General features: G+C 56.2%; 4 protein-coding genes across 5 annotated transcripts in view; 1 reads left to right on the top strand and 3 right to left on the bottom strand.

Annotated features, from left to right (window-relative positions):
- Positions 1–5,636, top strand: part of UCKL1 (uridine-cytidine kinase 1 like 1) — a 12,902-nt gene extending 7,266 nt beyond the window's left edge. The window contains exons 4-15 of the mRNA XM_082857657.1: positions 261–431; positions 561–632; positions 1,363–1,552; positions 1,634–1,695; positions 2,319–2,335; positions 4,134–4,232; positions 4,313–4,406; positions 4,494–4,556; positions 4,639–4,761; positions 5,092–5,199; positions 5,268–5,424; positions 5,509–5,636. Coding sequence (XP_082713783.1) covers positions 261–431; positions 561–632; positions 1,363–1,552; positions 1,634–1,695; positions 2,319–2,335; positions 4,134–4,232; positions 4,313–4,406; positions 4,494–4,556; positions 4,639–4,761; positions 5,092–5,199; positions 5,268–5,424; positions 5,509–5,588 — 1,236 coding nt within the window. The 3' untranslated portion in view covers positions 5,589–5,636. The remainder of the gene's footprint in view (positions 1–260; positions 432–560; positions 633–1,362; positions 1,553–1,633; positions 1,696–2,318; positions 2,336–4,133; positions 4,233–4,312; positions 4,407–4,493; positions 4,557–4,638; positions 4,762–5,091; positions 5,200–5,267; positions 5,425–5,508) is intronic.
- A 6,317-nt stretch (positions 5,637–11,953) lies between these two features.
- On the bottom strand, positions 11,954–42,023 carry DNAJC5 (DnaJ heat shock protein family (Hsp40) member C5). 2 transcript variants are annotated; one of them, XR_014326805.1, is made up of 6 exons: positions 41,856–42,023; positions 17,137–17,254; positions 16,157–16,370; positions 15,325–15,496; positions 15,169–15,241; positions 14,822–14,907 (listed from the first exon to the last, which is right to left on the bottom strand). XR_014326805.1 is itself a non-coding variant. In XM_082856377.1 (5 exons), the coding sequence occupies exons 2-5, from the start codon at positions 17,241–17,243 to the stop codon at positions 14,804–14,806; spliced, it is 597 nt and encodes a 198-aa protein (XP_082712503.1). In that variant the 5' UTR covers positions 17,244–17,254; positions 41,856–42,023; the 3' UTR covers positions 11,954–14,803. The 2 variants fall into 2 exon arrangements, 1 of the variants encoding a protein (XP_082712503.1); XM_082856377.1 differs by lacking the exon at positions 15,169–15,241 and having other exon boundaries at positions 11,954–14,907.
- A 3,402-nt stretch (positions 42,024–45,425) lies between these two features.
- Positions 45,426–62,402, bottom strand: TPD52L2 (TPD52 like 2). The gene is made up of 7 exons (XM_082858113.1): positions 62,251–62,402; positions 59,698–59,843; positions 57,727–57,875; positions 56,800–56,859; positions 52,407–52,508; positions 47,504–47,552; positions 45,426–46,976 (listed from the first exon to the last, which is right to left on the bottom strand). Exons 1-7 carry the CDS (start codon positions 62,267–62,269, stop codon positions 46,881–46,883), a joined length of 621 nt encoding a protein of 206 aa, XP_082714239.1. The 5' UTR covers positions 62,270–62,402; the 3' UTR covers positions 45,426–46,880.
- Positions 62,403–64,290: 1,888 nt separating this feature from the next.
- Positions 64,291–65,808, bottom strand: ABHD16B (abhydrolase domain containing 16B; the record flags this gene model as incomplete). The annotated part of the gene is given in 6 exon segments (XM_082857864.1): positions 64,291–64,428; positions 64,432–64,769; positions 64,772–64,885; positions 64,888–65,575; positions 65,577–65,657; positions 65,659–65,808. Coding segments are annotated over 6 exon segments (1,509 nt in total).
- Positions 65,809–68,882: the final 3,074 nt, after the last annotated feature.

Here is a 68,882-nt window from a genome sequence, read left to right as displayed (position 1 = left end):
CCCGTAGGTGCTCCTCCCCCCGCAGATGCTCCTCCCCTTGCAGGTGCTCCTCCCCCCGCAGATGCTCCTCCCCCCGCAGGTGCTCCTCCCCCCGCAGATGCTCCTCCCCCTGCAGGTGCTCCTCCCCCCGCAGATGCTCCTCCCCCCGCAGATGCACCTCCCCCTGCAGGTGCTCCTCCCCCCGCAGATGCTCCTCCCCCCGCAGATGCTCCTCCCCCCGCAGATGCTCCTCCCCCCCGCAGATGCTCCTCCCCTTGCAGGTGCTCACCAGGCAGCAGCAGGAGCAGGCCGCCCACAACAACTTCAACTTCGACCACCCTGATGCCTTTGATTTCGACCTCATCATCTCCACCCTCAAGAAACTGAAGCAAGGCAAGAGCGTCAAGGTGCCCATCTACGACTTCACCACCCACAGCCGGAAGAAGGACTGGGTAAGGCCCTTGGGCTCAGCCCCCACCCACAGCCAGAAGGAGGACTGGGTATATATGCCCTTGGGCCCAGCTGCACGGGGCTGGCGCAGGGGCCTCGGGGCCGCCTCAACACACACGGTTCCTTTGCAGAAGACGCTCTACGGTGCAAACGTCATCATTTTCGAGGGCATCATGGCCTTTGCTGACAAGACACTGCTGGAGGTGAGGACGGGATCCAGGACAGATGGCCTGGCTCCCTGCTCCTCCCGTGGGACTCCCCTTACACTGGCCTGCATCCCTGTCCCGTGCCGTAGCCCCAGGGTTGGGTGAGGAGCGGCCTTGGCTCCTGAATCTCACCCCCCGAGTCAGGGCTTCAGCTGCTGTTCTCTGGGGTCCACGTGGCTGCTGAGGTCAGAGCGATGTTGGTGGGTGTGGGTTCACCTGTGGGTGTGCATGTGTGTATTCCTGCCTGGGAGGGAGCCAGCCTCCTGCATCTGCGCTGCTCGTGAGGACGTCCTCTCCCCCGGGAGGCTCTGGGCAGCTGCCCCAGGTGTGACCCACTCCGGGCCAGGCCTTGGGAGCCACCTTCCCCGCCCTGCTGGGGCCCGGGGGGCACAGCCGGCTACGCCCTTGGCCTTGCTCCTTCGCTGGTCCCGAGTGTGAGTGTGCTCAGGGCCCAGGAACCCCACTGCTCGCCACGCACGCCCACGCTCAACACTCCATGTGCAATGCACACCCGCCCCCCCACGCAGCCACACCACACGCTCCCCCCGCCCCCGCCCCATCCAGACCTGAGCGGTGCCGCGCAGGCCTGCTCTGCTCCTGGGCCCACACGCAGACCAGACGTCCCTGCCAGAGCCCGTCCCCTGGTGCTCACTCTGGTCCTGCTGGTGACAGGGCCTTGGAGCCTCTTGTGTCAGGCCCTCTTCAGCAACTCACTCTCCCCGTCCAGCTCCTGGACATGAAAATCTTCGTGGACACGGACTCTGACATCCGCCTTGTGCGGCGGCTGCGCCGTGACATTAGCGAGCGGGGCCGCGACATCGAGGGTGTCATCAAGCAGTACAACAAGTTTGTGAAGCCCGCCTTCGATCAGTACATCCAGCCCACCATGCGCGTGGCGGACATTGTGGTGCCCCGGGGTGAGCCTGCGGCCCACCTGGTGGGGGGAGAGTGGGGGGCGGGCAAGGCCGGACCTCACCCTCCCTCCTGTCCCGACCCAGGGAGTGGGAACACAGTGGCCATCGATCTGATCGTGCAGCACGTGCACAGCCAGCTAGAAGAGGTGAGCCGGTGCCCAGGCTCCCGCGGCCCCGCCAGCCCTGCTCCCCACTGCCACCGCCCACGGCCACCTGCCTGGGCGGCCCCCACGTTTACTGCCCCATCGTGTGCCGGCCAGAGGCAGCTGGGCTCCCTGAGGGACCTTGGGGCACGGAGTATCTCCAACGCCCCCAGCCTGAGCTGGGCCTCGCACGGAAGGGTGCGCTCCTGTCCCTCCAAACCCTTTTGGGCCACCGTTGGGTTTTGGTGCTGAGTCCCACGTCCTGAGCGTCCTAGGAGGTCACACACCCCGGGCCGGCCCAGGGCGCCGCCCACGCCTCGGTCGGGCTTCACAATGGGGTGCTCGGGGCCTGCGGAACAGAGCCCCAAGGGTCCTGGCTCTGACAGCCCAGCCCAGAGGTGCCCACGCCAGAGGCCACAGGGAGCGGGCCCCCTCCCATGGCAGGCAGCCCCCCGGGACTCTCCCGCTACGGGGCTGCGGTGTGTCCGTTCCTGGGTGGGGGTGGCCTGGCTGGCCGAGGCACACGGTGGCGACAGGCGTGCCGTCCGGTGACTTTGAGGTGAGCAGTGCTGCTATCACTGATGCCCCACCCCATTCCCTTGTGTCTCCCTGTGTCGCTGCGGCAGCGTGAGCTCAGTGTCAGGTAAGTCTTCCCACACCTGTCTGCACAGACGGAGGCATTTCCAACATCCACAGGGAGCTCGGAGTCTGGGTTGTCACCCAGGCAGGCAGCGAGGTCCCCTCCCACCATGCCCACCCCTGTGGTGGACCCACCCCCGGCACAGAAGGAGTGGTGTGATGGCCGCCACACCGCTTCTACCTGCCCTTGCCAGTAGTCAAGGGAATTAAGGCCCAGAGAGGTTAAGGTGTTTGCCCAAGTTCACATAGCACCCTGACTCGAGGCTGGCCAGACCTCTCTGGAGGCTCTTGCCCGACTTGGGGCTGGTTGTGTGGGGTTGGACCCGAGGGCACAGCTGTCCTGAGCCAGCGCCGCTGTGCCCCAGGGCAGTGGCCACAGGCCTGTCCTCCAGCAGCCAGAGGGCCTGGGTCTGCAGCTTCTCTGCTTGAGCTGAGGGGCGGGTCTTTACTCCCCCAAGCGGTGCTGAGGCACCCCACCCCCCGCATCCCGGCACCCCGGCCCACCCTGGCCCTGGAGCCGAGGCACAGAGAGCCAGGAGGAGCCCCCAGGAGTCCTGGGCTGCGCGTCCTTCCTGCCCACGAGAGGGATGGGGCGCCTGTCCCCACGCAGTGGTCGGCGGAGCTGGGAAGCACCAGACCGAGCCTCCAGCTCGAGCTGCATTGGAAATGCCTCCAGGCCCGGGCGCCAGCCTCCAGCTTCCTGCCCACGCATGAGTCTCCGCTTGCCTCTCGCCCGGCCCGGGGCACCTGTGGGTCTGCCCACGTCATGTCCTCTGGAAGCCTTGTTTCAGAGAAATAAAAGTTTCCAGGAAGCGTGGCTGTGGTGGGTGGGAGGGAGGGACCCGCAGGGCCGAATGCAGTGGACTCTCGGGTGCTCGCGGGCCCGGGGTCGCGGGCTGCAGGGTCTCCCTGCCGCCAACCCCGCCTCCTGCTCTTCCCTTCCCCAGGCCAGCCGGTGGCCACGGAGACCACCGTGCTCCCCGCTAAGTGGTCTTTTCTCTCTCTTCTTTTCCTCTTCTTTGTAAACCCTGGGGTCTCCTGCCCTGTTCCCTCCCTGACCTACTCTTCGCCTCTTCACGTGGTGGGCAGAGGAAGCTGCGCTGGGATCTGTGAGGACAGAGTGCTCTGGCCGTGGTGCTGCCTGCGCGCGGTGTGCCCGGCGCTCTGCAGGCTCCGCCCCTCCCCTCCCGCCCCGCCCTCCCCTCCCTCCTCTCCCTCCCCTCCCCTCCCCTCCCGCCCCTCCCCTCCCCTCCCGCTCCTCCTCTCCCCTCCCTCTCCTCCCCACCCCACCCCGCTCCAGGCTGGGGCAGCAGGGGCTGTGCGAAGCCAGCTCTGCCCGCCTCTCCTGAGGGGGTCGCACATCACCTGGGGGGAAGCCTTAGGCGGGGCTTGGCCCCAAAGTTCAGCTGTTTACCCAGGGAGAGGTGTCCTGAGGTTGGGGTCCAGATGCCCAGCTTGGGGGCTAAGATTCATCTGCACGTGTGAGGTCTCGCCCTCCCACTGCCAGGTCCTGAACGGGGAGGGGACCTGGAGCGGGAAGGGAGGCCCGCACCGCAGCCCCTGCTTCCTGCCTAACGGTCAGCTGCTCTGCCTTCCACCGTGTCTCTTAACCACTGCCTGGCTGTTACGGCGGAGGGCATCTCGGGATGGGGCCCTCCCTCCAAATCAACCACTGGGAGGGTGGCCTCCACCCTGCACACCCACCGTGCCCACCACGACTGCCCCCTATCGTCTGCGGCGGGAGGATGGGGCTCTGCGGGAAGATGCCCCTTCTTGAGTCCCCAGTCGCTTTGTGTCCCCAGGGCCGCGCTGGCCTCAGCGCACCAGTGCCACCCCCTGCCCCGGACGCTGAGCGTCCTCAAGAGCACGCCGCAGGTGCGGGGCATGCACACCATCATCAGGTGAGGCCCGTCCCACTCCCCCGGCCTGGCGGGCGGGCGGGGCCGACCTTCGCTAACCCAGCCGGGCCCGCCGTTGGCAGGGACCGGGAGACCAGCCGCGACGAGTTCATCTTCTACTCTAAGAGGCTGATGCGGCTGCTCATCGAGCACGCGCTCTCCTTCCTGCCCTTCCAGGTGCGGGACGGGGGGGAGGGAGCGGGCCGGGGGAGTAGGGGGGAGGGGAGGCTCCTCGCGCTCACGCCCCGCCCCCGCCCCGCGCAGGACTGCGTCGTGCAGACCCCGCAGGGCCAGGACTACTCGGGCAAGTGCTACGCGGGGAAGCAGGTACCAGGGGCCCGACCTGGGCGACAAGGGACTGGGGTGGCCGGAAGGCGGGGGTCTGGCTAGCTCAGCCTCGTCCCCCCAGATCACAGGCGTGTCCATCCTGCGGGCCGGCGAGACCATGGAGCCTGCGCTGCGGGCCGTGTGCAAGGACGTGCGCATCGGCACCATCCTCATCCAGACCAACCAGCTCACCGGGGAGCCCGAGGTGGGGGCCTGGGGGAGGGGGGTCCAGTGGGGAGGGCGGGGCACGGGGAGCCCGAGGTGGGGGGCCTGGGGGAGGGGGGTCCGTGGGGGAGGGCGGGGCACGGGGAGCCCGAGGGGGGGGGCCTGGGGGAGGGGGGTCCGGTGGGGGGGCGGGGCACGGGGAGCCCGAGGTGGGGGGCCTGGGGGAGGGGGGTCCGTGGGGGAGGGCGGGGCACGGGGAGCCTGAGGGGGGGGGCCTGGGGGAGGGGGGGGTCCGGTGGGGGGGGCGGGGCACGGGGAGCCCAGGTGGAGCCTTCGGCTTGGGCCGCCCTGACCCTGTGGCTGCCTGCAGCTCCATTACCTGCGGCTCCCTAAGGACATCAGTGACGACCACGTGATCCTGATGGACTGCACAGTGTCCACTGGCGCGGCGGCCATGATGGCGGTGCGGGTGCTGCTGGTGAGTGGTTGGGAGGGGGCGGCGGGCGGGGGCGGGCGCTGGGCCCAGCTCACGCCCTCGCCGCGCAGGACCACGACGTGCCCGAGGACAAGATCTTCCTGCTGTCGCTGCTCATGGCGGAGATGGGCGTCCACTCGGTGGCCTATGCTTTCCCGCGCGTGAGGATCATCACCACGGCGGTGGACAAGCGCGTCAACGACCTCTTCCGCATCATCCCCGGCATAGGTGAGGCTGCCCGGCCCTGTCAGTGACAGCTGGGGGGTCAGGTGGGCCTGAGCCCCCACCACAAGGACCTGCTTCTTCCCCCAGGGAACTTCGGCGACCGCTACTTCGGGACTGACGCCGTCCCCGATGGCAGCGATGAGGAGGAAGGGGGCTCCGTGGGGTAGCCGCCCTCCCCGCCCCCAACCCCTCCTGCTTCCCCGGGGCTTACAGGGTAAAGATGTTAACTTATTTTAATTAAAAAACGTGTTGCCGGTGTACCTTGTCTAAACATTTTGTAAAATAAAACCTGAAAATTAAGCCGTGACTGGTTAGCTGGGGTGCGGGAGTGGTGTCCTGCCTGGGCCCTGGGCTTGGGGAGTGGCCCCCAGGGCTGCCCCAGTCCCCAAGCGGCGAGGCCACCGTGGAGAGACAGGGACTGAGGAGCCTGGCCTCCGCTGGGTCCTGGTTGGGCCCCCACCTTCCCCGCAGGACAGGGGCTTCTGGTCTTGTACTTGGCTTTTCTCACCGTCCAGGGTCAGTGCAGATTTAGGAGAGGACAGAGCTGGGCCTGCAGCTCCTGGCCCTGCTATACTGGCCCCTTGGTGGCCACCTGGCCTGGGCCTCTGGGTCTTACAAGATGTCGACAGCCTCCACAGCCACTTCCCTCCCGCAGCACGTGTTTGTCCGCGGCGGGGGCGGGGCGGAAATGGGTGTGGGCGGGGCTGGAGGAGGGAGTGAGGAACCGGCCCTGGCCTCGCAGGAACCCCGCTTGCAGGGGATGTGGCCGGTGCCTCACTGAGCCGGCCACACCGCTCAGGGTCAGAAACCACATCCCGCCCTGCCTTCGCCGCTCCCGGGCAAGGGCACCGGCGAGGGTGCTGCCTGCCTGGCCCCACAGCCTGATGCCGGTTGATTCGCAGCTGCTGCGGGTGAGCTGCCAGAAGCATCCCCCGCCGTCCCCCACCTCCTGGCCTGGCTCTTGCCCTTTCCTGCCCTCCTGGTCTCCTCGGTTTCCACTCACCTCACAAAGGCCATGTCATGGGAAAGCTCGTCATGGGGCGGGGACAGGAAGTTCCTGGGTGGGGACCAGGCCAAGGGCAGCAGATAAAGGCGGGAGCTTGTCCACAGGTGGCCAGGCGCCAGGGTAGAGGAGCGACACAGCCCCAAGGTCAGCAGGAGGGGCCTCTCCTCCCCAACCTGGTGAGTGGACCCTCCCCCATATCTCCAGGGCCCCATTCATTGGTTGGTTGGTTGGTTGGTTCATTCATTCATCCTGCGCTCTGTGCCGGGAGCCTGGAGGCTGCAGCAGGCCTGGCCCTGCTCAGGTGCTGTGATGCAGCTAACACCCTTCTGTCTGGCCAGCTCTTCCCAGATGAGCAATGGGGCAAACCGTTGTTGATGAGCTGGGCAAGAGCTAGGTCGTCCTGGGAGGGGCCCCGAGTCCAGCTAGAGGACGAGCAGCTCCCACAGAAGAAATCAGACCCACATGTGCTCATGCATGTGCAGATGGCCACATGGCCCCAGACACACACACGTGCGTGATGCAGCTCAGGGCCCCCACCTCACTCAGCCGCCAGCCTCGGGGGGTGGGACGGCTTCCTTCCGCTTCTCGAGGGTCGGTGGTGGCCTAGGGCCGAGCCCTGCCTGCTCAGGCTGCGGTTCCTCATCAGAGACAGACGAGGTAGGGGAGTTCTTGGGCCACTTCCTGCCAGGACCCCAAGGGGTGGTAGAGGTGGGCCACCTTCCAAACAGCCCTGACAGGGGGTCTTCGGGGTGCCAACGGGAGGAAGGGGCAATCCCTCCAGCCCCTCCTGGTCCCAGAAACAGGACCAGGATCCAAGGTCCAAGGCTGTCCTGGGGACAGGGCTCAGCACAGCCGCTGAAAACGTCGGGGGCTTCGCGTTTGGGAAGAAACCTTGGGTGGTGCCCTTCAGGGCCGGAGGAGCCCACCCCCAGGGAAAACCTCTCAGGCTGTGTGGCAGCTGGGACCGATTAGCAGCCCCTGGTGTTGCCTTCCGGGCACCTGGGCTCCTGTGGGCCCAACAGAGGCCGAGGGGTCGGCGGGTAGCAGGAAGAAGCTGAGGGTGGAGCTGCAGCCTGCAGCCTCAGAGCCCTGGGCCAGGACGGGGCGGGAGGCAGACCCAGAGCCCCTCCCTCACTTGTCCAGAAGTTCCTGGGACACAGGGTGAGGAGCCACGTGCCTGCTGAGGACCCATCAGCCGCCTGGGCAGTGCCTCCAGGACTGTCCAACCTGAGAATGGTGAGCATCCAGGGGCAATCTCAGGTTCGTCAGCCCGCGAGGTGCCGCCCCCTCCCCAGCAGCTGCTGCCACGGGGCGAGGGGCATGTGCACTTGGGCCAGTCGGCAGAAGGATCTGGTGGGTCGGTACCACCTGGGCAAGGACACCGCCCGTCACGGTGTCACCGATGGGCCACCTGGCATCAGAACGCACCCACAAGACGCCTGTATCCTGGGCCCCGCCTGACGCAGCCCTAAGTGCTCCAGGGTGAGTCCGAGGAAGGGGCACCGGTGTACAGGTTCCCGCGGGCAGCTGGGAGACTTCCAGGCTCTCTGAGGTCAAGCTGAGGGCTTGTGGGTAGCAGGAAGGGAGGGGGCCGTGGATTCAGATGTGAAGGAACAGGGCAGGGGCAGCAGGTGGGTTTTAGCTGTGCTTGGGTTAGAAGGGTAAGAAAAGGGCAGCTAGCACGGGGTTCATGGGGACCCAGGTCTGTGACCCCGGGATGGGAGCTATGGCGATATCAGCAGCGACACATCCGCTGGGGTGGCCGCACTGCCGGGTGGGCGGGCTGGCCTAACTCCCCGCGCAGGGCCCTCGGCGCCCCTGGTCACCGATCGGCTGCCCACTGGGGGGCCCCGAGAACCGCCCCGGCGTCACGTGTCTGGGGATGAGACTGGCGCGGCGCTGGCTTGGACCCTCCCCAACCGCCACCACGCCCCCCCCCCCCCCAGTCCCAGCGCGAGCGGAGTGTCCCGGCCCAGGGCTGCTGGGGGTCACGCGCCCGGACGGAAAGGGCCAGGGCCGAGTGGACAGGGCTGGAGACAGCCGCGGTCTCGGGCGCCGCGGGTGCTGCCTCGGGGCCCCCCGGAGTTCTGGGGAGTCCGAGCAGGGGGGTCTCCCTGAGGCCAGAGGGAGACGAGTCCCCGGGACTTGGAGCGGGTGGGCAGCCCGGCGCGCCAGGGGCAGGGGCCGCCCCACAGCGATAGGTTCCTCCCACCGGGACGGGCCACACGGCGTCCTCGGGGCCCGGAGCCCGACCTGGGAGACGCTTCTCCCCTCGGGCGGGTGACGCCAGGCGCGCCCGGACCCCCGCCCCTCCTCGTGGCCACGCCCCGCGCGCCCACGGGCGGGGCTGCCTTGTGGTGCTGCGAGTGGGGCGGGGAAGGGGGGCGGGAGGTCCGCCTAGGACCCTGCCCGCACGCTGCGACCCCGACGACCCCAACTTCAGCCAGGAGCTTCAGCCAGGGTCCTGGAACTGGGCACGGGAGGGCAAGGGGCCTCGGGGGGACTTCGGAGTCTTTCCGAGGTGCCATTCAGCCACGCCCGCGGCCCTCGGTCCCCCTAAACCAGGGCCAGTAGGGGCTGAGGTCCCGCTGCCCACCACCCTGAATGCGCATCATTAAGGGGTGGTGTCACGTTATCACGTCCTATTTCTAAGTATCCCAGATAGAAAATACTGAAAATGAGGAAAAACGTGTGAGGACGACAAGGCTGGCAGGGAGATGGGAAGGGGGCCTTCCTCTCTGTGGATGTGCAGGGCATTTGGGGCCACCAGTCAAGGGCGGGCTTCCAGACGCCTGCCCAGCGATGGTCCCCGGTGAGGGCAGTGCAGCTCTGCTTCACCAGCCAGGAACTAAAACCCACCTGTATCCTCAGTGAACAAGACCACCAACCACTTGTGTTTAATTCATATGATATGTGCTGTACAGAAATTAACTAGACCTAGATGTAGCCACCTGAATTGAGAAAAAAAAACCCTGCGCTAAACGGACACTCACAGTGATTTAGTGCTGTACAACTTATGAAATCTTAGAAATCAGTGGTACGTGTTATTTATGGACGCTGAGACTGGTAGGCAGGGTTTAAAACCACAAACAGAAGTGAGCTGGAGTGCCTAGTGGGCCACCTCTGGGCCTGGGAGAGACGTACAAGTGGGTCTTCACTGTCATGTTTTCTTTTGTGGGAAATCTGAACTACTCCATATTTGTTATGTACGAATAGAGTTTCAAGGTGTTTGTTACACAATTCTTAGTATTTTTAGGCTGTTTAGATTTTTTCAAATCATTTCCACCAGGCCCTTCGCTAAGGGCAAGGACACAGAAGGAAAACCCAGCACCCCACCTGAGGGGGGCACAAGCGCAAGGGACCAGCGCCCCCGGGGCGTGGGAGGCGGCGCCGGCAGCCAGGCCTGGTGTTTCTGGAGGTACCTGCTCGCTACAGCCCTGCAGTGCCAGGTAGCCAGACCCCTGGGCCTCCTGGGTTAGGGTGGCCTCTCCCACCGAACGCCAGGGTCCGCAGGGCCTGAGCACCCCGATGTGTACAGAAGGGCACACATGGTGGACGTACACGCCCTGAGGCAGAGATGCCGCCTCCTGCAAGAGCCCAGGAGTGGATGCTTGTCTCGGGTGGGAGACAGGCACAAAGGCACCACGTCAGGGGGCCGTGGTGGTGCTCAGGCTGTCCCCTGCTCCCCTCTCCCTGCCGTCCAGGTGATGGGGGGGAGGGAAATCTCAGAACTCCCTGGGGGCCAGGTAGGACGACGGACCCTGCCTGGGAGATGCCAGAGGGCAGGGCCGGGTCACCAGCAGCTTGAAGACAACCCAGGAAGACGGGGCAGCGGTGTCCAGGCGTGAGGACCCGAGCATACTGCACGCTGATGCCCTGGGTGGAGCAGGCAGAGGGACAGGAGCTGGACGTGGGCGGGCTGCCCAAGGGGCAGAGGAGCTGGCCAGGTGCCCTCTGCGGTAGCCCCTTCCTGACTTTGTGCTGCCAGCTGAGGACAGGCCCAGGACTGGCCTGCTCTCCTGGAGAGCTGCAGCCCCGCTCACCCGGCCAGACAGCTGCTCCTGAGCAGCAGGATGGAGGGGCCGCTGTCTGAGGGCGGTAGGGATGGTTCCCAGAGGCTGAGGTGGTAGGACGGTCAGCTGGGTGGATAGGAGGGGACAGCGGGACCAGTGGTTGTTGGCCACTGGCTTGCTGGCCGTGTCCCAGGAGGGCTCCAGGACCCACAGTCCAAGCTGCCCTTGGCGTGTGGCTCTCCCAGCTCAAACATTCCTTCCTTCACCCCAGTCGTGGTAGTTAGAAAATGGAGGGGAGTCTGTGCACACTCAGACCAGGCAGGTGGTAGTGAGGTCCCAGCCCCCAGGACTCAGGAGGGCCGCCGAGGTCAGCTGCCCCCAGAGTGCAAGACTCCCCTAAAGCAGGATCATGCAGGAATCGTTAAATAAAACACACACCCAGCCTGCAGTGAAAACATTTATTTTTTACAAGTTATCTTTATTATAGGTCAACATTCAGACATAAGAGACCATCACCATGGGAAACCACCGTGACCCTCCAGCCCAGCCCCAGGGGTGTGCGTGGGCTCAGGGCGGAGGTCGGTCCCAGCAGCAGGACACAGCAGCACACGGACGATCGCGGTCCACGCGCCTGCATTTAGCTTCTAACCATGACGCATACATGTTCCAGTGCAAACTGCTCCCCTCGCCCACCCTGAAACACCCTTATTTCCAGGGGGACAAAATCACCAAAAGCTGCTGCCCACAGGACCCCAGGCCCAGCCGCTTCCTCCCCGGGGACCCTCCAGGGTGGATCTGGGGTCAGAACAGAGACCCCTTTGAACGTGGCTTTGTCACTGATTGTATCTGATGCTTAGAAAATTGGTTTTAATGTTTCAGGGGAGGGAGGGGTTTCCAGCCGCTCACCTGTGGGTCAAGTGAGCCCCCAGGTATGGGCGTGACCTTGGCAGCCCTGCACCCTACCCTGGAGGAGCCGACACTGGCAGCGCTCGGGCACCCGGCCTGCCGTCCACACTGATTCCAGGGACACAACAGGGCCGCTGTTCCCTTCTGTGCACATGGCAGAGGAGCTCGCCCAGACCCCCTGCTCCTGCCCCGACTCGTCAAGAAACCAGAGGCTGTTTGGGAGCCACTTTTATTGTACTGTCGCTTTGCCCCGGACGGCGGCACTCACGCCGCTGGGTGATATATACATATACACATATGTACACACACTGCCCACACCTACAGCAGAGACGACGCCAACCGTGCTGAAAGGACAGTAAAAATGTAGCTTTTGCCAATTCCACAGGAGAAGGGGTCACAACCAAAATAACAAAACAGGCGAGTCCCGTGTCACAGGGGCTCACAGCTCAGAACGCTGGGAAAGGAGTGACATCAGTCACTGTTTCACGCCCCTCACCACCACCGCCGCCCCCCGCGCTGTCCCCCTGGCGGGATGTGCTGAGAGCCAGGGAAGAACGGACCGGGCCCCTCCAGGGAGAGCCCACGAGCCGGTGCCCGCCCCCCTCACAGGTGGTCTCACACCAGGTGCCACGGAGGCTGCCCGTCTCCCCAGCGGGCACGGCACAAGCTCCCCTGGAACAGACCGCCCGCGGTTAGAATACGCCAGATGGTCCCGGCAGGGCCCCTCCCCAAGCAGGAGCCCTGTGGACACAGCACGCCCAAGCGGCCCCAGTGGACACAGCACGCCCAAGGGGCCCCAGCGGAGCTGGCTGCTCGACTCGTCGGAGAAGTAGGAAAGCTCACGCACGAGCGGTAACGTCTACAGCAGGTTGAAAACAGAAAAACGCCCAGAAGGGACAAGAGACCACGTCACCAAGCGAAAACAGAAATGTACGCGCGGCAGCTCCCGTCTGCACCCTGCAGCCTCTCCCACACTCCCGGCAGGCCACAGGCGGGCAGTGCTGTCAGAGCCTCAGGGCACCCAGCACTGGCCTCGGTGGCCCTGGAGCGAGGGCCGAGGCGCTCCTGTTCCCATCACAGCAGGAGAGGGTTGTCCCCTCCGTGCACGTGAACAGAGGGCCCTCCAGACACAACACCCCGCTCACCAGGGAAGCAGATGGGCCACACAAGGAAAAGGGAAATGCAACCAGGGACCTAGGTCTTCAGTCAGCGGGAGGGCCTGAAAGCACAGACAGGGAAGTCTTTGAAAGGGTTTCTGCCTCCAAGTCAACAAAGTGGACGTGCGTCGGGGTCAGGGTCGGGGTCAGGTGCGGGGGCATGGTCCAGGCCCTGCGCCTGGCCCCGGGGTGCCCAGCCCTCGCGGAGTCATCAGCTTCGCCTTGAGGATTGTTCTCATCACCGTCACGATTTGTTTAGTTTTTACAAATTCTACAGGAGACTGGGTTCAACAAACCTCCGGACCTGCCCCTCTGGCCTCCAGGGGAGCATCACGTTTCTAGTGGACGATCAGAAAGATTCGGGAACCAAAAGACCCGGCAGAGATCCGCCCTGACCTGCGTGACGCGCCTCGGAGTTTTCTGCCCACGAAGCACTGACACGGTCACTGTGGAAGGCGGCTGCCTACCTGAAGCCCAACCTCTGAACTTCGTGCTTGGCCGCTCTAGGGAAAAACAACTCATTTCCTAAAGTTATTTCCAGAAACGTCAGGAAGGCCGACTAGAGCCTGCTCTCAGGCTGAATTCTTGCTGGCCTGGAATTGGCACCTAAGACTGTCCTAGTGTCTGGCCTCCTCCCTGCTCCAGGGCAGGTCAAACAACGGATTTCTTGTCCTTCTGAGAAGCCGGATCTCAGCAGATTATTCCTCATTTAACATCAGCGCAGACCTCCCCTCTTGCTGACCGTCTTCGTGATTGTTTTCAAGGGCAAAACCCCAAACAAAACGGAACCCACAAGTGCCCACGGACCTGGTGCCTGCAGAGCCGGACGCTCACCCCCCACAGCACCGTGAGGGCAGCGGGCAAGCCGGGGCCTGGGCGGGGCTGGGGTGGGGTGGTGGTAGTCAGTGGCTCGGGAAGGTGTCCTGGTGCGTCTGACCTCCTTGCGTGCTGCCCCTGCCCCACGGCCTTCCCTACGGGACATTCCGGAGGAGCCCAGCAGTCGTGAGGTGCATGATGGGAAACCAGACCCACTTGGGCCACGCAGGTCCCGGGGCAGGTGCTGGTCTGCACGGGCCCAGCACAGCCACGTCTCCAAGTCCTCAGAGCAGGGGCCACCCACAGGTCTGGACGCGGACAAGACAGACTGGCTTCCAACAGCCCACAGACGGTGCACGGACAGAGGTGAGCGGGGCTTCTGTGGTCTGGCTGCGGGCTAACGAGCCCAAGGGCACCAGGGCCACTTGGGGACCCAACCCTCTGCCCTGAGTGTGCCTTTGGTCCAGCTGGTCCTTTCTCCGTGAGCCCAACGTCTCTAGCTCTGCCCAAACCAGCAACGACAGCCAAAGGGAGCAGTCGGAGGAAAGCGGGGGGGTGAGAGCTCTGGGAAGCACAGAGGGGAGGGCTGTGCAGCCCACTCACCACGGGCAGCCTGGACTCCCAGCCCCTCTGACCACCACTAATTGGGCCGCTGCTGCCATCTGTGGTTCTTAGAGGTTCAAAGAGCATTACCAAGAGGCCAGGTGGGCCTGAAGGAATGTGGAGGACGATGCAGGGAAGGGGAGAGTGGAGGCTGCGGAAGGGGCCCCATCCATCCAGCTCATGGCCTGGGGACGTGTGGGAACGTCCCCACCCCGGGAGGGAGCACACTCGAAGCACGGGGGCCTCAGGTCAGACATGAGAAACAACTGCTACAGGCTAAGCAGACGAGGTGAACGGGTCCCGCACAGACTGTCCTTGGTACGAATGCCACAGAAACGCCCCGGCGCTGGGAGAGTGGGCCCAGCTCCTTCCTGGCAGGTGAGTCCAGAGGCCCTGCCTGTGGCCACATGGTTGGCAGGCACGGGGCAGGGAGCAGACCCCACGGCTCCAGCCAGGCAGCACCTGCCTCAGGCCCCCATGGGCACGGGGAACGGAGCCCGAGCCCGCCTGACCGCGAGGGACCACACGGGCCGTCCAACCGCTGCGTCGACCTGCCCGAGAGCCCTGAGGCGGCCCCACGTCCGGGGAATGCGGCCTGGCCGCAACACGCTCACAATACAGACAGACATGGAACGTAACCCTGCACATGCTATTAAAAAAGGGAACAACAGAAGAAGAAGACCGTAGCTAAACTGCTTTAAACACTGCATGCTACGCACTTCGTGTGTCAGGGATCGGCGGGTGAGCGGGCACAGAGGCGGGCTGGCGCTGCCCTCCCGGGGCCAGGGCGGCTCCCGCCCCACCTCTGGGACTACAGTCCATGATTCTAAGGTCGAGTGGCTGGGTGCTGACTGACCCTCGAATCACAGCTTCTCCTGAATTTAGTTGAACCCATCAGTGTGATAGCTGGGGTGGGAGTCGGCTGTGAGCTGGGTGGTCTCCGTGGCGGACGCCGGCTGGACGACGATCGGCGTGTCTGCGGCCTCTGAAAGCAAGCGACGCGTGGCCTCAGGTCGGGCCAGTGGGCCTCTCGGCCCCTGACACCGTCTCTGGGCGACACGCTCGGCCACCTGGTGGCTCGACCGGGGTCGGAGGTCGTAAGACAAGCGCCCAGGGCGGGGCGAGGCTGCCAGGACCTCTGCCCCACACGACCTTCGTCAGCGGCCTCGGCCCTCGGCCCTCGGCCCTCCCCGCCTACTCAGCTACCAGAGTCCGCGGCGGGGACAGCCCTCCGCGCCTGCTTTACCTCCGGCGTCCACGTTCACACCTCAACCGTCCCGCCGCCACCACAAACACTCCCGCACAGTGTCAGTGCCCTCCTGTTTGACGAGACAGGGCGACACGTTCAGGGCCCGCTCCGGCCCCGCCCCTCACGCGCGCCCCGGGCGGCGGGCACACTCACCCCTCTCGTCGGACTGCAGCTGCGCTTCCAGGTCCTCGGGGGACACGTAGAACTCGGTCTCCTCGCCCTCAGGCGCCTTGGGCTTGCACTTCCCGCAGCAGCAGTTGAAGCAGCAGCAGAGGCAGCAGCAGCAGTAGCAGCAGGTGAGGAGCCCGCAGAACACAAACAGGGCCTGTGGGCAAGGGGACGTGGTTGTGCGGCGAGGCCGGGATGCAGCTCTCAACCTGCGCCCACCCCCGACCCCCGCCAGGGTCACAGAGGGGTCCTCACACCAGCAGTGGACTCTTTTCCAGATCAAGGAGAATAAAGAAAGCACTGAACACGGGGACAGAAGGGCAGGAAGGAGGAGACCAGCTGCGTAAAGAAGGGTAACTCCTGAGAGGGGAGGAGGGCTGACTGGCCGCTGCCAGACAGGCTTCCAACAGCTCAGCGCCCTGCAGTGAGCCACACCCTCGGGCCTCACACGACAGATGCTTTGGATAGAATCAGGAAACCAGGTAATGTTACAATATAAAACAATAATATTTTTTTCAGAAGTTTCTCAAGCTAGATATTTCTAACAAGTTTTCCCTAATCACAAAAATAAATCTATCCACAAAGTGATGAAAAAGTTCATTTCCTATTTCTACCACAGTGACTCACGAAAGAAAATGCTGTGGACGTCACCACTCGGCACAGACCTTGCTCTGTGCGCGCGGGCTGGACGCAGGCAGGCCACAGGCCAGCTACAATCTGCTGGGACCGGGCCTTTGCCCGTATCTATGGGGACGAGGAGCCCGCCACGTGCCCAGATCTACCTGGCGGGATGCGAGAGTGGGAGCTGCGCCCTCACCTTGGCCCACCAGCTGGAGAGCACGAAGTAGGTGTTCACGTTCTCCTCCCCGAACTGCTCGGCCACGTAGAGCCCCAGCGAGCCGTACTTGTCGTAGATGTTTCTTTTCGTGGAGTCCGTCAGGATGGCGTGGGCGTTGTTGATCTCCTTAAACTTGTCTGCGGCCTCTGGGTTGTCTGGGTTCTTGTCAGGGTGATATTTCAAGGCCAGCTTCCTGCAAACCAAAGCCATCTGTTGGTCTCACGTCTCACGCTCATCCACCGGGATGGAGGGCCAGCAGAGGAACGTTTACCCGTCACCACCTCCCTTTCCAGCCGGCCACAGAACTAGAGAACACCAGGCTCAACAGCAATCTCTGCAACTGTCTAAGGGCAAACCTCCCGTGCTGAGCCATCCACAGAGCAGCAAGTACCCGGGTGAGAGCTGACCTGCGGGCGCTCCCAAGAACTTCCAACCCCGCTGCTGCCCTCTAGCGTCCTGACTGTACATTTGCCAAATGGAGGGACAGGCAAGGAGCGTGCAGCACAGGCATTTTATTGTACTGATAAGGAGATAAGCTGAGAACACAGAGGACTGTGTCAACTGTCTGCACCAACGACAGTGTCGGTCTCTGGCAGCTGCTCAGGGACACCGCAGGGGAAGGGCAAGCTCAGCCATGCGGGAAGGCTCCCCCGGGAGGTGAGACCCTGCCACCACAGCTCAGCACATCCAGGCCTGCCCCCCCCACCCCCCCCCACCCCCGAGCCGTCTGCTCCAGGGTAGGGAGTGTGCATGACCCCACACACTGCTATTGTTTTGTTTTTGTTGCCAAGAAAACATTAAGGTAATAATCATAAGCTATACGGGGACACACTACACACACAAAGATGCAGTGGAAGGGCTACCAGTGAAACAGCGAGTAGGCGAGTAGGCCGGGGAAACACGCGCAGATAAAAGACAGGAGGGGCGGGAGCCGCCCGCCCCGGGCCCAGGCCTCTTACCGGTAGGACTTCTTAATGTCATCCGAGGTTGCATTCTTGTCCAGCCCCAGAACGTGGTACAGGGATTCCCCAGAGGTAGAGAGGGAGCGCTGTCTCTGGTCTGCCATGGCAGGCTAGTCTACAAGGAGAACGCAGAGGAGACGTCAAAAACTACAGATAAAATTTAAGTGTGTGTTTTGTAGTCCCTTGGGCAACCTCTAAATAAAGACGTAAGGAGGCAAAGCTACAAAGCTGAAGGGAAAATGAAAATGAATCTCTATAGACTAAAAACTCCATTAAGAGGAAGAGATTGTCAAAATGGATAAAAAAATGCAAGACCCAACTAGACACTGTCTGCGAGAGACACTTTAAAAACAGAGCCTCAAAATACATGAAGCCAAGTGCTGACTGAAATAAGGGGAGAAGCAGACAACTTCACAGTCACAAAAATCTTAACAGCCCTCTCTCAGAAACTGACAGGACACACACACAAAATCAGGAAAAATACCGACGGTCTAAAGAACACTATCAACCACCATGACCCGATTACCTCTATGACACCCGCATCCACAGAACTTACACTTTTTAAAAATCACCAAGACATACCACACGATGGGCCATAAAACAAGTTTTAACAAACTTAAGTGGACTGAAATCATACACGGTGTGTCCCCAACCCTAACAGATTAGAGACCCAAAAGGAAAATACCTATGAAAACCTCAGGTGTTTAAATATTAAACGATACACTTCTAAATAACATGCAGTTCAAAGAAAAGAGGACAGACATAATTTCTAAACTCATTACTGATCTAATAAACTGTATGTAATTACAGACTACTACTTAAAAATAAGTTGATATATTCATAGTGGCCAAAACTCAGAAGCAACCAGGATGTCCTTCAGCAGGTGACGGATAAACTGTGGTGCACCCGGACAGTGGAATATTATTCAGCAAACTTGTGTTTTCCATGAAAAGACATGGAAGAACCTTAAATGCATTTAAGTGAAAGAAGCCAATCTGAAAAAGATACAGACTATGATTCCAACTCTGACATTCTGGAAAAGACAAAACTATGGAGACAGTAAAAAGATCAGTGTTTGCCAGGGGTTGGGAGAGGGAGGGATGAACAGGCAGAGCACAGAGGATTTTTAGGGCAGTGAAATTATTCTGATACTACAACTGCAGATACATGTCATTATATGTTTGAAAAACCCCACAGAATGTGCAACACCAAGAGTGAGCCGTGATGTAAACTACAGGCTTGAGTTACTCTGTATCAATGCTGGAGCATCACTCAAAACAGTGCGCCACACCAATGCTAACAGACTGTGAGACTGGGGCGGGCAGGGAGTACAAGGGAACCCTCTGTACATTCTCCTCAATTTCTGCGTAAACCTAAAACTGCCTTAAACAATAGTTCTGCTGTCCTCAGAGACTGAGATTACACTAAGCTGTGAAGAAAAAGGGGCACAGAAGGATAAGACAGTCTCTGGAAATCACTATCTGAGCAGTGAAGTTGTCAACGAAGCAGACGGGTACAACGGTATGCCTGAAACGGCTGAAGGCCAGAGCACAGAGAAGGCACAGTTTAGGAAGCGTCTGAACAGAACCAGCACAGAGAAAACAGAAAATGAGAGAATCTGCCAGGCAGGAATTTGAAAGGCAAAGAATACAGGCAACTGAGAAAAAACAGTCAACTGAAAACAAAACTAGAGCTGAAAGAAAACACAAGTGTGCAAACTGAGGCCCCTCCAGGTAGAGCACCAAGGCCATACTTCTACATCCTGGGCGCTAAGAACTTCCCCAAACAAAACACGTTTCGAATTCTAAGAAGAAAGGAGCTTCACCTTAGGATTCCACTATCAACAAAGTGTAAAGTCAGAAGAACGTATAAACGCAAGAGTCTGGGAAAAGTACTGCTCGCGCATCTTCAATGAAACAATGATCTGAGGAGTATTTCAACAAAATGTGGAAAGAAATCAAGAAACAGGAAAAGATGTGACAAGAGGAGTGGTGGTGTCCCGGCCTGCGGGGGAGTGGCCCAGGCGTGCCCCCTCCTGCAGGTGGCATGGTCACTTCTGATCACCACACAGGACACACACATGAACTCCCTCCAGACTGGGTTCCGCAGAGGCTGGGCTCCCCTGGCCCCCTGTAGCCTCACGACACAGGCACTCCAACAGTTATGTCACAGACAGAGAGACACATACACAGAGAGGTGAAGTCAGGACCTGAACCCAAACCGAAGGGTGCGGCCTCCTGGCTGAGGGACACCAGGTCAGCCACCTTGGCACGAAGCATGAGACGGTGGTGTAGAGCTGAGGGCAGGAAATGAAACACGCCTCCCTTCAATCCCAGAGATGGTGGGCTTTGCAATCAGGGTGTGAGGACTCTCAAGCCCAGTTCCGACAGCTTCCAGCTGCTTGGCGTGGCCAAGTCGCTGCCGTGCTTGGAGCCTCCCTCCTCACCTGGATGGACACAAGGACCCCCTCTGCCCCCGCCCCATGGCAGGGCTGCACAGAGCCCAGGGACCCTCAGTGATGTTGATGATGGAACATATTCTCGTCAAGTCTCCATTACTAGGAATTTCGTCCATTTACTCCACAACGGAAGTACCATGACTTCGTCAAGTTTAATTACTACTTGGCTAAGTAATTTTTTTGGTCCTTAGGTACTGTTATGGAAAATACAACTCTGACAAATCATTTTGTATTCTCAGTTACTCAGTGCCTACTAAATAGCGCTTTAGAGCCCATCCACAGGAAAATATCAATAAATACTTTTGTATCTGCTTATAGAACTATATGATTACCTGAGACGTCTAGAGGCAGTCAGCTACTTAATTTGACTAAAAAGAATTCCCTGTGGAACTTTAGCATTTAAGTCATGATTCTCCAGCACCGCTTACACCAGAGATCGCAGACGTTCTTGCAACAAGGGGCAACATTTCCTAGTCTAGGACAGAACCACCCTAAGAAAAATCAGCACACACCTGGCTTAGTTACTAGGTAAGCTAGTCACTGTGGTTCATCACCTGCTTGTTCACAGGTACAGACAGATCACTGACTTTCAAAACCTTAGAATTAATTTTCTTTTCTGTTTTTTGTTGTTGTTTTCTACTGCTGAGTTTTAAGAATGCTTTGTATATTTTGTTATATTTTAAAATATTTATTTATTTTTGGCTGCGTTGGGTCTTCGTTGCTAGGCGGGCTTTCGCTAGTTGTGACGAGCGGGGGCTGCTCTTTGTTGCAGTGCGCGGGCTTCTCGTTGAGGTGGCTTCTCTTGTCGCAGAGCACAGGCTCTAGAGCACGGGCTCAGTAGTTGTGCTGCACGGGCTTAGTTGCTCCGCGGCATGTGGGATCTTCCCGGACCGGGGCTCGAACCCGTGTCCCCTGCATTGGCAGGCGGATTCTCAACCACTGCGCCACCAGGGAAGCCCCAGAATGAATTTTCTTAGTTTCAGTGAACTGCCAGCAACTATGACCAAACTTGAAAGGCTGACACCTGTTCAATGATACACGCATCTCCCAATCCCGGGGATTAAAAAGCAGGTTCTGCATACCCAGTCCTTAGTGCCCGGCAGCTTTCCCTCCCCCACCAGGTGTGGCGCGACCCTGTGACACTTGGTGCCAGAATGTGGTGGAGCAATGCGGGACATTCTGCCTGGACACTGACACCATCAGGCAAGTTCTCCCCACACAGAGGAACAGGTTAATGCTCATGTGGATTCAAGAACGTATGGAACCAAGAGCTTCCAGAAAAAACAACTTGGTGATAAAATCCAGCCAGTGAAGATGTGAACCAGAGGAAAGTCATCAACAATGGAAGCCGGGGCAACAGGTCTGCAGGCAGGCGACAAACCCACAGAAATGCAAGATCCCGACTGAGGGGCAGCAGGAGCTCCAGCAACAAACCCACCGCAAACCTCCTGGCCCCCACGGCGGGTCAGCACACAGGTGGGCCAAGTGTGTGCAGCCCCTCGGCCCCAGCGGCCCCTGGCACACGGGCGCCCCTGGTTAAGGGGGCGGGTCTGCCGTGGTGAGAGAGCAGCAGTTTTATTAGTATCACCGTGATCTTCTGTTTGCCAAATTCGAGGGAAACTGGAACACTTCTATTTAAAAGACGATGTGGGGACTTCCCTGGTGGCGCAGTGGTTAAGAATCTGCCTGCCAATGCAGGGGACACGGGTTCGAGCCCTGGTCTGGGAAGATCCCACGTGCCGCGGAGCAACTAAGCCTGTGCGCCACAACGACTGAGTCTGCATGCCACAACTACTGAAGCCCGCATGCCTAGAGCCCGTGCTCCACAAGAGAAGCCCTGCTTGCCACAACTAGAGAAAGCCTGCACGCAGAAACAAAGACCCAATGCAGCCAAAAATAAAATATAAATAAATAAATTTTAAAAAGTAATAAAAATAAATTTTAAAAAGTAATAAAAATAAAATAAAAGACGATGTGAGTATCTTCGGAAGGTAAGTTAACTTTGAGGACCAAAAAAGAGTCACAGTAACTAAGCCGACACTTGCCCACAGCACACAAATGTAAGTGCCTGTTCACAACACCCAGCTTCCCTAAAATAATTCACAAGAGAGCCATTACTTGACCCCTGGGGCCAAGTAACCCAGGAGCACCTTCATCCCTCACCCTTGAAGAAGCATCCTTTAAAAACAAAGCGACAGGGCTTCCCTGGTGGCGCAGTGGTTGGGAGTCCGCCTGCCGATGCAGGGGACGCGGGTTCGTGCCCCGGTCCGGGAAGATCCCACGTGCCGCGGAGCGGCTGGGCCCGTGAGCCATGGCCGCTGAGCCTGCGCATCCGGAGCCTGTGCTCCGCAATGGGAGAGGCCACAACAGTGAGAGGCCCACACACCGCCAAAAAAAAAGACTTATTCTTTGTTGTCTACCATTTCTTTACCTATTCCCATACTATTGCTTGATTTTTAAAATCATTATTTTCTGTAGCCTTTTCTGCATTGCATGAACTTTTTATAAATCTATGTATGTATCTTTTTTATAAAAACTACAAAGTTGTCGTTCTTGTGCTTCCAGACGCATGTCTGCCCTCCTAGAGGCTCTGTCACAAGTCACTTCCAGGACACACGACTTTAGCATGTCGGACTGTCGCGGGTACTGAGAACCCAGCCTTCCTGGCCGACAAGGTCCTTTAGCCCCAGGAGTCTGGCCCACAATCCCGTGCACTAACTTCCCTCTCACAGCCGGCAAGTCTCCAACAGTCCCCACAGAATCCCTTCTCATCAGAGTTCAAGAGCAAGCTGTCCATTTGGGGATCTGTTTTGGCTACTAGCCAATCAAAGGGACCTTAACGGAGGATCCAGCCAACCAGGGTCTAGTCAACTCCAAATTCTCCTAAGAACCAGCAAACATCCTCACGTGGACTCCCTCCAACCCAATTTTCAATCATTAGAGTTTTCTGACATCACAAACAGTAAGAGCGAGAGACTAAATAAACTTCGTTATATTTTAATGAAATCACTGACAGCACAGCGATGGGTCTGGACAACTCAAGCCTAAGTTAATTATGTCTAAGCCAAGAAGTCAAACACCAGAAAAGAGCAAGCTGGGGGCAGTAGAAGTCAGCACAGGCTTTAACACCAAGGCTTACTTTGGTGCTATTCGTCAAAGTATTATTACTCTAGAAGCTGGTGTGCAAGCTTTTTGGTAAAGGGCAAGACAGTAATATTTCAGTCTTGTGGGCCATACAGACAGTCTCCACGTCCCAAGTTCTCAGCTCTGCCTTTGAAGCATGGAAGCACACAATGTCTAAAAGAATGGGCACAACTGTGCACCCATAAACCTGACTTAATTACGGAAGCAGGCACAACCCTTGCCCCAGGGGTCAAGTAATGGCTCTCTTGTGAATTATTTTAGGGAAGCTGGGTGTTGTGAACAGGCACTTACATTTGTGTGCTGTGGGCAAGTGTCGGTTAGTTACTGTGACTCTTTTTCAGTCCTCAAAGTTAACTTTGCACAAATACAAAACGAAGACGTGGGCAAGAAATGTTGTGAATATGCATTTCCAATCAAGACGGCAAAATCCAAAGAAATTTGTTGCAATGTGAAGCAATTAGGCCAGACAGCAGCAACAGCGCCCACCCCGAAAAGCTGCTGGAAAAGCTGTGAACGAGGTGATAGCATTTTTGACATAAACCATCCAAGTGTACTCACTGTCGTCCCCCCGTCAGTCACTCTTCTTACTTTAGATCATGGTTTAAGCACCACTAGCTCTGGCTTCCGAGGGTTTTTCCAACTGGAATCTTAGGTTCCCATGTAATACGGAACAATGACCCTGATAATATCTTCATACCAAAGAACAGAGAAACGAGATCCCTTACTTTGTGAGTTTCTCCACTGAGATGAGGAGAGCCCGCTGACTGCATCAGATACAAACTTTCCCCGAGGAAGACACCTCCCTCCTGTCACCGCTGGCGGGTACGGGATTCCGGCACAGCGACAGTGCAACCCTACACCCAAGCAATAAAGACGACTTTCAATGTGCTTTGCTGGGGCTCCAACGACGATGACTCTGTTCACAGGACACACGTCTGTCTCGAAGGGCGTTTACCCTTCCCCAGGATCACAGGTTCAAAAGCATTTACACACACGCCGGGTGCTGGGCAGGAGACACCACCCCTGATGCCGGGGAGTGTTGGGGCGGGAAGACACCCTAAATCAGGGTGAGCATAGCTCCCCTAGAACACCGTGATGGGAGCAGCAGAGGCCCACTGCAGGATCACCTGGCTGCAGAAGACAGAATGAATATGGACAGAATCACGCCCAGGCCCAGCAGTCACACTGCTGAAAACCAGAGATCAAGAGAAAATGGACACGTTGCGGAGGAGCGAGCGTGTGAGCCATACCCTCCTCGTTAGAAATCACAGCACCCAGTGGGTAGTGGTGCCCAACTTGAAAGCGCTCAGATAAAATACCTGTCAAACCAGAATTCTATTTCCAGAAAGAACACCCCTCAGAAACAAAGGCTGAAATGAAGACATTTTCCGACAGAGACTAAGAGAACCCATCACAAAAACCTAAAATTCAAGAAACACCAATGAGAGTTACCTGGACCGAGGGGAAATGACACCAGATAGAAACCAGCGTCTTTAGAAGGAATGAAGGCCACTGGAAGTGGTGAGCACGGAGGTAACAGATGATCTTTTCCTCTTTCTTTTTAAAGAATACACAAGACTCCTGGAAGCAGGAACTGATCAACCTGGGCTTGTGCGGTTTGTGCTGCAAGTAAGACAAACAGGACAGCTTCGCACAGAGAAGCAGGGGTGGGGGAGAAATGGACACCTTATGTGAAGTAGGCAGCACAGAGCTCTAAGAAAAGCAAACACCACACAGGGTCATCAACAGAAGGACCGACAATTTCTGTCTATTCTATACAGAACACTACTTACCAATAAAAGAAGGATAACATACTGACACAGCAATGAAATCAATAAATCTCAAACACAATGTGTTACGCAAACAAGCTAAGAGACACAAAATGACTCCATTTATACAAATATTAGGAACAGGAAAAACAAGGTCGTGATATAAACCAGAAAAGCGACTGTTTCAGGGAGGTAAGGGGACCTCCTAGGAGACAGGAATATTCTTAATTTAAATGCAAGAGTGGTCTCACAAGTGTACACACCAAAGCTCACTGAAATCCAGTTAAGATCTGTGCCTTTCACTGTATGTCAAGTTTACCTGCAGGAAACAGAGCAGCCGTTGTAATTAACGTGATCTGTTCTCAACATGAATTAGATACTACGAGAGAACCAAATGAAACATAAAATTCTCTACTCTGTGATGGCAGGCTGCCTGTTTTTACAACTTTCATGGAGACACAGAAAGACATCCGTTTGTCTGTCATTCTGTGGCTGCCCTCAGCAGAGACTGTGTCACCAGGTAGCCGAAAATACTTACATCTGGCCCTTTAAGAATAAAACAGCTGCTATGAACATGATTCAAACTGGTATTTTATAATTTTGAGTCAGAAAATGAAATAAATGCTGTCCAAGCATAAAAATTATTACATGTAAATTTCTACATCATTTTCACACACGTTTCAAAAGTTAACATTCTAGTTAGAAACTAGCCACTGCCAGGAAATACGCACTTTTAAGTTTCATGCTCAGTTGGGACACGGTCTTGTAACTAAGAGAGTGACCTGAACTGCAAACGGACAGATCTGACTTCATTCTTAGCACGTGTGATATTGGGAAATGCATCTAGGAGGCTCCTGTCAAGCAAAAAGGTTGTGGAAGACAGTGAAGGGGAGAGAGAAAGAATCGGGTTTTGTGGGGTTTTTAAATCATTAAAATCAACTTTTTTCAAAAGTCTTAATATTTTATTTTCTTAATTTTCTTTTTTTGAGGTTTATTCTAATTTTATTTTTTAAAATTTATTTCATTGAAGTATAGTTGATTTACAATGTGCTAATTTCTGCTGTACAGCAATGTGATTCAGTTATACATATATATACATTCTTTTTCATATTCTGTTCCATTATGGTTTATCACAGGATATCAAATATAGTTCCCTGTGCTATACAGTAGGACCTTGTTGTTTATCCTTCTTAATTTTCTATAGTGATCGGGTATACTTTAATGATTTAAAAGAAATAAACATTTTTGCAAAGCAGGAAAAAAGATCATCCTAAAAATAATGTCCCACAAGTGACAAACTGAAGACCATCCCCTTTGCACCTGGTCAGCGCTCTCCCCTCCCCAGAGTTGGTTTCTCCCATTGTCTTGTGACCTGTCTTCTGCTTCCCTCGATTTCCCCCATCTCCCCAATACCTGGCACCACAGGCACACAGCTCCAAGCTCAACGCCGTGAGAAGGCTCCACTAGAGTGTCACGGGGGAAACCAGGTGTCCTCTGCCGCCAGCCTCAAGGTCCAGGAACAGGCCAGCTGTGCTGAGGTGGTGACTTGTCTTTGCCTGAGGAGTCCAGGAGTCCAGCACCTGTTATTTGTTTTGTTTTCTATTTTTTTGGCTGTGCTGTGTGGCTTGCAGGATCTAAGTTCCACGATCAGGGATTGAACCCGGGCCACAGCAGTGAGTGCGCCAAGTCCTAACCACTGGACCACCAGGAAATGTCACGTCTGCTATTTGAGGTAGCACCTCAGCATTTTGGTTTTTCCTAAACCCGTTTCGATTAAATTTCAAAGGCATCCCCGAGGCCCATGTCAGCACCTGGGGAGCAGCCACATCTACCTGAGCTACACCTGCTATTAACTCAGGAACTGCCATCCCAGCTATTCTCCCAGCCTTGGCCCCAGGAGGGTTAGGTCCTGACCTTTAGGCTGCGTCATTTTCAGTAACACATACCTTTAAAAACAAACAATGGGCACATTCTGCAAATCTGTAGTGCGCCCTGGTGCTGCTAGGAAGAGTACTGGGGCTCCTCCACATTGCGGGGCAGCCAAGCCACACACGAGCAGGGAAAAATGGGCTTCAAAACAGTCAAAGCTCGCCAACCCCAAGAGGCAGGGGTCCGGTAAAGGGGGAGGCTTTTCTGGAGCATACGCAGTCTGTCCTCCCTCACTGCCGCCAGGACAAGTCTGTAAAGCACGGCTCTACTCCTGTCACCACCCCACTCAGGTCCTTCCCCAACAGCCCGCTGGCTGCAGCATCAAATCCCAGCTCCCGGTCCTGCCCTACAAGGTCCTATTGGACACAGACCCTGTCTGACACCAGCCTCTTCCTGCCACTGCGCCCACTGGGCCTCACGGCCTGACAGCTCGCTCTTAGGCAGAGGCAGTGCTGCCAACCCTGAGCACCTGGGGTCTCCTCAACGTCCTGCCCACTCCTACGTGGAAACCCTACTGAGACCTCCGACCGTGAAGCGAGATCCCTGGTGCCAGAAGGCCAGTCCTGGCGCCTGCTCCACGGATGTACAGCAGAACCCATCACATTCTATGGAGCCATCCTGAGCCTTGAGCATATGTCTGTGTGTTGTTTATTTGTTCAACAAATGTTTAGGAAGCACCTGCCATGTGCCACACTCCGCTCTCAAAGCTGGGGATTTAGCAGTGAACAAAATAAACGAAATGGACAAAAATCCCTGTGCTTGCAGGGCACGTCTATGCTCCTTAGAAGACTTAAACATCTGCAGGGGAAAGAGATGTGTATTCTGACTCTTGTATCTCCGTGTGTAAAATCAGCACGCACTGAATGTTTATGAAGAGTTGCTGTTGAATTCAACCTACTATTGCAGGAAAAAATCATATGCCAACTTTGGAAAAATCATATGCCAACTTTGGAAGAACAGATTTGAAGACGTCTTGAAAGGAAGGCTATTTGGTTCTGTTTTTGTTTTTGTTTTAATCCCCCTCCCTCCCTCCCTTCCTTTCTTGGTTGCGCCGGGTCTTAGTTGCAGCAGGCGGGCTCCTTAGTTGCAGCACGTGAGCTCCTCAGTTGTGGCATGCAAACTCTTAGTTGCAGCATGCACGTGGGGTCTAGTTCCCTGACCAGGGAGCGAACCTGGGCCCCCTGCACTGGGAGTGCAGAGTCTTATCCACTGAGCCACCAGCGAAGTCCCTTGGTTCTGTTTTAAATATTTTATATAATATTTGATACACAGAAAGGAAGATATGGTACATATAAGTCATGATGCATCATGATAAAATAAACACCATGATCCCATCCTTCAATTTAAAAACTAGAAAATTACCAATAATTTTGAAACTTCCTGCATTCTCCCCATACACATTACCCTGAAGCAATGTTTATTACAATCCCTTGCTTAAAGAAATTTACCTCATATGTTTCTCCCTAAACACTATTTAGTTTTAATTTTTTCAGCTTAAAAAAATGGTCTTGGGCTTCCCTGGCGGCACAGTGGTTAAGAATCCACCTGTTGGGCTTCCCTGGTGGCACAGTGGTTGAGAGTCTGCCTGCCGATTCAGGGGACATGGGTTCGTGCCCTGGTCCGAGAAGATCCCACATGCCGCGGAGCGGCTGGGCCCGTGAGCCGTGGCCGCTGAGCCTGCACATCCCAAGCCTGTGCTCCGCGACGGGAGGGGCCACAGCAGTGAGAGGCCCGCGTACGGGGGGGGGGAGACTCCGCCTGCCAATGCACGGGTTTGAGCCCTAGTCCGGGAAGATCCCACATGCCACGGAGCAACTAAGCCCGTGTGCCATAACTACTGAGCCTGCGCTCTAGAGCCTGCGAGCCACAACTACTGAAGCCCGTGTGCCTAGAGCCTGTGCTCTGCAACAAGAGAAGCCACAGCAATGAGAAGCCCGCGCACCGCAACGAAGAGTAGCCCCCCTCGCCACGATTAGAGAAAGCCCGCGCGCAGCAACGAAGACCCAACGCAGCCACAAGTAAATAAATAAATAAGACCTTGTTTAAAAAACAAGTGGTCTTAACACTGTGCATGCAGCCTTCTGGGACTTGTTTTCTTTGGCCCGTGACTTGTTTTTGAAACCCAATATATTTCTGAGATTCTCCCAAATTGCTGGATATATCTATAATTCACTCATTCCTAGTACTGGACAAATTCCATTTGGGAACAGGCCACAACTTGTCAATCCATTCTTCTACTGGAAGATGCCTGGTCATTCCCAGGTTTTGCTATTACTGGGGTCCTCTGAACCTTCTGAGCAATTCCCACCTACAGTTTCTCTAGGGCAGTGCCGGGCACGGGGTGATGCCCTGCCAGCTCAGGTTAGTGCTAAGGGCAGAAGTTGACAGCAAAACTTACCCAACTGTCAAAGCAATAGCAAATAAGCACAGGAGAAGATACTCAACATCTCTACCCATTTGGGAAATGCAACTTCAAACTACAATGAGATACCACTACATATGTATCAGAATGGCTTAAAAAATAACCAGACAACACCCAGTGCTCGTGAGGGTGAACAGTGGCTAGACCCGTACACTGCTGGTGGCACACCAAACGGGGCAGCCACTCTGGAAGAGAGCTGGAAGTTTCCTATAAAGTTAAAGACAGGCTTTCACGTGACCCAGCCATCCCGCTCCTGAGCATTTATTCAAGAGGAACGGGAATTAATGTTCACATGGAAAACCTGTACATGAATATTTATAATCGCTAAACCCAGAAACAACACATATGTCCCTGTGAAAGGATAACAAATTGGAAGGTGAACACAATGGAGCACCACTCGGCAGCAGAAAGGAACGAAGTGTCCATCACACGACGTGGAGGATTCTCAGTAACACTGGGCTGAGTGAGAGAGGCTGGCCGCAGAGGCTAGAAGCTCTATGATTCCATGTACGTGACATTCTTGAAAAGACAGCTATACCTACAGAGAGCAGAACAGTGGATGCTGTGGGCGTGGGGGGTGGGTACGGATGAGCATGTTCCACAGCCTGAGCAGGGTGATGGTTACACAAATCTCTATGTATTAAAACTCAAGAGAACCGCACATCAAAAAAAAAGGTCAATTTTACTGTATGTTTATTTTAAAAACGTAAAAAGAAAAAAATCTGGGCTTGCATTTTTTTGTTTTGTTTGCAACTTATTCTTCTAGCTAGTCATTTTCATTGTAGTTTACAAAAGTATCAGCCTGTGACACAATGGAAATTAAAACAAATAAAATCTGGTCCTTCACCACAAACAGATTAGGAAGAACTGTTGTAGGGTGTGTACCTACAAGTGGAACTTTAGGGTCCCAGAGAAGGGGCAGGCCAACCGCTTCCCAGATGACCACACCCCACAATGATGGGCGCCCCCAGCCTTCCCGATTTCCCACCCATCTCTTTTTACTTATCACGAACACAAGTTCATACATTTTTCTATTGTGGTAAAAACTATTAGGACTGGCCACCTTAACCACTCCTACGTGTACACTTGGGTAGTGTTGCCTATTTGCACATTATCATGCAACAGATCTCTCACTTTTTCTTTTTTTTTGGCCACACTGCACGGCATGCGGGATCTTAGTTCCCTGACCAGGGATTGAACCCGTGCCCCCTGCAGTGGAAGCGCGGAGTCCTCACCACTGGACTGCCAGGGAAGTCCCTCTCACAATTTAATGTAACTGAATATATCAAATCCGTGTGAACGTATTTTTTCTCTTTTTTGTTCAATAAATCCTTCTCCATCCCAAAATCCAAAGCGAATTCTCCTACACTTTATTCTGAAGTTTTGTCACCCACAGGTCCTCCGCTCCATCTGGGGGTTAGCCCGGGCCCGGCATGAGGCGCAGACCAGCATCACCCGTCTGAGCAATGGCAGCCCCGAAGCCCCAGGCGCCCCCACAGCATGTCCAGTCTTCCCCTGGGGCCTGCGGGTGCACTCTAACCTCCGCAGGGGAGGGTTATGGGTGGTGGTGAGGACTCTCTACCTGGTTCCATTCTCAGAGTACTTTATTCAGAAACCTCCAAAATTACCTGAGGCAGTCTCAAAAATTTTTACAAAAGCTACAAATTCTGTTACTTCTACACACATCATTAAATAATACTTAAAACAATCATATTTTAATACAAGCATCCATTACAAAGACAAGGTGGTTTAAAAGCAATGAACAGAGACTCCCCTGGCGGTCCAGTGGTTAAGACTTCGCCTTCCAATGCAGAGGGTGTGGGTTCGATCCCTAGTCGGGGAGCTAAGATCCCACACGCCTCGGGGCCATAAAACTAAACATAAAAAAATAAGTAAAATAAAAGTGATGAGCAGGTAATCCCATGAGCCACACCTCCTGGTGTGCAGACAGGTTTGCCCCCTGTGTCCCCTGGGGACAAGCCGTGGTGGGAAGGCCACACCAGGGCCTCGCACTGTCTCTGGGGATGCCCCTCCGAGATGCAGAGGTTTCCAGGGCTGCCATGGAGGTGCTCCAGCCTCCCCGCCCGCTGCTGGTCATTGCAGGAACGTGGCTGGACAGGCAGCCTTGAAAGCCGCTGTGTTGCCAGGGGTAGGAGGACAGAGTGCCCGGAGTAAAGAAAGTTCCAGGCCACAACGATAATACATCGTATCATGGGTAGTCTGAAAATACAGAAGCTAAGAAAAAGGCTAATAATGTAAGAAAAAGGCTGTTAGGAACCTGGGGAGAGAGAGGCACTACTCTAGGAAGAAAACGTCATCAGAGCAGGGTCCAGGCTCTGTAAGGAACGTGGTTTCCACAAGTGGGAATAACGTAAACAATTTATGGATTTTCAGCAATAAACTTACAGACAAGCACCTTTATGTTTACAAAACACAATGTAAATTTCTCTTGACAGTGTAAAAGTAAAAGGACAAATGAAAGTCAGAGGAGGAGAAGGGAAGAAAGGAAGAAAGGCTGACCCCCTCCAGTTAGCGAGAGGACAACGCATGCTGCTGATGGCGCAGGACCAAGTCCTGTCACACAGGGGACAAGGGGTAAGCGCAGCTACGCTGGGACAGGAGGACGGAGACGCTGCTACGTCGGGTCAGGACAGAAGGAACAGGGGATCCGCCAGGTGATGGGTCGGGACACAGCCATGAGGTGCGATTCAGTGACCGTGAGCCAGCACCTCGGGGAGGGGATGGGGTGCAGCCCGGTGCAGGCACGGCTGCATAGCCTCCCACACTTGGGGCCTGGCCCCACAGAAGAAAAACTTCACTGAAAATAAAGATACTAAAGACAAAGTACAACTGGTGTTCCAAAGACAGCTGACCTCTCTCCTTTGAAGGAAGCGTCATTTAAAATCCATGATGAACCTTGGAAAAAAGACATTCAAGAAACAGCTGGGGGCGTGGGGGCTTCCCTGGTGGTCCAGTGGCTAAGACTCCGCGCTCCCAATGCAGGGGACCCAGGTTCAACCCCTGGTCAGGGAACTAGATCCTGCATGCATGCTGCAACTAAGACCCAGAGCAGCCAAATAAATAAATAAATAAATAAATATTAGGGGAAAAAAAAAGAACCAGCTGGGTCTGGAGCACTTCACCTCCTCAGGGGGGCCAACTCCTACCGGTGCTGGGGACACACTCAGAACACGGTGGAAATCCAGTGGTTTGAATGCATGACTCCGAACTCATTATCTGTTCCAGAAGGAAAAGATTAATACACTGCAGAGTAGAAGGAAACGGCCATCAATGACCTCCACAGACATATCTGAAGAATTATAAGCAAGAGTCAACAAACATGGAAGGGGTAAAAGGGACGATGCTGAGTCTCACAGTCGTCCGTTCCCTTTACTCCTGACTTAAAATGAATTCCAAACGTAAAGAATTCCTAAATTCTTCAGGAAAATAGAGGAACCCCTAAAGATGCCATCTTTCTTCCTTAATTCTAAGAAAAATAAAAAGCAACAGTGATGCCAAGCCTTAAGACAAAGAGGGAGAATTAGAGTCAAACGGATCCGTGTTTAAGAAGGGCTCCCCGCCAATCATCAAAGCACCAGAGAGAATGGGTCTAAAGCCCAGGCAGACGGGCCAGCCTACCAAAGAACAGTAACTAAGTAGCACTTTCACCTAACAATAAGCACAATGCTTGGTCACAAAAAGAGCATGTATTCCAGTACTAAAGACACAGAACCCTCGGCCCTCACAGAGGGAGCACGAGGCTGACCAGCAAGGGCTCAGCAGACACCCCCGGGGCAGCTGAAAAGCCCCAGCATGGCCGCACCCTAAGCCCTTCTGAGGTATAAACTGAGCAACTGCCCCAGTGCCGGCCGAGCATTCAGTACAGTCTATGGAGTTAATTTTATCAGTAGTGACTTATGTCCAGAAACCAAATAAGGATTTTCTTTCATAAACTAACGCTTACATACAGTCAGTCAAAAGGAAAAGGTCAGAAGTTGAGCAAAACAACTCTAACTATGTGTCTGAATACAAGGAGAGTCAAAAAAAACACTGAACATTCTCAAAAGCCTGTGACTCAGAGCGGAGGCTGCCTATGGCCCAATGTGGACGGGAGAGCCCCACTTCCGAGCCGGCCCTCCTGGTCCTGCCTGCCCAGCATCCCTGAGGTGCAAACAACAGGGCGACACTGCCTCTGTGTAAAGCGCGCCTAAAACAAGCTGGAACCCTGACACCAGAACATGACCGACAGACACAGGTGACATTTCCATCATCACAGCACTGGGGCCAACAGGTACTCACCTATGCACAAGGCTGCAGAAAGAGATTCTAGGAAGACCAGTGCTATGGCCAAACATTTCCAGAAAACCTTACCATCTTCTCAAAGCTAAATATGAAACTAGACAGTGGAAGGCAAAAGTATTTCTTATAAAAGTAATGAGCACGGGAGCTTTCTGGGTGTTGGTGTTCTAACCTCACAACCCCTACAACCTCAGGTACTGAAGTCACAGGTACCCTTCAACCCAGGCAGCCACCTGCCGCCCCCGGCCCTCCGCGGACCAGGCCTGCGGATCAGCAGATAGACCGGAGAACCGGAGGTATCTGTATTGTGACAGAAAGGGCGTAACGCTGACTGGCAACCAGGTGCAAGTCCACTCTCGCGAATGTTTACCAGGAAGGATTTCTTACTATCTAGAGACCATCACGACATTCAAATCCTCAACTTTGAATATCACATGAAAATACTTGTGAACAAAGTCACGGTCACACAGAAGCACGTAGGCTAAGAGACCTACTTAACGCTCCCGGGAGAGCCCACAGGCTCAGAGCAGTGCAGTGTGTGACACTGACAACCCAACGACCCACCGGCTTGGGGGCAGCTCCACCCCCAGGGAGGGGACTGGACACTCCAACTCCAGAATGAGCAGAAGCCTAAGATACACATAGCGGGTCGAAGTTCATCAAACGCAGCAGATGCAGCCACGACGTCTTCTGTGTCTCCAGCAGGAATGTGTCCCGAAACGCATCCACTGGAAACCGCGCTGCACTGGGACGCCCCAGGCAGGGCTGCCCCATGTGAAAGCCCCTGGGGAGGGGGCCGCCAGGGTTCCCACTGCTGGACTGACTGCCTCTGATGAAGCAATGGACCCTGCAACGATGACCAAAACCAACCATTCTAGTACGAAATCAAGTATGAGCTGCACGAATTACCCCAGGACGAGCCAAGTGTAGAGAGACGCCTGATGTCAGAAGCGTGTCAAGACACACGCACTGCACATGCTATCACAGTTGTACTGGTGACAGAACTTATGATTACTGCTGTAATTTTACCAACATGGTACCTACAACCTAGGGAGTGCTTACCATGTGCAGGCATTTAGGGGCACACATGCTCCGGACCAAGAAGCCTGTGGGGCAGGTGCCCAGTCTAGTGGGTGATGAGAGTGCAGCTCTTGGGCTACCTGGCTGGGCTGGAGCCTGGCTCTGCGACACATGGGCTCAGTGACCTGGGCAGTTACTCAACAGCTTCATCTCCTCTTTGTCCAGTGGGGCTGCAGACAGCCTGGCACAGTGTGATCGAGCCGTGTGAAATGTGGAGAACAGTGCCGGGTACAAGATTTACACGAGCCGTTACTGTTACTGCCTCCAACTTACAGATGAGAAGACTAAGGCCCAGAAACGGGGTCATCTGGAGGCCTCTGTGCCAGGGATCAGCAGGACTGGGATTCAGGTTCACACCTGACTCCAAGTGCTGTACAATTCGACGGATTCTCGGTAACCATGTCACAAAGCGGAGTAATTTTTCCCTGCCCTGAGCACAAATAACTTATTTTCTTGTACTAACCTACAAGCCTTATCTAAATAAGGTACTGTATTAACCCTTTACTGTGTTTTTAAACTAAAATATATACACATACAAAGTTTATAATGGTGAATAAAAGTTATGTAGGTTATACTTTATTTGACTCTCAGCTTGAACACTAATATTAATTATTGTTGCATACATTTTAGATGTAAAATCCGTACTTCACTGATTTGCCTTATTGTCGTTTGCCTTTTAAAAATATAGGAAAAGACCTGTCTTCAAGGCTTTACGGGGCAGGCATCTAATCAGGTAAGGCTGTACCGAGCTGCTACTCACTGAAACACGCTCTGCCCCTGTGACCAAAGAGGCGAGCTGTTCGTAAGCTGGATGGTCATTCTGGGGTGAGGAAAGGACAAAGACCCCTGCCCACTCCAGGGAGCAGCAGGGGGGTCTGATGAAGTGACAGGTCTGCCTCACGACACTGCGACTCTGCGAGCAGTTTAAGGAATGCCACAAGTAAAAGGTAAATCACAGACACTTATGAAGGTTTGCACAGCTCCCCCAGAGGAGAGCAGGTCCAAGAGTGCCCCTAACGCCTACGTGCACTGCAGTCCACCAGCCTGAGTGAGGATGAGATGGTGTTAGGAGCTGGCTGGACAGGCTGGCCTACTCGGCCACCAGGACAGCCCCCTCAGATAATGGGTTACAGTTACCCTTGTCATGAATCAATTTTTATAAAAGAAAGGACAGGGGCAGGTGAAACAAGTGTGGGAGTCACGTGGATACTACACACCAGGGAGAAGGATGCTGTTGGTAACAGTCAGTTAGGGTCACCCAATCAGGCAGGATGATGCAAGAGAAAACGTCACCAACAGAAACAGCATTTTAAGAGGTAAATTCCGTGTTGTCATTTTAAGGTGTGTGACAGCATTACTTGTGCTTATTCTTCAATACCACACTTTCATACCAGAGAAAATATGTGAATCGCACTTTCCTCATCCACACAATTGGATAACAGCTACCTTGCACGGCTGTCCTGGGGATTACGGCGGATGCGTATTTAGTAACCCTGGCCTGCTCACAAGCAGATTGCTTCAGAGGGTTTGCCGTAGGGGGAGGGGAGGCATCCTCTAAGTGAATTTTAGAAGAAAACAAACTGTTTCCAACAGACAACTATGCTTTGACAAGTTAAGAAATACTTCATAGACAATCCTTAAATTGTAGACGTTCTAGTTTCATCTCAAAATGAAACTGGGCCATTAAATTGCGTTAAAATATTTCAGCTTTACTTGTGATGAGCCTCATGATTCAAAGTATCAGGTAAATACAGTCCAGTAAAAATTGTTACCCAGAATACAACTTCTTTTTCAATTAAAAAAAAAAAAAAACCAGATGTGGCCTGGTTTCACGCATCTTAAAAAGCCTATTTATCACTAAATTATCACTCTTTATTTCTTAACTTACTTAAAATTCTTATTTTAAAGGACACAGCAAAATTTATTGCAACTGGCTGAAAAAAATCTCACATTTTATTATCAAACCCTACAGCAGTAGCTAAATTAGCAGCAAAATATAAAGTGTTAAAATCCTGTGTAGGTGAAGAAGAAAAGACACACACTGCCGGAGGAAATATAAATTTAGCAATATATGGCAAAAATAATAAAGTCTGTATTCTCTGACCTAGAATTTTTCATTATTTATTTTAGAGAAACCCTCTCACAATTAAAGACACTCCTTTTCAGTCAAGGAAGATTCACTGAGACCACCTAACTACAAACCAAACATCTGCTGTGCTGCTAATCCCTTCCAATAACAGAAGGAAAAAACTAAAAGCCAGGCAGTGGCACATGCTCCCTCTGCAGAGCCCGGTCCAGCTCAGTCGGGGCTGTGACGCGGAGCCTATGGTCTTGGACCCCCAGCGCCCGAATTCATTACCTCTGAAGCACCACAGGGCCAGACAGTACACGATAACTCAGTTCTGATGGCTTCACTATAACACATTTCACTCCACCCAGTGAAAAGAACAGAGATGAAGGGCAGAGAGAGCTCTCTAAGAAAGGGGCTGGCCATCCCAGAGATAGCCAGGGCGGGGCTCAGCCGGCAGGGTAGCAAGTCAGCATTCCAATCCTCTGACTTCCAGGCTTGCAACTTTATAACCAACTGGCACAGAATTCCTCAGAACACAGCAATGGAGACGCCAAATGACTGCACATTTCACCGCATACACCGCCATGTTTTCTGGTGTTACATGTTCAGTGTAGAGAAATTAAAAGCACAATAAAATTATCAGTAATTCGGAGCTTCCCTGGTGGTGCAGTGGTTAAGAATCCGCCTGCCAATGCAGGGGACACAGGCTCGATCCCTGGCCCGGGAAGATCCCACATGCCGTGGAGCAACTAAGCCTGTGCGCCACAACTACTGAGCCTGCGCTCACAACTACTGAAGCCCATGCGCCTAGAGCCCGTGCTCTGCAACGAGAGAAGCCATGACAATGAGAAGCCCACGCACTGCAAAGAAGAGTAGCCTCAGCTCACTGCAACCAGAGAAAGCCTGCGCACAGCAATGAAGACCCAATACAGCCAAAAATAAAAAAATATATATTAAATTATAAGTAACTCATGATGATGAACGAGGTTCATTTACACTCATACATTCTAGAAATATTCACTGATCACTCACAATGTATCACAAAATTTGAAAATAGTAGTCGGGTTTAATGTCAGGAAAAAAAGACTACGGTTTCTGCCACAGAACTAAGTTCTAAAAACCAGTGATGTAGATACACCTACAATGGAGTATGATTTTGGAGGGAAGTGGACCTTCGATGTATACGGACAACCCTTGAAAAGCAAACCACTTACGAAGGCATTTTCAGTGACACCCACTGAATGTATGGTCTCACTACACACTCTCTCTTTGGAGAATGAGATTCTGTACTTCTTTTCTGCAATTTCAATGTGAGCTACCAATATGTTTGCAAAACTCTTAGAATTTAAAACAACTCTTACCTGCTAAAGACCAAAACCTATTAAATGTCTGCAAGTACTAATAACCAAGAGAACATACCATTTCACCCATACAACGGCCTCTAACAAAATTAATGCAAAGACAACGAAAGACAAACTCAAAAGTAAGAATTGTTTGGTGATCTAATCCTTAAATCCTCTGGGTTGGATTTCGAGTGACCAATAACAGGCTGCTGTTAATCCTCCTCAGGGGATGTCACTACCTGAGCACTGGCCTTGCTGTCAGCACAGTAAAAGCATTAACAGTTCTCTCATTTTTTTTTTTTTTTTTTTGGCTGCACCGTGCGGCATGTGGGATCTTAGATCCCCCGACCAGGGATCAAACCCACGCCCCCTGCACTGGAAGCTTGGAGTTTTAACCACTGGGGCACCAGGGAAGTCCCAACAGTTCCTTCTCTTAAATGAGGGATAGCATTTTCATAAAATATGACTACTGTCATTTTTCAGCATCTTTGTCACTTAAACTTAGGAAGCAGTTGATGACATACCTTCCCACTTACCATCTCCTGTACTCCCCCAACAGGCAGTAAGGGCAGGTACCATGACCCTCATCTTAGTGGGGCCCCATCATGTGAGCCCGAGTCTCGTCCTCTCTCAGGAAGGAAAGTCTAGTACAGATTCTGCTGACACACAGACAGGGAAGGACTGTGACAGAGCAGGAGATGAGTCTGCAGCTGAAGAATGCTCTGATCTGACCGTCCAATAAGAACATAAAAACAAGCCCCATTTGGGGAGCACTGCAGTTTTAACTACTGCATGGGGAGCACCGTCAAGAGCCAACAGTCTCCTGTCCACCTCCTGGGCAAGAGCGGGCCGTCACCTTCCACACCTGTCTCCTGAAGACACAGGGTCTGTTTCCTTACTGGAAAACTGGCTGCCCTCTGGCTGAGATATATGGTTTGCCTACAGCACTGTATGCTCCAAACCTGGTACAAAGTACTTTATAAAAGAGTAAAGGAATTTTTCAAGGGTGATTATATCTGTGTCTATCATGCCATTTTGGGGCTTCCCTGGCGGTCCAGTGGGTAAGACTCTAGGCCTCCACTGCAGGGAGCCCAGGGTTCAATCCCTAGTTGGGGAGCTAAGATCCCACATGCTGTGCAGTGTGGCCAAAAAAAGAGAAAAAGAATCATTTGTAAATCAATTATACCCCAATAAAAATGTTTTTAAAAAAGCATGCTCATTTTATTTCCTGACTTTAAAAGCAAAGTCCCACCTTAAATAAAATTCCACCTCGTCTCCTTACTCCAGCCTCCCAGCCTCAATTTTAGTCATTCATCCCACACCTACTGAGCATCTTCTCCAGCCCAGAACCAAGGCAAGCACGTCACACCTGGGCTCTGAGATGCACGGTCAGCAAGCAGCCTGCTAGGGATTCTGCCTGGTGGTGTCAGGTCGGTCAGCACAGGAACCAGTGCAGAGGCCTGGCCTCAAGTTCCAGGTCTGAGACTGAGCAAAAAGCACACGTCTCCAGGGTAGCTCAGCACTGAGCACAGCGCCATCCTTCCTCCACGAGTGAGGGGGACTCAAGAGCACAAAGGGCCAAGGAACATGCAGTATCTGTCCAGTCCCAGCACCACGTTAATACAATGAAAAACCAAGAACATAAATTCACTCTGAGTGAAGGTTCTGGAAATGACTTGAGTCCTTCAGTCACACATCAGGATTCAGAGCAGGCCTCAGAACAGTTCACGTTCACGTGGTTCCAACAGATTACTCCACCTCACCCATTTAATCGACAAATGTCGGGACTTCCCAGGTGGTCCAGTGGTTAAGAATCGGTCTTGCAATGCACGGGACGCCGGTTCGATCCCTGGTCAGGGAACTAAGATCCCACGTGCCGCGGGGCAACTAAGCCTGCGTGCCACAACCAGAGACCGCGTGTGCCGCAACTACAGAGCCCACACGCTCTGGAGCCTGCACGCCACAACTAGAGAGAAGACGGAACACCGCAACGAAGAGCCTGCATGCCGCAACTGAGACCCGATGCAGCCAACAAACAAACAAATAAATAAATTTATAAACAAAACAAAACAAATGTCACTGAGTATTTGGGACTAGCATGTGGGTTTTACTTTCTGGGGGGTTAATCAAAGACATGCTTTGATTAATCAAAAAAAATGCTTCTAAAAGCATTATTACCAGTGGTAGATCTGACAAAAAACTTTTTATTTTGCACTAACTATATACTAAAAGTTGCAAAAAGATTTACAGGGAGATCCTAGTACCTTTCTGATCTTCCTCTTAACTGGCTGTCCTTTCCCAAAGGGGAGGTGACTTGCCACACACCTCCCTCAGAACCCAGCCACAGTACTCAGTACTCAGCCACAATGACTTCCCAGTGACATGGTCACTGTATTGCAGAGCTGCTACTACAATCATCACTTCCATTCATTCCAACAGTATTTCCTGGACACGCAGTACGTGCCAGCCACCGTTCTTTGCACAAAACAGCCTCCCTGTGGACCTCACCTCACAGTAAAACATTAAGTATAATAAATATATTAAACAGGACATTAGAAGAATGAAGTGCTGTGGGAAAACTAAGCAGGAAAGGGAGACAGGAAACAGGAAGTGGCGAGCTGAAATTCCAGGTAAAGCAGTAAGGGAAGTCCTGCCCTCCCGGAGCCTAAGGGTGAGGGCGCCAGTGATCTGGGTAGAGCCAGGGACGGAGCACAGGAGTCTGTTAAGAGCCTGGCAAAGAGGCCACTGTGGCGAGGGGCCCGCAGAGTGAGTCAGGGAGCCAGGGATAGGGAGACTGGTCACAGAGGATGGGGGTGGCATGACAGGCATCCCTGCCCCGCAAGGGTCCCCATCCGAGGCCACACTGGTTCCGTAGCTGAGATCCCCCAGCAAGGCCTTGTCTCCTCCACGTGCCTCTCTAGTGTCTGCTCACCGGGACAACCCCTGGCTGCTCTGACTTCACCAGGGCCAAGGGGGCCAGGCATGGGGGTCCTGCAACACATGTGCCTCTCGGAGCCCCGTGCTGCTGGAAGCACCTGCCACTCAGCCCCTGGCTTGGCCACGTGCCATCAGAGATGCCCCAAGTCCCGCAACCCTGACACAGGTGGAAGGAGAGCTGCACGCTCTCAGGAAGTTTCTGAAAACCCGTAAGTCCTGCCTCACAATTTCATCTCTCAAAGTCTGACAGGCACCTCGATCCTGAAACTCAGCACCACGTTTAACAAGAGAGAAGCAAATAAACGAACACAAAATCTCAGAAGCTTTGACTAGAGTTCTGCCTTCAGGCAACCAGATTTAAGACGGGGCAGTATAACTGTCGATGTCAGCAAGGTAGTTTTTAAACAGACAACTAGTAAGGACAAAGGTGTCCAGGACAGCACCTCTCAGTCTATGACCCCTATCACACCTAAACCTGAAAACCAAAACAGAAACTTTTGCTTCTTTTCCTGCATAGCAAAACAGAGCGAATTTTGAGAACTCATCTCTTAGGCACATGAAGAAGCGAGTCCCTGATCCAGCCGCTTAACACAAACGAGTTCGAACCCACGGGAATGAGTTCCTAACCCTCTCTCGGCAAGACTGCAACACAAGGCACTGCTTCAGATGTCCTCGCGGGCAGAGAAAACATTTTTTTCTTACAAACCAGATGATTTTCACCCGCGAGATTAATCTACAGCGCGTCAAGGAACAAAGCTAAATTCCGCAAGCTATAAGCGTAATGACCCAGGCACAGGTTACGTGGCTGCTGGACCGGCGGCGCCCCTCTTTTCGGCCCTCAGGACCGCAAAGACCCTCCCCGAGGCGGGGGCGCCCCGCGCAGACCCCGGCCCCCGAGCGCGAGCTGCGCTGAGGTGGGGGGTGGGGGCCCTGGCTGCCGCACGTCGGGTCTCTGGCCGCCCCCAAGCGCGGGCCCGGTGGCCCGACCGCGGCGCACGGCCTGGGCCTTCCCGCCGCTCCTCCGGCCGCGCCGCCGCCCCCGGTCCCGAGGGGGGAGGGAAGGGGGAGGGAGGGTCGTCGCCATTTCCGCCTCCTGGCGCGCGGCCCCGCCACCCCGCGCCGTGCCACCCTGCACCCCCTCACCCCACCCCCCGTCACCCTCACCTCGCGCCCCGCCCCCGCCTCCTCATTCCGCTCTCGTCACCCCGAACCCCCGCCCGCCCGCCCGGCCTGACGCGAGGCCACCGGCCCGCCGCGAGCTCACCTGTCCGCCTGCCCGCCCGCCCGCCGGCTCCGCTCCTCCCTGCGCGGCGCTGCTGGGCAGCCGGCCGACGCGCTCCTCAGCCGGGGCTGCGCCTCGGGACTCGGCGGCGGCGGCGGCGGCGGCAGCGGAGACGGCGATGGGGGCAGTGGCAGAGGGCGCGGGAGCAGCACCGGCAGAGGCGGCGGCGGCGCGCACGCTCACGCACGCTCACGCACGCACCCGCACCGGCGCGCGCGCTCCCGGGAGGACGTGGGCGCCGGCGGGTCGGAGCCGCGGGAGGGGCAGGCCGAGCGTGCGCCCAAAGGGCTGGGCGAAGGCTCCGCCCACTAGTGGGGCGGAGCCCCGAGTGACAGCCCACGGGCGGGGCCCCGGGAGCTGTGGGCGGAGCTCGCACCGCGGAGTCGGAAGCGTCCACCGCCCCGCAGGGGCGGGGCCGAGCTCGGGGGCGGGGCCTGTTCATCAGAGCGTCAGGTGCTCTCCGGTGGGCCGGCAGGTGCTGCGGCCAGCCGCCCTGAAGAGGTGCGGAGACTTGTCTTGCAGCTGAGTTTGCCCGCGCTTTACGTAAGATTGAGAACGCATAATTGTTCTCGTCAAAGAACGGGAGAGGGAGCTGGTGGGAGATGACCAGGAGGCCGGCGGCCCCTGAGCCACTGTTTGGGACTGACGTTTGCTCATCCGTGCAGCGCAGAGATGCGACTTCCTGCCTTCCTGCCCAATCACCGAAGTGCCGCCGCCATTGTCCGGGCCCTCCCAGAACCACCTACAAACAATGTCTTGAAAGGGCAGTTGAACCAACTTCCACTCACTTCCGTCCCTGTCCAGGTACGACCACTGCTCATCTCACTGACCCCCTGAGGGAGGGGAGAACTGCTCGTTACCCTTCCCTATCACTTCTTATGACAGAAACAGTTCTACCATTTACTGAGTGCATGCTCTGTGCCTGGTACACCGGTATGTGCCAGTTTTCATCCTAGAAGCCATCCAACAGAAATGGCCAGAAATGGCCAGCCTCCCCACTTCCATGCTTGCCCACTGGCCATTTTCCACTCAGCGGAGTCATATTCTTAACAGAAACTTTATGACATCCAAGTCTCCCTAAACACGTTGAGTAAAATCCAAACTCTTTGCCAACAAGCTCCAGCCCCGTCTACCTCTGCCCTCTTACACCTCTCTGCTACCATGCCGGCCTTGAACTGCCCCGTTTGTCCGAGGCTCAGGGCCTGTAAGTGGCAGAGAGCTCAGGAAGTCGCCTGGCGGCCATTAAATTGTGCAACATCAAGCAGGCACTAAAAGGCCTTTGAAAACCAAGAAACAGAAGGGCCAGATTAGTGTCTGTTGATTCAAAAGGATTAAAGATCCCGGGCCAGAATCACAGGAGTGAGAGAACCAAATGAACCCGGTACCAATTTCAGAATGAAGCTGTGTTGGGCACTGCAAGAATGAATGAAGCAGGCCTTAGTGAGTCCCTCCTTGACCTACTAGTTCCACTTTAGGGATATTCTTTCTAAGAAAATGTTCCCCAATACAGAAAAAGTTGTATGCACCAAGCTGCTCTTGATGGTGTTATTTGTAATAGTGAAAATGGAAACCTGCACAACTGTACAAATAAGCACATTCAAATGGAAAAATATAGTTATAAGATGTATACGAAGTTACCTAATAGCACTGAACATTTTTGTGATAGCTCCTGAAAGTAAAATGAGCAAAATGCACGATATATATTAGAAGTACAGGGCTTCCCTGGTGGCGCAGTGGTTGAGAGTCCGCCTGCCGATGCAGGGGACACGGGTTCGTGCCCTGGTCCGGGAGGATCCCACATGCCGCGGAGCGGCTGGGCCCGTGAACCATGGCCGCTGAGCCTGCGCGTCCGGAGCCTGTGCTCCACAACGGGAGAGGCCACAACGGTGAGAGGGGCATATACCGGTTAAAAAAAAAAAAGAGAGAGAAGTACATTATTACAAATATGTCTATAAACAAACAAGCCAACCTGTTTGGAGAAAATAAGAGGAAGAATACTGTCAAATATGGACAGTGGCTGCAGTCCGGCCCTGTGCTTTGCAGACCCTTCAGTTGGGCCAGGTGGATGCCTTTATCCTCACCTTGAGAGGAAACTGAGACTTCAGGGAAGCAGGTGCCATGGCTGCCCTCCAATGCCAGCCCCACCACTTGCTACAGTCCTTCAGGCTCTCAAAGCTTATCTCACGGGTCCGTTATTTAGGGGGAACACCTGAGGGCTAGGTCCATGTCAGGGTCATCCTTGTACCCCAGAACAAGAGCCTAGCAAACTCTTACCCACAGGCATTTAAGTACTGAGTAAGTGAAGACCACATGGAACCCACTTCCGTCGTCAATGAGAGTAAATGCCGACTGGGGGCAGCGGTGGTGCTTTCTCCACTTGGCGCCGCCTCATGTTGTGTTGCACCGCCGGGCTGGGGCGTCTGTCTCACACAATTCGAAGCCATTAACTTTCCTTGCTCTTGCATCTCAGGCAAGCCGTGCCCTCTGACCCCAAAGGACGCCCGATGCTCCCAGTGAAGGGACTTCCCACTGGGCACACCCAATACAGCAGGAATGGACACATGTGAAGCACCAGGGCAGTGCAGAGCGAGGCTCTCCCCAGAACAGTTTTGGGGGTGGTGCGGCTAGCACTCCAGGGCACAGCGTTAAGAAGGAAAAGCAGAGTGCAGGAAGTTGTAAGCCATCTTTTCAGTAAGAACGGGAAGGGAATGAGAATACACATTCGTAGTTGCTCGGTTTTGCATGAAGAAAGCACTGGGAGGGTGAAGAGTCATCGTACAGGGCAGGTGGGGGGTGTACAGGGAACAGGCGCATTTGAGCGGGCCTCACACCCAGTATTGACTTTTGAATCCTGTACACAGAGGACCTTAAGACACTTAGCAGAGAAGTCCTCTCCACAGCACCCCTGCACTCCACCCCCAGGTCCCTGCTCCCCAGTCTGCACCACCTGAGCTCACCCCCCACCCCCGCCTCATTCCTCCAGGACTTGTCTACCCGTGGTCGGCACCTTCACGTGGTGCCCCAGCAGAGTGGGGCCACGAGGACGGGAAGATGGCCGCACACTGTTGGCCCAAGGAACGGGACCCTCTTCTTCCCAAGGTCCGCCCCCCTCTCAGCGAGCCCCTCCACCCACCCACCCAGCCGAAGACACGGGTGCCCTTCCTGCACCACAGCTGTTACAGCTGCAGCCGGACGACCTCAGGAGTTCAAGCAGCTCTCACGCCAGGCCCGAGCGCTTCAGTGGGGTGGATCCTGGCCGGCCGGACACCCTCTTGCTGCAGTGCCCGCCTGCATGGCTCCGGCAGCTCAGCCCAGACTCGACTGTAACCTGGCCGGCTCCTCCCCACGGTCCATACCCCTTCCCCAGAGACCCCACAGCTTTGTCACCAACACACCCTCTCATGGCACTGAAGATCTAGAATTTGTATTTGAGACCATCTATTTCCTGCCTGCCTCTCCCTAGGGTGCAGGGATCCTGCCCGTCGGTTACTTTGCCACTCTTTCGCCAGCTTCCTGAATGAAGTAAGATACACCACACAAGCTTAAGTGGGTTTTCCCCCAAAGGAATGCTTTATTGACAAATCACCCGTTATCTACTTTAAGGAAAAGATAAATCAGTTATTACACCTGCATCCTGCCTTCCCATCACACCCCATCTGAGAGATTCCAACCCTGGGGAAGGAGCACAGAGCAGCGTTCCTCCCAAGGCACGAGTGTGGACTGCAGCCACCCCCCACCCCCCAGTGTGTCTGAAGTGACCAGCAGACACTCAGGTACCAGACAGCACATCACAGTCGACCAGAGAAGACACTGAGCTGACGGCTCCTTCCCTTCAAGGGTGCACAGATGCCGGCGAGGTCTCTGCCCGCTAAGAGCCTGTAAGGCACAGAGCGCCCCTCCAGGTGCGCCAGACGTGGAGCCCTGGGTGAGAGGCTGCTGGGCTGTGGCAGCATCGGAGCAGAAAGAGATCTTTGTAGCTCCTGAGAAAAGGCAACAGCAGAGTCCCAGCTGACCCGACGCCCTGGCCCTGACCTACCTGCAGGGTCTGCCTGTTGTTCGCTGGCCCTGGCGTGTGCCACACACCCAGGCTGGAGCCGCTGATCGGTGACGTGCCAGCCAGGCCCAGCCTGTACAGGGGCAGCGCCAGCCCTCTGTGAAGGTGCTGGTCTTTCTTTGTCCCACCCCCACCAGCCAGTGGGAGCTGCCCCGGTCACTGAGAGGAGCGAGAAGCCAGTTTTCTATACGGGGATGGAACGCACTTGTGAAATAAAACACACCACTGGCACAGAGGTGCTGCCCCTCGGCTGGATGCAGGATTTTACACAGCGCTCAAAATCCACTAAGGAACCCTCGTTTATATATATAAAAACATTATAAACAAATAAAACATAAGGCAATATAAGGCGTGCACTTCAGCTTGAATCCAAAGGAGTAACATTTTCTAACTGGGAGGCTAAAGCTGCTTTGCGTAGTTTTACTTTCTGAAAAACCCACTGCTTTTAAAAAATAAAGACTTTGCTTTTCTTAAAGCTAGATCATTAGTGTAATGGTTAGGCATCTGCTGCTACTCAGCCTTCTGGAAGCTCTCAGAAAATGGGGAGTTTTCCTGTTTGGCATTTTGAAATAAAACTGCAGATCAGGCAGGGCTGGCTCTTCCTTCTGCGACTTAGGGAAGGAGTTTTTATACTTATCGCTCTCCCCCCCCCACCCCGCTTTCAACATGCTGATCCACTAACAAGACTCCCAACAGGAGCTTGGCTTTGGCTCCCACCCTGGGACCCGCCACCCTGCCCGCTTCCTGCTCCAAGGCAGGACGGCGCAGTGATTTGCTGATCTGCCGACAGAAGGGGAGGCATCTGTGTACAAGACATGTTCTCTGACCCATGCGAGTGCGGCAGCCACGTCTCCACGGGGATGGCGTGATTGTTCTCAACACCCGCCGCTCGAAGTTGCAGTTGTGGCGATGACGGTGTGCTTGTTCCGTGGCTGGGCAAAGCTGCTACGGGCTTAGAAGGGCGTGTGATCGGGCAGGGGTCTGTCTCCACTCCCGGTCGGGGAGGGAAGGTTGTCACTGCCATTCTCTCTGCCACTGACAACCTTAGACTACAGATGGGAAAAGACCAAGAAAGAAGAACATGAGACAGAGCACGCACACCTAGCAGATCCTAGGCCCGTGCTGGGAATTCAAGGTGTCCGATTCCTACGTGAGTTTATGTCACATGGACGCCGCTCAGCAATACAAGAAACAAATCACCAACACGGGAAACAGGCTGGATATCTCTCTAGGAAACTACACAGTGAAAAGAGCCAATCCCCAAGAGACGACACGCTGCGTGGCTGCATTTACATGATGTTCTTGACAAAACAGAAACGGAGAGCAGGTTAGGGGCTGCCAGAGGTGTAGAGCAGGGGGTAGGCAGGCCGCAGTCTCTGTGGGGATGGTGGAACTGTGCTCTGTTGTGACTGTAACAGCCACGCGTCCTGGTTGTGACACTGCAGGATGTTACCACCGGCGGAAACCGCACAAGGTACAAGAGCTCTCCGTATCATTTCCCATAACTGCACGTGAACCTACAATGACTAGTGACGTGTCCCACCTCGGCAGAACTGGGCGGTCCAGATCCAGTTACCTTTATGGTCCCAACTCGGTCCTCAAATGACTTGAAGGTGGCAGAATTCCTTTAAAGAGAGAGAAAGATGTCAGTATAAGGAGCACACTGCTTTGTCACCCTCCTAAACCTGAAGGAACTCGGGGTTAGGGTCATCCTCTGGAGAGATCCCTGAGAGATCCCGAGGTCTCACTGCAAAAACATGACGAGCCAAAAAAAGGGGAGGGGGCACACATGTTCAGAGGCTTCCCCAGGACAGAACCGAGGTCAGCCACACCCCCCAACTGCAGGACAGAAGATCTGCATGCCACCAGCTGGTGAGCCCCAGACTTCATCTGGGCAAACTGCGGACCCCTTGACTGGGCAGCCGGGGGATGCCGGGCACGTTTCTGCTGCGCCCTAAATGCACATCTTGGGGTTATGGAAAGTCCCACGTGTTCTTCACACAGATCTCTCACAGACATCGAGCAAGAGGAAAACCAAGGAGCATCCGGAGAGCAGAGAGTGACGAGGAGGCAGAGGACAAAGCAGGCCAGGCCTGGTCCCACCCAGCCCCCGCCCCCCTCCCTGGCTCCGCAGCTCCCTGAGCCCAGGCCTCTGGAGGCAGCCTGTCAGTGACCCCTGGCACGCTCGGGGGACAGCAGCTGCAGCAGATTCTCCTGGACGGGGACACGAGCTCTGCGGGGACCCAGGCTGCACCACAGAGCAGGAGCGAGCACAGGTGGGGACTTCGAGGAGGAACAGGTCCTGGCTCTGGCTGTTCTCAGGACATAGAGAGCCACCATAAAAATCCTGGAGACACCTGAGACCTCTTGGCGTTGCAAGCCTCTCTGTCCCTTCCGGCCCAGCCCTGAGGGCAGCCCTGGAAAGTTCCAGGTGGAGCCCAGTTTGGGGCCTCACCCCCACCAGCTCTTCAGCCTCGAAGAGTATCTCCCAACCCTGAGCCAAGAGGACGCTGAGGGGGAAGGTGGTCCTTGGTTCAGGGGTTTGGGGAGTGAGACGGACCAGCTGAAGCCACCCCCTCCCACCGGCCTCCCAGTGGGGTCCCAGCGGGCTCAGGGAGCCGTGGGGTGCGGGGGCACGTTACCTCATGGCCGGCATACTTATGGAGTGGCGGATGGAGTGGCTGCTGCTTGGAAGCGTGGTAGGAGCAGAGAAGGAGAGTTAAGGCAAGGACAGGACCGGCCTCCCCGTGCAGGAAGCTGAGGCCCCGCCCACCCCGCACCACTGAAGCAGAGAAGCCGCAAGGCTGCCCTGGGGGGGGGGGGGGGAGAACCAGACCCGGGTGCCCCTCGCATGGCCCCAGAAGCGTGACACTGCCGGAAGAGGGTGCTGGGACAAGGAAACTAAGACGCCCTTGGCCTGGGGTGCTAAAGACACTTCTGGTGCCAAGAACCGCCAGGTGTCCCCACGTGACTTAACAGCCTGCTCCAGAGAGACCGGCAGAGCAAGTAGGAATATTTAAAGTCACAGGCTGCTCTGGCCTTGGGTTCCAGACCTCCAAGGCAGAGGAGCGGCTCGATCAGCACGAGGTAAAGGACACTCGGGAGGCTGCCTGACCTGGTCCCAAGCACCCCGCGGCAGAAAGAGCGCTCGGTTGCGGGGAGGAGACCAGCTCCACTTTGAGGGGCAGGACTGCTTCTGGGGGAGAAGGACATGGGGACACGACGGCTTGAGGGCCGGCAGGGCCCCTTCCTTCCAGGAATAGAGTCAGGGGTGGGCCGATAGCTACTCGGTGAGGCCGGGTCAGAACGGGCGGCAACAGGACCCAGCCGGCTGCACAATCAGGGGAGGAGCCCTGAACCCGTCACGCCACTGGTGACCACCTTGCTGTGCTGGTCCCACCCCCACCTTCATCCGCACAGCCTCCCCTGGGGCCAGCCGTGCCCAGCGTGTCCAGCGTCAGTCTTACCTAAAGGAGTGTGAGAAGGGCCGAGCCCTGAGAGCGGCGGCAGGAGGAGAGAAGAGATGCAGTGTTAGGAGGGGCGCCTGGTCCTGCCCCGGCCCCTCTGCTCGAGCTCCGGAAGAGCACAGGGACGCCGGCGACCACGCTGCCGGAGGAGGGCACGTGCCCCCTCCCCAGCCTCTGCCCCGCCCTCCTGGATGCGGTCACATACGAGGGACCCTCGCATCTGACTACGCCACAGACTGGAGAGAAGGAGCCCAAAAACAAGCAAAGCGAGGGCGTGAGGTGCTCTTCGGCCCCCGGGGTCGGTGCCTCGCCCAGGGCCCCATCAGCCTGCACTCCAGCTGGGCCGGGCGCCCCCGCACCGCGACAGGGCCTGCGACACCCCCAGGGCTGAGAACTTCATGCTCTGGCTCCATCACCACAGATGACAGAAGCTGGCCAACAAATCTGAGCGTGTCCAAGGGCAGCTGCCCGGGGGGGCGGGGGGTTGGGGAGGGGGACAAGGCCACCCCAACGTGGAGATCATTTCAGAAGTGACAGTCACATGGCCTGACGTCCCCACACCGCTCTGGTGGGCGGCAGGACCTGCTCTGCTCGGCAGGAGAACGAGCCCAATGGTGAGAGGAGGCATGTGTCCCATCAAAGGTCACCAGCTGGACGGAGGCCTGACCCTGCTTTAAGTGGGTTTTTGGCCCCAATCCAGTTCCCCCCCGCCGGGGATGCAGAAGGCCTCTCGACCCGGGCTACTCCTGGACGGGCCCTTCGAGACACCAGTGTGGGGCTGCTGTCCTGAAGGACTGAGCGGCACCTGACCCTGAACGTGCAAGGGAGACCTCCCTGGTTCTCCTTCTTGAGAAGCTCCAAACCACGGAGGTAAATGGGCCTTGGCCTCAGAAACCACCTGAGACCACGTGGTGAGGCGATGGGGCACACCGAGGACCCTGAGACCCAGAGATCACAGTACCACTGGAATCATGAGAGCAAAACCAGCAGCAGGCACTCGAGGCCCCAGAATGAGACCCCAGCCAACAGGCACCGTGACCACGCGCCGGTTCCTCTGCCGGTCTGACTCACGCACGGCGGGCACAGGACCTGCAGCGACACGGCCACTCCGGGTTCTGAGCAGACAGCGGGGGCAGACGGAGCATGGGCCGCGTCACTGCTCCCCCAGATCGAAGCCGTTCGCGTGAGGAACTGCCCAGCAGGCTCGCCCGCAGCCGCTTCCACACGCGCCCGAGGCTCCGCCCTCTCGCCTGCTTTCCAGCCAGAGTGCTCCGAACGCGCTCGAAAGTGAGCGAGAATACTGAACGTGAGCGCATGACACGAAAAATGAAAGAGAATGTTCCCAGAAGAGGACGAAGCAGACCTCTGTCACCTGCTTCAGATGCCCTGTCATCAGACCAGCCTCTGCAGGAAAGCACAGACCCGAGCAGACACTCCCCTCGCTCTGTGACGGGCCCTGGGAGTGAGGCCTGGCCGCCAGGGGCGTGTGATCAGCCTGTCGCCAGGTTTACCCCAGCCTGGCTCAGGTGGTCACAGTAGGCATCCCATCGAGCGTCAAGGGAGACTCGATCCAGGAACACACCCAGAGTCAAGCGTGAGCCGAGCAGCGTGAAGCCTCGGGGAGCAACTGCCACAGGCCCTCCTGCTGCCAGCGCAGAGCCACCGCCTGGGGTGGGGGGTCCCTCTTGTGCCCGAATCACAGCCATGGTGGGCAAGGCCTGCATCCGAGCGTGGCCTGCAGGGTCCCCCATTGTAGAGGGTGCACCCCTGAGGCACAGACTGCCTGTTACTGACGGTTCAGCTTCTCCGAAGGTTTGAAGTTTTTCAAAATAAAAGGCTGGGGGGGTCAAGGAGAGGAGAGGGGTAACGATGTCAAACAAACACTGATAAAACGTGAACACGGCTCCAGGCACCAGCTGTCCTCTGCTCAGCCGGGTGGGGCCTGGGGCTTGTGAGCGCCTGTGGCCATTTGGCCAGGGCAGGGCTCCTATCTTGAGGCCCACGAGGCAGCCACAGGCTGTGAGGCAGGGAAATGCTTACCCTAAGCAGGCAAGAAGGAGCCCACTCAAGGGTGAGAGGTGAGGGGTCAGGGCCAGGGGGACTCCCAATGCCACGCTCAGCAGGCCAGACCCACAGCAACTCCATAGGATTCTTGGCTATGAGGAGATAGGGCAGGGCCGGCAGTGGAACCCGGGGGGCCAAGTCCAGGGTGCTGGCGATGGGGATGACCCGCACTGCCCGCTGTCTCTCTCCAATTAATCCCAACAACCCCGAGGGAGGCCCTTGTGAGGGCACAGCAAGGAAGGAGCTCAGCCAGGAGCCACACCCTGGCCTCTGGCTCCAAGGAGGCCCTGCGGGGGCAGCAGGGAAGCCCAGAGCAGGAAACTCAGGGTGAAGCCTGGCTTGGGAGCGGCGTGGCCATCAGGCTGGGGGTGGCCACTGTTGTGTGTGGTCCACCTAGTGCCCGGGCCCCCCACTCTCCCTGGCCCCAGAGGCACTCGGGTGGCCAGCAGGGTCTCATCCACTTCTGGGACAGAACGCTCAGTCGGGGGCCCTAGCGTGCAGCCGCACGCTCTCTGAGGGCAGGCCTGGCAAACACCCCGAGAAACACCACGCTTGCCCTCGACTTGTCCAGGCTGGCGGGCCACCCAGGCTGACGCTGCCCCCAGGCCGAATCGTTTTCTCTCCGTGGAACTTCAACAAGAAGCATCGCCTTCACCAACCCTAAGTACCAAAGTTACCCACAGGCACCAGTGACCCCCCCCAACCCCGCACCCCAAGAAACATACAAATAAATGGCAGAGGTAGCCGGTAAACAAGAGTTTGTGAACCAACTGGTCCGGGGCTGGTGTGGCCACACCTGTGGGTGGTGAGGGGCCCCTGAGGCATGTGCATCTGAGCCTGGAGGCTCAGGCAGGCTTCCTGCAGACCCTCTAGTGGATCTAAACCCCCTAAAACCCCACCTGCCTGTCCCAGCTCTCAGGGTGGAGGTGTCAGGCCAGGGAGTCTCACCTCATGTCCCCAAGCTTCCGGCTGATGGCAGAGCCCATGGTGGACAGGGCTGCTGAGGTCTTCTGTCCTGCCTGAGAGAGGGTTTCCTGGGTCTTCTTGTAGCTGGAAGGAGAAACACCAGTTAAACCAACCAAACAGAAGGCGTAGCCATGCCCCCCCACACCAAGGACAAGGCACCCAGAGGAAAGAGGGGGCGGTCAGGGCGGTGAGAAAGCCTGGCCACCAGGAAGAGGACACGTGTCCTGTCTCAGGGCCCCCAGGGGACTGCATGAGGGACAGACGCAGCACCACCAGGTCGCGACCCCCCCCCCCCGTAATAACACCGTTCTCTGCTCTTCCTGTAATGCAGGCGCCCCTCCGTGGAAACTTACTTGCCCCGCCCTACAGCAAAGAGGCCCCCAGAGCCAGGGCCTGCGGCCAAGCAGACCAGCCCCTCAGGCCCTCCTGGGGCTTCTCTTTTCTCTTCTCGTCTAAGACAGTCCTCTGAGGACAGAACAGCTCGACCACACCCACAGGGGATGCAGCCGGCAGTGCGGCCTGTGCCGGGCCAGCCTTCAGACCCCGAGCAGCCCCTCCAGCTCTCCACCCTCCTGTTCTGCATCTACCACGTCCTTTGAGAACTGGTTCAAGGGGGTGGTCTTGGCGGAGACGGCCTGTTCCACACCCTCCTGCCCCATTCACCCACAACAAGATGGCTCGTGACCTCAACGGCAGTGGCACAGGCACGGGCAGGGTGCCTGGGCCACAGGGACGGCAAGGACACCCTCAGGCCCAGGCTGAGAGCCAACACCTACAGCTGCCAGCACCCCACCCAGCCCCCCGTCCAGCCCCCACCAGAAACAGAAGACACAGCAGCCTGAACCCAGGAGCTCCTTTCTAGCCAAACTGGCAACCCCACAACAATGGCTCGAGATGGTAGGGCTCCGGAGACGCCAGCCGGCTCCGGCCCTCCTGGCACCCCCAGGTCACAGGGGGCTGGCTCGGACGGCACCAGCAGTGGGGCTTCCAGGCCCCTTTCCCATCCACCCCACATCGTCGCCCTCGGGAGGCCCCACGTGAGCGCCTGCTACCCGCCTCCCTCAGGCCAGCCTCCTACCTGGTGCCCTGCACTCCCCGTCCTGTGGGGACGGCCTGGCCCCAAGCACCCTGGAGGGGCCTCCCTCCCCTCAGCTGCAGCCACCACTCACAGCACAGCAGGGCCCGGGCCTCAAAACACGTCGCTTCCCAGCAAGAGTTTGGAAATATCCTGAAATCGCTAAGACATTTGAGTTTATCTCAGTTTCCAGAAGGTCAGTGATTCTGGAACACACTGTTAATAACAAGGAAAAAATAATTTCTAAAATCCTTGCCGAAAAATCTGCTTCTGCGTTTTCTGAATTCAGAAACTAGTAAGAGGCCTCATTCTGAACCCAGGCCTTAGAAAACCTTGACAATGAGAAATTCCTCCCCCAGTGATAGTCTGACACGATCACAGAACTTAAGTGAACAGGAACTCAAAGTCCAATCACCTGCCCAGTGACCCAGATATCTGGACAGCTGGGGCCTGGACAGGATCCCCCGGGCCGAGCGACAAGGTCCATTCGAGGCCACAGCTGATTCGTACCAAAACCCAAAGTCCACACCCTCCTTTCAGAGGGTTTCCACGCAGACTGTGGTCACAATTCTCCCAGGCGTCTTCTGACTTGAAGACGCCTTCACCCGGAGCTGCCACCTACACCATGGCCTGTCTCAGCGTCTCTCAAGACGGTGGCAACAGAAGTGGAGCATCCTGAGGGTGACCTAGCAGGGGGCCCAGGCACTGAATCACCAGCAGGAGAGGCGCGTGCTGTGGGCCACTCTGCAGGGAAGCACCCCTCTGGGACAGATGTGGTGCAGAGGCCAGGGCAGAGCCAGCGTCTGTGTCCTGGTAACTCAGCCCCACCTGTGCCTGAGAGCACCAGGCTGTGCGGCCCTGGCCGCTGCCCCTTTGGGAATTCCTTTCACCTTTTAGGAAGACAAAGGCCTCCTCCCAGGACCAGTGGGCGTGGCTGTCAGTCAGAGGGAGGCATCTGCTGGATGCTCCTCCTCCAGGATCCTCCCTTGGGGGGCCGTCTCCACCTGCCACTCGGTGGGGCCCGTGATCCCAGACTGCCTGGCCGGAGACTACAGCTCCCGGACCACAGTGAAAGCACAATCTTATTGTTGGTCTGCAAGGCTGGGAAGATACCATCCAGCCCCACCAGGCACCCCTTGACCACAGAGGAGCTACCTGAGAACAAAGCCACTGTGGGGAGAGTGGAAGGGGGAGGGACACAGGTTGGGAGCGCTGGTCGGAGCCCCGGGCAGAGGGCCTGGAGCGGGGGCTTCTCGCCAGGCAAAGCCTCCCCGTCCCTCCTAGGCTGACACTATCTGTAGCTGTGCTTTCTGTCACCTGCGACCAAAGAACTCAACATGCCAACGAGTGACTGTGCAATTTATTGGTGTCCACACAAAGCACGATTTTAGCTATGATCCACCTAAAAAAGGATCCCATTAGGTGATCACTTCACGACCAACAGAGCACGGCTGCTGAATCAACAGCTGGCCGAGGGAAGAGACCCCCTCCCAAACGGCATCAACCCACTCACGACAGGACCGCTGCACCAGACCTAAGTGCTCGGGCTGCACACGCCCGCCTCCTCCCCCTGGGCGGCGCTCTCCGAAAGGGATCCACCAGCACACGGATCGCGAATCGCGAAAGACAGGGTGGCTCCGAGGCGGAACCCCAGCAGCGGTCTCCGGCAGCCACCGCTAGGGAGGCACCAGTCAGACGACCCCGAGAGTGCAGAGCAGCTGTGTCGCGTCGTCACCGTCCTGGGCTATCACTGCAGAGACGCCTCCAGCCCTGACAACTCTACCACCAGACTTGGGGCTAAGACCTCGTGGCCGCTGCCTGATGAAGCGCATGAAAAGGGCCATCCCACCAGCCACACCTGCAGGCCCAGAGCCACAGGGTCCGTTCAGAGGAGTCAGAACCGTGATCGTCAGAAACAGTATCCCAGCAGCTTCCCGTCAACTGGCTTTACAGAACAGCACTGAGATCTCCCAAGGCTATTTTCAGCTCTGGTCTGCACCGTGAGCCTGCCTGCAGCAACGGGCTGCCCTACCAAGCCACGCCAACAGCACGAGACCCCAACCACCAGACCCACTCGGTGCCCGGCTCCCCTCGTGACCCCAGGCTGCAAAGGCTCCACGCACACAGCTGGCCCACCTGGGCTTCCGGGCACCTCCAAGACAAGCTGGGTCACAACCATTTCCTCTCAGCCCAACCCAGAAGGGCTTTCTGCCCATGTCTTCTGGCAAGCACGACAGCACTTCCTTCTCAGCAAGACCTCCCAGAAGGTGACTATTTTAAAATACTGCAGGGGCTTCCCTGGTGGCGCAGTGGTTAAGAATCCGCCTGCCGATGCAGGGGACACGGGTTTGAGCCCTGGTCCGGGAAGATCCCACATGCCATGGAGCAACTAAGCCCATGCACCACAACTACTGAAGCCTGCGCTCTAGAGCCCGCGAGCCACAACTACTGAAGCCTGTGCACCTAGAGCCCATGCTCCACAACAAGAGAAGCCACTGCAATGAGAAGCCCGTGCACCACAATGAAGAGTAGACCCCACTCGCCGCAACTACAGAAAGCCTGCGCACAGCAACGGAAGACCCGACGCAGCCCAAACCTAAATAAATAAATAAAATCTAAAAAATAATAATAAAATGAAATACTGCACCACCCAGTTCAAAGGCTATACCCAGAACGGAGCACGAATGAAGCGCTACCATCTTGTTTAAGAATCTCAAATAAGACGTCGGGAGTCCTTCTGGACCAGAGGTCTGTCAGACACACAGAGCTACCCATGAGGGTTCTGTGCTCTACTTATTTTCTGTGTGGCTGAGAGCTTGGAGTTTCTCAGGCCAAAGGAGCTCCTTCGAGATCTGACCCGCATGGCCCACGCTGCGCCCCCAGCTCAAGAGCCACCCCTAAGTGCAAGAGACCCTGAGAGCACCACAGCTGGAGCCAGGTCTGCAGGGGAAGGAGGGGGAAAAGCGCCATCAGCATCAGTCCAGATGGCGCCCAAGGTGCATCACCAGCCAGACGTGGCCCAAGCTCAGCTCCAGCCTCTGATCTGAGGGACACACATCAGGCAGGGGGAAGTTTTCAGTGTGGTCTGGTGGCGGAGTGAACTTCCTTCAGCGTCTGCACCCTCTTCCAGAAGCATTTAAAGGACAGTTTCTTTTGTGTTTGAGAGGAGAAATATTATATTAAAAATAAAATAGCCAAGAAACACCACAGCTAGGTCTGAGCCAAGTGTGCACAGCCTCCCTGTCCCTCAAAGGTGTCAGGAGGGGAGAGGATGGAGGTGCCGGCAGCAGAAGCACTCACAGGTCCGACTGGGTCACTTTCTCATTCCACTCTCCAAGTTTCTCAGAAGTTTTCACGTAGCTAAAAACAGAAAGTCTGTGGTAAATGATTTAGAAAAACTACTTCAACTCAGGTTTCAAACTGGCAAGTGACATTCCAGGGAAAACAGAGAAGGACCACTTGGTAGGAAGACTGAACGTCAGCCTGCTTCTGCTCAGCACCGGCTCTGCAGGCCCAGGTGAGGCATCTGCAGGCCCAGCCACTCTCCTCATGCCGAAGGAGGGCCTGCTCACTCGACAGAAGCTGTGTCTTGGGGAACAGCTGGGAGGAGCAAGGAGGGCATAGCCCATGGCCCCAACACAGCCACCCTTTGGGGTTCAAGGCCTACAGTTTCCTAGGACAGAGAACTGGGCCTTTCCTAGGGCAGATTTATGAAAATTGACTTGGTCTTCCTGTGGGAACATGGCTTCTCAGACAGTGGGAGACATCTCCCATCCCCCCACCTTGGAGGATGCGTTTCAGAGGAGCCACACAGCCGCACTACCCAAATTCAGTGAGCTGCGGCACAGAGGGTCTGGGTCAGAGGTCCTGACCACGTCATGCCCATGAGAAGGACTCATGTCCACAGACTCACGTCGGCAGATGCTGACCTGTGGGGACCATGGAAAACCAGCCTCATTAAGCACCTAATTCGTGTTCTCTCCAATGGAGACCCTGAAACATATTCTTCTTGTCAATTTCGGCTTGGACAACTAGCTAGCACGTCTGCCGCCTTTTAAAAACACGTGTAGACTCTACAGTCTTTGAATAAATACAAATTCAGTTGCTGGCAAGGATTCAGGGCCCCCAGCTGGCTGCTTCCAAGCGGCACACTTGCTGACCCTGCTCCCAAGAGGCCCCTCACCCCCAGGACTCAACGCCCATCAAGCAGGTAGAGCAGACACTCACGCGTTAGACACCTGTACATCATGCCAACCCCTGGACAGGTTCTGCTTCAGGCCCTCCAAGGTAGAAAGGCCCAGCCTCCTCTTCAGCTCTCCACAGTGCCTCTCCTTGGCTGCCAGCACCTGGCGCAGAGTGACAACTTCCTCCTCCACCTGCAAAAGCACGGTTACCAGGATTCAGCCACCACTATGGCAGGAAGTGACCACCATCCTTACACACGTCGCAGTGAAGGCCTTCTCAGAATCACCTAAGAATTTTCCATTTACAGAAACACAGCTCGTCTTAGGAACAGTCTACAGCAGGCATCGGTTCTGTTTGTATGTGGCGCCAGCACCTCGACTTCTTCTGGAGAACTGTCCCGCCCCCCTAAGCCGAGTGTTCTGGCGGGGCTACTGATCACAGTGCCCACCCGTGGATGACAAGCAAGGCCTGTCGGAGCTCTTCCCTGGGACTAGGAACGGGTGTTAGAAGACAGCAGCCCCTTTCTGTCCAGGCTCCGGGTCTGGGTGTGAGTAACAGAAGGTGGGCGGGTTGGCCGCCAGGCCCCATCTGCACCATGGGGGAATTCCACACGTCGGGGGAAGGAAGCAGAGCTGACAGACGGATGGGTGGCCAGAGACCCACGTGACAGAGAAACAACCCTTATGACAACATTTGTGTTCCCAAGGTCAGCTGCCGGCCTCGGCAAAAGCCACTTACAGAAGCCCAAAGAAAATTCTCTTTTCTGCTTAAAGTAATTTGAGTTGGGCAACAGAAAAAATCTTGACAATAACGACCAGAACCTTCTCATGTCTTAAAACAAAGAGTGAACTACAGAGAGGAGCATCCTTTAGAGCCTTCCTACTTTCGATTCTCAATACTTCCTGCTTCTTCCTGCTCCTATGTGCACAGCTACTCTAAAAAAAAAAGTCCCTTTCTTAAAAAAATGACTGTTTGGGTTAAGGCACTAACAACAGCCTAAAGCCCTATATGTCACTAGATTCTGCTTTAGAAAATACTGAAAAAGAAACGATTCAAAACTACAGGATCATCTAAGGCCAAACTATTACCAGTCACCCCAGCAGTGACACTCGGTGACTTGAACTTTCCATTTATGGTGCTTTGGGCACATGGGCTTAAGGGCACGTGGACACGCAAGCTGAAATTTTTAAGAAACACAAGAGCTTCTTCATTTTGCAATTCACCTCTGAAAAAAACCTTGTGGTTTTATTCTCTAAACCAACATGTCCTGAAATAAAAGGCAAAACGTAAGTCTCCTGGGACTTCCTGCTGCTTCTCCTTTAACCTCCGTTCAATTCAGAAAGGGCGGCTTCCTCTATGGTCTAAAACCTGGTCCTGGGGCTGGGTTTGTCCACATGACCAGCTCTGCTCAGACCCAGGCCTGGACCCAGGATGTATCAGGACGGGCTTGTTTCCGAAGACGGAGCAGAGAACTGCAACAAGCGTGCTCCAGCCTCTGCCTGACTGACGCCAACAAGTTCATTTCCCCAGATTCTGGAATCTCAAGTGAGTCACTATTAGACTCTGTATCACACCGTAAAAAGAAACACTCTTGGCAGTTAGTCTGAATAAAAATTATACGCACTTTTGTTCTTAACTCCTATTTCCTCTTAAAGAGCTCTCACTTTAAAAAGATCACACGGAACGCTTTTTACAGAAGTATTTTAAAAAGAAAAATGAAGATCCAGGGACTGATATATCCATGGGGGTCTTGAAAATGTCGTGTTGATTCCAAAAGAGAAACTCCCAGCAGATGGTGTGCTCCGAGCAGCTGCCCCATGCGGACATTCTCCTCATGGAGCCCCTACAAGGTGCCAGACACACGCCAACCAAGGGCTGCAGAGGGCAGTTTCTGTGGGGCTCCAGGGACAATCTCCCAGGGCAATTTCTCCAGAGCACAGCCAGCACTCTGGCCCCTCATTAGGCTGGGAGGGCCTCACAGTCACCCCCGGATGGACAGCCATGACACAACACCTTTGCAAGCTCAGCCCTGAGCTCCTCCGCCTCGGCATCTGTCAGACCCTCCACAGCAGGAGCCTGGGCGGCCACCGCTGTGTCGACAGGGACATCCGTCATGGAGTCGGAGAGCAGACCTTTGTTAGGAGAATTCAGGTTGATATCTGCCAGAGACAAAATGCAGTCAGAGAGCATCAAATAAGAAGTCACAGAGGAAAAGAGGACAGAGGTCTCCACCGAGGGAGAAAGCAAGGGTGCAAGGGCAGGTTTAGGAGAAAGGGGCGGGGGACCCGTGGAGACAATGCCTCTTCTCTGAAAGGTTCTGCAAAGATGGTTTTGGCCACCAGACTGGGAGCAGCCACATCTCAGGCCACCCAAGTTGCTTCTTCAGGTTCTAGAAATGCTGGCACAAGGCAGCCACTCCCTAAATCTGGCTCCTCCTGTAAGAATACTATCTTCACAGACAGGAAACCTTTGTTAAAAACAAAGCCGCTGGATCTAACAGCTCTTCCATTTTTTAGCGTGAAGGAACTTAATACAGCTGTAAACACTACCAGCACCACTTTCCAATCAGCTGCTCCGCCAGGGCGCAGGCTAAGATTACACACAAGGAACACAGTCATCCAGCCCCTGTGGGGAGTCAGCAAAACAAAATCCGTTCAGTTCATCCTCGACCCTCACCCCACAGCAAGAAGGCTGCGGCGGTGTGCAGAGGGCACTGCCTCCTCACACCTCTGCTACACCCAGACCAGGTTCGAACCCCTGCGTCACGTTTGTTCTCCACGTTAAACGCACTTTCCTGTATGCACTAGAAGGTTACAAGAAAAACAGGTCTACGTCAGTTCTTTCCAATTCCAAATGCAAGGCCGTCGTTGTTTAGTACATTATACAATCAGCATTGAAAACATCTTCCCTTTTGATCCGTACGTTCTGTGAAGAGACGGGCTCTGTATGGTGTTTGGCACATTTAAAAGTAAATTAAAGGGAATTCCCTGATGGTCAGTGGTTAGGACTCTGCGCCTTCACTGCCGAGTGCCCACGTTCAATCGCTGGTCAGGGAACTAAGATCCCACAAGCCAAGCGCAGCATGGCCAAAAAAAAGAAAGAAAGAAAGAAAGAAAAGTAAATTAAAGGCACAAAGGTTGCAAAACAGTAAAAGTGTCTTTAACTGCAGGTATGTTTGTCTACTCTAGAAACCCTAGAATCTGCTAAAAATAGGCGAAATGCCCTTAAAACCAAAGACACTCTGTTTAGCTGGCCGTGTCATTCCCTTCACATGTCCCACAGCTGGAGCCATGCACTTCTGTGGTGCTCTAGAGATGCTCACTAAATGAAGCTTTTCTTTTTAATCAACAGATTTCAACATTTAACTGAGATCAACCTACGTGGCTTTACTTCATCGTTTGTACCTGCTGTGTTGACCCTACTCAAATTCAGTAAGTGCCTCAAGATCCCTACAACTTTTCTATTCTTAAAAAACACATAAAAGCCCTCAGCCACTGTCTGCTTATAAAACTGTGTGCCCACCCAACATGCTGTGCGCTGCCCAGTCACTGGGTGAGACCAAGCTCGGTACCGCCTGCAGGCAGACGCTATTCACACCCTGACTCAGAGGTGGCCAAGGTCCTTACCAAAGGACCTACAGAGAGAATTAGCACGGGCTGCTGCAGTAGGCAACACTAGGGGGCCAGAGCCCCTCACCTGGGTGAATCTCAGCTCAGCCTGTATAATCATCTGCAAAATGGGGTTTTTTTGGACCATTATAAAAAGGTTATTCCGAAAATGGAAAAAGATCTGAGAAACAGGCTTGGAATGGTGTCTGGCACATAGTAGGTGCTCAGTGAATGTTTTCTGTCGTTCTCGTGACCGGAACCCCACGCTTGTGGCGAATTCTAATGTTTAATTAATATGCTGACACAGATCAAACGATAGAAAAGCACCCTGAAATCATCCAGTGTAGTTACGTCAGCGCAGGATCAGCACTCCCTCTGGAGCCCCAGGATGGAAGACAGACTCGCACCACCTCCTCAAGATCTTAAGCTCCTGGGCCCGCTCCACACCCCCCAGCGGCCACCTCCAACTAGTCTGGGATGTCAGTTCCGGAAACAGGCCTGCTATGCTGGGTGTGCCCCTGACTCACTGCACCCTTCCCCCTCCCGACAACTCTGCAGTGGGCTGGGCTCCGAGCTGCGTTGCCACCCAAGGGGCGCTGCGCCCAACGCGAGGACGCCGTCGCCTCCCTTCCCCTCCCCGGGCGCCGCGCACGGCACCTCGGCCCGCATCCAGGGCCGGATGGGGTGTCCCCGAGGGCCCTGCGCAGGGACTGAGGGCGGCCCGCCGGGCAAGAGTCGGGCGGGGGCAGAGTGGGAGCTACCCGGAGTGACGAAACCCAAGGCTCTGGGGCGAGGGGAGGGCGCTGGGGAACCAGTGCTCAGAGCGATCCCAGCGGGGGCGGAACACCCGCCAGGAGCTTCGAGGCCGCGCGCGTGGGAGAGGAAGAGGTGCCGCGGGACGGGCGGGCGCAGGCGGAGGGGCCCAAAGGCCGCCACGCGGCGCCGGGCCCGCGGGTACCTTGGCCGGCGGAGTCCATGTTTAGGCGGCGGCCGGGCCGCAGCTGGCGTCGAAGCCGGGGTCGCGGGCGCAGTGGGAACCGAGCGGGCCGCACCAGGTGTCGCTCGCCGCTTACGCACCAGCCAGCTGAATCGCCTCAAGCGCCGCGGCATTACGTGATCAACAGCGAGACGACCCACTTCCGCTTTGACGCGCGCTCCGCCCCCCCGTCCCGCCCCCACGAGCGGTGCCCAATGAGGGAGGTGTTTTGGCCTAGTCCCGGTTCATCAGCTTCAATATGATTGGTCGAGGCTGCGGACGAAGCCGGAAAGGGAGGCCGGTCCACCAGCGAGAAGCACAGGTAGAACGGTCTTGAGGTGCACGGAGTAAGGTGGGAACTGGGAGGACCGTGCAACATGGCGCTACGGGATCCCGGAGGTGGGCCTCTTGGAGGTCTCCAAGGTGTTTGCCCCTGCCTGCGAGCGCCACGGCTCACGTACTTCGGCGGGTCAGACTCAGGCCGCTTGCGATCCCTCCGAGGCCTGACCCACTGACCTTGGGGCTCTTTTTCTTTTTGGGTCTGTCCTTTTTGTAGGGATTTTAAAGTTGTATGGGGGTTGCGCAGAAAAAGGCGCGACCACGAGTTGCTCTCTTCTGGCTGGAGGCGCCCTTCGACCCCGTGTTCTCTCACTTCCTTTTCACAGCAATCCGGTGAGACAGATGGGGCCCTCCCCACTTTACAGATGAGAAAACTGAGGCCAGAGTTACTTGCCCATCACTCAGCTAGTTGCTTCCTGCAGACTCCGGAGAAGGGTTTGCCAAACTTGTCAAAGGAGAGGTGTGTAGCCATTAGGCAACCCGGTCCCGCTAAAACAAGTCCCACGACTACCCTTCCTTGGCTACTAATTGCCTCTGCAAGCAATCCGCTAGTGCAGGGGCCCGGGCTGCACAGCAGGAGGTGAGCGGCGGGCAAGTGAGCGAAGCTTCATCTGCTCCCCACCGCTCGCATTACCGCCTGAACCTTTCCCTCCCCCTGTCCGTGGAAAAGTTGTCTTCCACGGAACCAGCCCCTGGTGCCAAAAAGGTTGGGGACCGCTGCTTTAGTGGTATTCAAACCCTTGAGGATCTGACCCTTCTGGACAGCATTCCCCCTAACAGCCAAGCCACCCTGCAGGTACTGATCCCTAGGAAGGAAACCCATTCCTTCACCTGGCTAACTCCTCTTACTGTCTCAGCTCAAAGCTCACCTTCTCCCCATAGGTCTTCCTGGTACTTTAGGTCACCTTAAGTACCTGCTTCTGCTTGCACTGGCCCAGGTGCATGCAGGCCAGGTCCTGCTCTGGTGCTGTCAATTATATGCCTGCCCCACTTGCCTTCTTTCAGCTTTTCCAGAGCTTCTAGCTGGAACCACCCTGGCCAGCCCCTGTCCCCAGGGGTTGAGGACAGCCAGTAGGCCCTGCTTCATACAATTAAGGGCAGGTGGTAAGGATGCAACTGCATTACAGATGGTGGTGGGCAGAGGGCTTGTCTCTCATTTTGTATGGCATCCCTGAGCCAGGAACAAAGCAATGAGTGATCAGTGCAGGTGTGTCTGTAGTCCCACCTGGACTGCCTGCCACTTACTCTGAGTCTGTGGTTCCACGGTGAACCCCATCCTGTAGAAGCCAGGAATGGGGCAGGGGGAACCCTATGAAGCAGCAGCATCGCACTCCTGGGGAGGTCCAGCTGCTAAGACTTTTACAGCCCTTCCAAAGCCAGTGTTCTTTCATAGTTAGAGGCGACTTGCACAGACCCTTCAACACTCATCTTTCCCAGAGTCATCCTGTAACCCAGGCCAGGTGAAGGACGCCTCCTGTTGTCCCACAGCCCATGTTCACACCATCCTTTCTAGGTGATCAAGGCACCCATCACACAGTGTTGCCATAAACTGGGTCAGGTTAATCTTTGCATTCCCCTTAGGAGCTGGGAGCAGACTGGGACCATCCACAAATGTTGGAGGGAGGAAGAGAAAGGAGGGAAGGGGATGCCCCAGTGAGGGAGCGTGCCAGGTCTGCCAGGTCCCTATGCACTGCCCCACCCTCCCCCAGACACAAGGTGGGGATCCCAGGCGGGGATCCCAGGCAGGGCCAGCTTTACTGGTTTGGGGTGGGGGGTGGGAGAAGGGACACGCAGAAGCACGGTCTCCAGCCTCCAGGGCAACTAGAAGTCCTCAGGTCCCAGCGGACTGCAGTGGGTCGCCTCCACGTTCTTGAGGTGCTGGCGAGCCAGGAACAGCGCGAGCTGCCAGCGCCGCCGCCGGCTCAGGCCCTGGCCCACTAGCCAGGGGAAAGCGAGCCCGTGCGGGCCCCAGGCCTCCTCGTCCTCCTGCCGATCCTCGCAGCGCGCGCGGTAGGAGCGCAGCAGGGCTAGGCACCAGTCGTCGTCCACGCGGTAGCGCGCGTAGAAGGTGGCCTCCTGCGCCAGGCTGCCGGCACGCAGCCATAGGGTCACGACAGTAAGTCCCTCGCGCGCCATGACGGCGGGGTAGCGGTGCGGCAGCAGCGCAGGAGCAGCTCGTTGCCGCGGTGGCCCTCCACGTCGCCCGACGGCAGGGGGCGCAGGGGGCCCGAGGTGCTGACCACGTCGTCCGGTGTGCGCCGGAGCAGCAGCACCGGCCGGGGTAGTGGCATAACTGCTCGGCCACGTTGAGGTTGAAGTGCTCGCGCACCGTGCGCACCACCAGCCCCTTCCAGCTGTGGGGCATGACCTTCAGCGCCAGCGGCACGAGGTCGTCGAAGGTGGCATCGAGCACCAGTGCGCCCAGCTCCGGGTACGTCATGGTGGCCCACGAGGCCGTGAAGCCGCAGATGGACCAGCCGTAGACCACCACGTGCGCGGGCGGGAAGTGCAGGCGGTACAGCGCGTACTTGACCACCACGTCCATGGCGTTGGCGTCGTGCTGAGGGAACGGCGCGCCCGTGCTGCCCCCGAAGCCCGGGTGGTTCCAGCCCAACACCGAATAGCCGGCCTCCAGCGGCGCCGACAGACAGCCCATCTCGTAGAAGCCGGCGTTGCCCTCGCAGCAGATGGCGAGGCGCAGGCCGCGGCCATGGCTGCCCAGGCGCTGGCGGCGGTCCATGAACATGGTGTCGATCTCGTTGCCATCACAGGCCACCAGCTTGGCGCGCCGGCCGCGGTAGCGGTCCACCAGGCGCTCCTGGCCCTGCCGCAGGAGCGGCAGCAGTGCGCGCGTCATCAGGAACATGGAGCCAGGGTACACGAACCAGCGGCCCACTGAGTGGGCCAGCACGTAGCTGGCGAGCTGGCCGGGCAGCTCACTGATTTGCTGCAGGAGGCACCCCGCAGGACGGCTGCCCCTGCGCGTCTTCGCCCAGCGCCGCGCCCTGCAGCAGCCACATGCCCGCCGCGGCTGCCGGGCGCGTCAGTCCCCCGGTGACCGCTGTGGACCCCGGCGGTGGCGGCGTGCACGTCATCCCAGCGGAGGTCCACAGGCCAGCCGCGGAAGTTGTAGGTGTAGTTTGCCGTCAGGTAGATCTTGAACAAGTGCACCAGTGCCTTCACGAAGCAGACGACACACATGGGCGCCGAGGTGCTGGGCCCCGACAGACAGCCCTAAGGCCCAGTCGCCGGGCCGGGTCGCGCTTGCAGTGGGAAATCTAGGTCCGGCTTGGAGTGCGGTGTCAGGGCCGCGTGCGCGCGTGGGCGCGCGTGGCCACCTCGGGACGTGCCTCCTCAGGGCTTGGCCCTCGTGGCCTTTATGACCGGGGCCCAGGGGAGGCGTCCTCTGCCCGGCGTGGGCCGGCTTTGTGAGTCACCGTTGCCCGGGAGAGGCGGCACTCTGTGGTGGGCGCACAAAGGGTTCCCGGGCGTGGTGGACTGCGCCTTCCCCCAACACCCCCGCCCGGGCCACAGCCTCAGGACCCTGGCGCGGCCACACCCTCGCCAGGCCCTCTTTGGCCCGCATCCTCCCGGGGCCTCATTAGCCTCTCACCCACCCCCAAGGCCACCTCCACCCGGGCCTGAGCAGCGTCTGGCCCCCTCCTCCTTGAACTGTAGGCGGACACCCAGGCCAGAAATCAACAGTGCTGACCTCTTCCTGGGTCTCACCGGGAAAAATACAGGGCTGCCCATGGCCCTGAACCCCCGCCACCTCCAGAGGCACCTGCCCTGGTGGGAGAGGGAACAGAGACAGGACGAAGCAGCCCTGGGGGTCAGGCTGTGTGAGAGTCCGCAAAGGCTACGTGGGCCCCCCAGCGGGCCGGCCAGGGGGAGCAGCGAGGCTGGCTGTGGGGCTCTTTGCTCACTTGCCTGTGCCCCTGCCCTCCACACCTTCCTTCCCAGGAAAGGGGGTGAGCGCAGGCTGGAAACCTCCCCCCTGCCCGCCCCTGCCCCCCGCGCCCCCCCAGAGCCGTTCTGGATTCTCTTTCACTGACGCCTGCAGAGGCAATGACCTTCTCCAGGTGGGTCGTGCCTGGCCAATGTTCCTCATTTTCAGCCCCTGGTCGAGCTCTCCTCTCCCTGAAACCACCCCACAGGATGTCCCTTCTCCTTTTCTGGAGGGCTCTCGTGGGTTCTCCTTTCTCTCCTGCACCAAAGTGGGCCTGCCCACCTGAGGGCAGAGAGCAGGGCAGAGTCCATGGGGGGAGGCAGAGAAGAGCCAGGTTCCGGGGGGCTCCTTCAACAGTTGCCTTGACCTGAAAGGGAGTTTGGCAAACCCACCTGGGCCCTCGGAACCCAAGAGGCCTGCCTTGGAGACCCCAGCCCTCTGGGGAGGGGGCGCCAGGCCCCAACAAGTCCTCTTTGCTCTACCGCCCTGTGAAGCTGAGCTGGGGCATTGCTGGCCCAGTCAACTGCCACCAGGCTTGGGACACAACTGAGGACGGACGGCTGCTGTCCTCCGGGGCTGGCGGGCAGGAGGGGTCAATGGGCAGAGTGAGTGAGCTGAGAGGTTTGGGTATCCATCCCCCCAACCCCTGTTTCCAGGTAAAATACAGAACACCCAGTTAAATTTGAATTTCAAATAAACAACCAGTACTTTTTTTGAGTATAAGTATGTCCTAAATATTGCATGAGACATACTCATATTAAAGTATCATTTATCTGAAATTCAACTGTAATTGGATATCCTGCTTTTTGGTTTGTTTGTTATTTTTTGCTAAATCTGGCAACTCTACCCCCAGCGCCCCTCCCCCAGGCGCTGAGATTCTGATCTTCCTGATTATCCAGCTCCTATCCCAGACTGGGTCGCTTCACTCATCAGTCAGGTCCTGAGGCCCAAGGGGGTGGCCCAGAGTCCACAGGCCCACCTGGGTGAGGGCTCCGCCCCTGTTCCTTCTGCCCTGAGAGCACTTCACTTCTTTACTAGGTCCTGGGTGGCAGCAGGGGCAGTGGGGGGACCGCCCCAGGAGGGAGCCCGCAGGGTGCCCTGCCTGGGGTCAAGGGATGGGCAGAGCTGCCCATGGGGATTGGTGGTCCTGGTGCACCTGAGAAGTCTGCCCCGGCCCCGAGGTTAGGGGGGGCCTGTGGGCGTTTACTCTCCTAGGGACCTCTTTCATAGACTCATATCCTGGGGTGGGGGGGGGTGCGTGCAGACCCAGAGGCTCCAGGCTCACTTCGCGAGCACTCAGGAGCGACCCCAACAGCAGAGCAGAGGCCTCGTTCTGTGCTCAGCCCGAAGCCAGGCGGACGTAGCGGCCACGGTGGGGCGGCCCACGGGATCGTCTGCACGGTATGGTGGACACACCCCATTTTGTGCTGATTCCCCGGGGAGAGGTGGGGCATGGAGAAGCAGCGTCCTCCTGAGGGTAGCCTCCCATCTTGGTTGGAAATAGAGGCTTCCCTTTGGCCGGGCCCACCTGCCCTTGGCTCCCCCGGCAGAGCAGGAAGCTTGGAGGAGGGGGAACAGCCAGAGACCGGATTCTGGGGGGCAGAGGTCAACGGGCTGGGGCTGCTGGCCCCCCGGAGCCCTTACCCTGTGTCTGGCTTGGCCCCTGACCCCACCCGCCCTGCCCCCAGCCCACAGGAGCCCAAGTGCCCCAGAACCACCAGCTCTGTTGAGACAGGAAAGCACATGACAGGAAGGGAGTCCTCCTCCTGCCGTCCCCTCTCCAGAAGAGCCCCCAGACTGGACCAGCTGCAGCAGCAGTGACCTCTTGTGCCCCCCCCCCCCGCCGGCCCCGGTCTGCTCAGGGAAGGTGGGGCTGTGTCCCCAGTTTTCGGTGCTCAGATGGAAGAGGCCACCCCCCAGTGTCCACCGGGCAGACATCTGAGCGTGCGTCCCCCCTCCCCCACCCCCTCCTGCAGGGCTTGGCTGGGGTCTCTGACCTCTGGCCTCCACCCCACAGGGCTCCCACCCTCCCCCACTGAGCAGGACTCCCTCCTGGCTGGTTGGGCTCAGCTTCCCCAGAGGCCCCGATGTAGGCTGCCAGCCTCCGAGGAGGAAAGGAGGGAGAGAGGGAAAACCAGTCCCAGAGGCTGGAGGGGCGGCGGCAGGATCAGAGCCCCTGGCAGAGGGTGTCCAGGCTCTGGGGGCAGCACCGGCCCTGGGAAAGCTGGAGCCGCCCCACGGGAGGGGAGCTGAGTCTGCACAAACGCCTCTGCTCAGGAAATGGGGTGCAGGGAAGGTAGGGGTGGCTCGGAGCCCGAGGACAGGA

This window comes from Leucopleurus acutus (genome assembly GCF_964270905.1).
Source record: "Leucopleurus acutus genome assembly, chromosome: 16".
Classification (NCBI taxonomy): domain Eukaryota; kingdom Metazoa; phylum Chordata; class Mammalia; order Artiodactyla; family Delphinidae; genus Leucopleurus; species Leucopleurus acutus.
Note: the sequence above shows the minus strand (reverse complement) of the source record. Positions and strands in the feature narration are given on the sequence as shown.

Excerpts from the sequence above, each read along its gene's own strand:
- DNAJC5 (XM_082856377.1), bottom strand. The coding sequence starts at position 17,243 with ATGGCAGACCAGAGACAGCGCTCCCTCTCTACCTCTGGGGAATCCCTG. Across the intron at positions 16,371-17,136 it reads GACATTAAGAAGTCCTACCG|GAAGCTGGCCTTGAAATATC; the intron begins GTAAGAGGCCTG and ends TTTGGTTTGCAG. Across the intron at positions 15,497-16,156 it reads TCTCCAGCTGGTGGGCCAAG|GCCCTGTTTGTGTTCTGCGG; the intron begins GTGAGGGCGCAG and ends CCTTGCCCACAG.
- TPD52L2 (XM_082858113.1), bottom strand. Across the intron at positions 47,553-52,406 it reads CGGAAGCTTGGGGACATGAG|GAATTCTGCCACCTTCAAGT; the intron begins GTGAGACTCCCT and ends CTCTCTTTAAAG. Across the intron at positions 46,977-47,503 it reads ACCGAGTTGGGACCATAAAG|TCTAAGGTTGTCAGTGGCAG; the intron begins GTAACTGGATCT and ends TCCCATCTGTAG.